The 72,089-nt window shown below is 38.3% G+C and overlaps 5 protein-coding genes across 7 annotated transcripts in view; all 5 read left to right on the top strand.

The window, feature by feature from the left end:
• Nucleotides 1–3,484, top strand: part of LOC306869884 (uncharacterized protein C4orf54-like) — a gene marked incomplete at both ends in the record, with an annotated part of 4,398 nt that extends 914 nt beyond the window's left edge. Inside the window, one exon of the mRNA XM_079416811.1 lies at nucleotides 1–3,484. This exon is cut by the window's left edge and continues 914 nt beyond it. Within this exon, the coding sequence (XP_079272937.1) occupies nucleotides 1–3,484 (3,484 nt within the window).
• Nucleotides 3,485–12,260: 8,776 nt separating this feature from the next.
• LOC306869400 (tRNA methyltransferase 10 homolog A-like) lies at nucleotides 12,261–15,797 on the top strand. Its single transcript, XM_079416166.1, has 8 exons — nucleotides 12,261–12,319; nucleotides 12,881–13,055; nucleotides 13,420–13,582; nucleotides 13,748–13,819; nucleotides 13,917–13,991; nucleotides 14,373–14,522; nucleotides 14,935–15,040; nucleotides 15,148–15,797. The coding sequence occupies exons 2-8, from the start codon at nucleotides 12,889–12,891 to the stop codon at nucleotides 15,414–15,416; spliced, it is 1,002 nt and encodes a 333-aa protein (XP_079272292.1). The 5' UTR covers nucleotides 12,261–12,319; nucleotides 12,881–12,888; the 3' UTR covers nucleotides 15,417–15,797.
• Nucleotides 15,798–17,853: 2,056 nt separating this feature from the next.
• On the top strand, nucleotides 17,854–42,254 carry LOC306883391 (nectin-4-like). Of its 3 annotated transcripts, none has more exons than XM_079438601.1 (11): nucleotides 17,854–18,471; nucleotides 21,870–22,082; nucleotides 22,676–22,843; nucleotides 23,874–24,152; nucleotides 27,551–27,668; nucleotides 37,151–37,302; nucleotides 37,692–37,851; nucleotides 37,964–38,039; nucleotides 38,818–38,874; nucleotides 39,061–39,231; nucleotides 40,452–42,254. In XM_079438601.1, the coding sequence occupies exons 1-11, from the start codon at nucleotides 18,423–18,425 to the stop codon at nucleotides 40,890–40,892; spliced, it is 1,884 nt and encodes a 627-aa protein (XP_079294727.1). In that variant the 5' UTR covers nucleotides 17,854–18,422; the 3' UTR covers nucleotides 40,893–42,254. The 3 variants fall into 3 exon arrangements, with proteins under 3 accessions (XP_079294727.1, XP_079294729.1, XP_079294728.1); XM_079438602.1 differs by having other exon boundaries at nucleotides 17,901–18,471; nucleotides 21,873–22,082; XM_079438603.1 differs by lacking the exon at nucleotides 38,818–38,874 and having other exon boundaries at nucleotides 17,861–18,471.
• A 287-nt stretch (nucleotides 42,255–42,541) lies between these two features.
• Nucleotides 42,542–57,313, top strand: LOC306876436 (coronin-1B-like). The gene is made up of 11 exons (XM_079427599.1): nucleotides 42,542–42,948; nucleotides 44,670–44,875; nucleotides 45,004–45,126; nucleotides 46,565–46,694; nucleotides 47,141–47,322; nucleotides 48,565–48,684; nucleotides 50,170–50,274; nucleotides 51,086–51,231; nucleotides 52,243–52,300; nucleotides 53,453–53,758; nucleotides 55,782–57,313. Exons 2-11 carry the CDS (start codon nucleotides 44,672–44,674, stop codon nucleotides 55,902–55,904), a joined length of 1,497 nt encoding a protein of 498 aa, XP_079283725.1. The 5' UTR covers nucleotides 42,542–42,948; nucleotides 44,670–44,671; the 3' UTR covers nucleotides 55,905–57,313.
• A 1,014-nt stretch (nucleotides 57,314–58,327) lies between these two features.
• Nucleotides 58,328–60,809, top strand: LOC306870602 (uncharacterized protein). Its single transcript, XM_079417972.1, has 2 exons — nucleotides 58,328–58,385; nucleotides 59,908–60,809. Exon 2 carries the CDS (start codon nucleotides 59,910–59,912, stop codon nucleotides 60,483–60,485), a length of 576 nt encoding a protein of 191 aa, XP_079274098.1. The 5' UTR covers nucleotides 58,328–58,385; nucleotides 59,908–59,909; the 3' UTR covers nucleotides 60,486–60,809.
• Nucleotides 60,810–72,089: the final 11,280 nt, after the last annotated feature.

Here is a 72,089-nt window from a genome sequence, read left to right as displayed (position 1 = left end):
AAGCCGCTATGTTTTGAGAGGAGTGGATGCAAGGGGTGACAAAGTGTGTGATAACGCGAAGTGTTTCATTGCTGTGCCGGGGCGCTTGCACATTGGCAGCAAACTGAAAAGCAAAGACGTTAATGAGTATTCCAGTGGTGCGTCCAGCGCGGTGAGCGAGCTGGACGACGCCGATAAGGAAGTGCGCAATCTCACAGCCAGGGCGTTCAAAAGTTTGGCCTATCCATATTTTGATGCCATAAACTTTAGTACTTCTAGTGAGTCTTCTGCTTCAGAGCATGGGCTGGGAATCAACAGGTGGTCGACGTTTGTTGACCTAAAGTATGGCAAGGGGAGAGATCAAAACTTAGTAGCGCATAAAGGCTCCACATCCAATCTCCATTTCGCCAAAAAGAGGGAAGGTAAGGAAATAACAGGCTTGACTTTGACCAGCATGCGAGCGCCCCCCGTTGAGATATTTGCACTGAACGGCAATTTGGTGAGCCGCAAAAACGCATCGTCTACCACAAAAAAGACTGAGCTCATGGGGAAGTTTTCACAGGGGCAAAGTGGCCTCATAAGACTGACCGAAACGCTCGATTTTCAATGCAATGTCAAATCCGGGCAGCCTGTAAACGAAAGCACTGGAGGATCACGTTCTACAGATGAAGTTACAAACACCTTGCCAAGCGCTCAAAGGAGTGAGGCCAGCAAGCGACCCTGCTATGCAGAGGAAACCATGGAAGACACACACAAGAAAGCCATATTCGCATCGAGTCTCCTCAAAAATGTCATTTCTAAGAAAATGCAGTTCGAGCAGGAGCGCAAAATGGAGAGGGGCGAGATATGCGAGGCGCACCACGCGCCCTCTCCATGCTTCGGGACGCACGAAGCGCACAGAGAGAAAGCGGCCAAGAACAATTCCAAAGGGCTGCAAAGGCAAAGCTCGAAATTCTCAGAAGCCGACTCCGACTTCACGATCGTCTGCGTGGACGATCTGGGCGACATAGTAGACGGTAATTCAAGCGATGCCAAAGACGACGGGCGCAAAGAAGAGCCGTTGACGAGTGCATCAGAAACGAATTTAGAGTCGGCGAATGATACTAAAAAAGGAGCATTCGAAGCATCCAAAAGCACGCTGGTTCGTAGCAAAAATAGCGCGTTCAGATCATGGAGGGACGGCGAGACAGAGTTTCAAAAGGAACATAAAAACGATAAAACTCCTGAGGAGAAACCGCTCCGCGAGTGTCCGGGGGAAACAAGCTTCAGCGTCGATTCGGCGAGCGGCAAACACACTAAAATGTCACATTTGTTTGTGCCAAGCATACAGCTTCCGTCCGCGGACTGGGACCTCAGGAAACCACAGCCTAATGTGAATTCCTCCACGCGCGATCAAGCAGAGAGTGGAGCTTTGAAGTGGCGTTCAAACACGCTCTATGTGTCCGACGAGACGCGTAGCGCCGTAACAGCGAAGTCGCCCGAAATCAAAATAAGTTTGCGGAGCGTTCGGGACAACAAAAGCGACCCGTTCAATATCGCGAAGCTACTGACTCCCAATTTGGGCTGCAAGACAGCTGAGGACAACAGGTGCCAAGCGCTCGCCGCGGCTTTCAAGGGTGAGTTGTCTGACAAAGTGCCTCACTTTATAGTCAGAGACATTAGAGATAATAAAGGCAAGCTGCAGACCCCCATTCACCAGGTTAGAGACGTGCGTAAGCTAGTTAAGAGCTCATATCACTTTGTGTCTTTAGATAATAACGACAACAAATCTAGCCACTCGATTTGTGATGGAGAGCACAAAACATTAAAGCAGAGTCCTTATCTGAACTCAGCCTCTCTTTCACCCATAGTGATTAAATGCCAGTCTGTGAATACAAATAGCAATGTGAAGCAATCCGGAAATGTAATAGACCCCCCCAAGAGACGATTTGGAGAGGATATAGTTGAGACAGACAGGTCCTCCCCTCACATTGCTGTAGCTAACAGGCTGCCAAAGCAAGAAGTGCTTGCTGGAGTGAAAATTGAAACAAGCACACGAAAACAAGATAAGTCGAGCGACACAACCGAGAAGAAAAGCGAACCCAAAATGGCCAACCAGGCCGCTTTGGAAAAATTGCAAGCTGCTGTCAAAACGATGGAGCAGCTGTATGTTTTTGACAAGAACGAGTGGAAGAGAAAAACAGAACCACGGCCGATAACAGACAGCCAGGTGCTCTCGCTCATCACCAGAGAGGAACACAGCGTGGAAGACCAGGAAAGCAATTCTAGCTCCACTCCTGCTGATAGATTGCTAAAACGAGATTCAAACTCAAACCTGAACGAGATGCCACCTAAAAAAGATGACAACTCATCAACCACTCTGATTGCCCGGGAAGAGCAAAACGGCCCTAAACCGCTCATGCAGCTCACAGGAACGCTGTGTAAAAACATAAGCCAGAAGCCATTAGCCACAAAAGCACCGCAAACGCACGTTGCATCACCAGCATCTCTGAGCTCCAAGGGCGTTGCAACTAAATCTCAGAAAATACCCGTTTCCCTGAAGATATCTCAGCCGAAACATGTACTAGAAGAGAGGGAGCGGCCGAATGGCAGTGAGACCGAGTATGCCCCGCTGCAGTTCACTTCCAACGCAGATTTGGAGAACTACCTAACCATACCAGTGAAGCCTCAAGCAACGCCCGCCATAAAGCCAACCATGTCTGGATTGGGCAAAACAGCTGTTTATACAATTCCAACTGTAGGAGGTAAAACCCAAACAGCCAGTCCGCCTTCTTACCTGGTTCACAGTGACACCAGAGGCTATCCGTCACCAAAACGTTCATCTTTTGTGATGGAGACACGGTCCCCAGATACTCCTACTGCCACTATTTACCACACACCCCTGCCTGTCCCAATGCAAGCTGCTCAGCCTCAAGTTATTTGCTTTTCCCCTACGGTTCAACCCTCCCCCATCCCTATAGATCACTTCCAGGCAACCCAAAGAAAGATGCTGCTGGATCCCACCACGGGAAACTACTACTTGGTGGACACTCCAGTGCAGCCATCAACCAGGCGTCTATTTGACCCAGAAACCGGGCAGTATGTGGACGTCCCCATGCCGCAGCAGCCTCCCATGACCCCCGTCCCAATACCAATATCCCCTCTCGCTGTCGGCCCGGGAGCTTATGGCCATACTTACATGTTTTACCCGGGATCCATTCCAGCCACCATGATCCCCGCACGCACTATTCAGTCCCAGCTCTCTATGCAGTCAGAAGCAGATGATGGGGATAAATCCCATTCACACATGGGACAGCAGGAGGATGGATCTTACATGGAGAGCCCTTATTATATGCCATCTGGGAAGTCGTTGCAAACTACCTCCGTGGCTCAATATGTTAAAACCAGCAGGCTGGCCAACAGCAAGCAGCCTGTCATCAGCATTACCTCCCAGCAAGGGCCAAGGATCATCGCTCCCCCCTCCTTCGATGGCACCACCATGAGCTTTGTGGTAGAGCATAGGTAAAACCCCACTCACCTACAGCGTAAGTGCAAATTCTTTTTTTTTTCATCATATCTGCATGCACTGAACATTTTTTTCATAATGTTAAGGGCTTTTAAAGAAATCAGTGTAAGCCAAAAAAATTATTCGATACATTTCAAGTGAAAATCCTTTGTATGAAAACGATCATACAAAAATACTAAATGGCAATGGCAATGTCTTACTTCCTAGCTAGACAACATGACTTTCCTAATATCCATAATATCATCTTTAAAATGTGTAAATAAGGAATAAATAAGTTACACTATCTCATACTGAATACACTTTTGTAAGTTAAAATTTAAATATTTTGTATTTACAGTATGTACTTACACTGTATATAATTAATTCAAGCGGACCATAGAAATTATATATCTGAAATGATTATTAAGAACTATTCCAGGTTTGGGAAATGATTTTGCTTTTATTTCATTGTTCCAGTCCAGAAAGTATTTGTATTGTTTAACACAATGCTAGGCTATGGATGTCACGGTGCACACAGCAGGGAGGAACAAGGAACACGCAGACGAGGATGTAACTCAAAATATAGTCTTTACTTTAGACTAAAGACAAGACATGGCAGGTTAAGGCAAGGCTTACGCACAGGAAACACCGGGGGTAACGAGTAGACCAGACGAAATCTAACAGAACAGACAGGACTAATATACATGGGATAATCAGACAAACACGGCTAGACAAGAATTAACTAATGATCACATAGGACGAGGACAGGAAACAAACCAAATATGGACACAAGAGGCAGGAACACGACACACGCGATAGAGGACTGACAATGGATTATATGGGTAAATTATTTACATTTACATTTAGTCATTTAGCAGACACTTTTATCCAAAGCGACTTACAAATGAGGACATTAGAAGCAATCAAAACCAACAAAAGAGCAACAACATGCAAGTGCTATTACAAGTCTTGGTTAGCCTAACGCAGTACACGTAGCAAGGTTGTTGGGTTTTTTTTGTGTTTTTTTAAAGAAAACGAGTAGATAGAATGTAGAAAAAAGAAACCTAGCGTTTTTGTTTTGTTTTGTTTTGTATAAGAAACAAGTAGATAGAATAGAAAAAAGAAAGCTAGTGTTAGTTTTATAAGAAAAGCTAGCAGTTAGAGAATAAATATGCAATTGCTAGAGGGTCAAATGTGTGTGTGTGTGTTTTAAATAAAAAGAAGACAGACAGATAAAATAAAATTAGAATAGAGAGTGTTAGAGTTAGAGGGTCAAATAAAGATGGAAGAGATGTGTTTTTAACTATAGGGATAGTTAACACAAAAATGAAAACTAATTTTCTCATGTAGTTTGAAACTTGTATGAATTTTTTAATTTTTTAAAAGGGATCCTATTATGCTCTTTTACAAAGTCTTGATTTTGTTTTGGGGGTGTACTAGAACATGCCGTCATGCTTGGTGGTTCAAAAATCCCATTATTTTTCACATAATTTACATTATTACAATACCTCTCTCCCCAGCCTGACACAAACGAAAAACTAAATGTGTTGTGATTGGTTAGCTGTCCCAGTGCGTTGTGATTGGCGAACAGCTTAGACGGCGTTTCAGTATTGCCCCGCCCCTTGCCAGAACAGCAAGTTCATCAATATTTCCATATTAATTCAGAGAATATTGAACAAGAGGATCGTGCAGAACCTTTGCACGAACAGATATTGCAAGACATATTAAAGTGGTAATGCTATTGTTGTTGTTTTTTTGTGGCTAAATCCTGTTTTAGATAGGATGTCAACGACAGCTTAAAAATAATTGCATTGACTATGTACAGATAAGTGCAACGGTAATATGTATTATGAAATGAAAATGACATCCAAAATTTTCTGAAAACAGTTGGTTTCCATCAGAAATACAGTGATATAAAAACACCTGCACCGGGTTTTGATTTTGAAACGTGCAGTGCTCAACCAAGCGTTCTCCCCACCCACCAACCATTCAAATTTCTGTAGGCGGGATTTACAATTTGTGATGTCACAAATACAGGAAAACAACTTTGTAGTCCAAATGAGCCGTTCGCTGTAGTTCTTGAAAAGGGTTTTTTAAACGAAATATCTCCCTTTGGAGTGGACTTTGAGATTTGCAACTTTGTAGATCGTTTTATGCCCAAACCTACACTACACACTGACTAAAATTCAAAAAGTGAAAAAGCATAATAGGACCCCTTTAAAAAAAAAATGTTTTCTACAGAAGAAAACAATGTCATACAAGTTTGGAATGACATGATTTTGAGTAAATAATCACAGAATTATAATAAATGGGTTAACTATCCCTCTTAGGTTCTCATAAGCCAAAAAATATATAATTTTCGAATATTTCATCTTAATAAAATAAGACTTAAGACCCGTAGACATAACATTGCCATTTTGCTGTTTAATTTTATATTACCTAACTTCAGCAGTCAAAATTGAGATAATAAGAATTGCCTCCCAGTGACCATCTTAGAAGAAATCAATGCTTCCATTATGAAGAAAATGTATCTGTTTTATGGCCCTGTTTACATTTAGCAACTTCAGATTGAACTAATACTAAACCAGAAGCAATGAAAAAAATAATGGCTCTTGCCTTGTTGGAAGCTAGAAGCCACCTGCTTTTTTAGAGTGTTGGGTTTAAATTTGCATTTATGTCTTTTGCAGATGATTCTGTACAAACTAACTGTGAAAGCTTACAGACTTGCAATGCATTCAAGGTTTACATGGCTTATGAGTTAGACTCGGACACATAACCTTAGTAAGACTGTAGTGTACAGAATTTGGTGGACCCACATTGCCACAGTGTTATTTCTCTATTCGCTCTCAGAAAAAAAGGTACAAAAGTTGTCAATGGGGGTCGCACCTTTTCTAAAGGTACAAATATGTACCATCTAGCTACTAATAAGTACCCTTTAGGGGTAAATAAAGAACAAAGGTGTTCCTTTTGAAAAGGTGCCACAAAGTGACAGCTTCTGTACATTTTTAATCAAGCTTTTGTACCTGTTTTATCAAACTTCTGTTTTTAAATGTAAGATTTGTTCATTTTTTATTCATGAATATTTTGTTTATAAGTTTAATGCTATTTGCTTCTTATAAATAAGTTCAACTAAGGAGTTAAATGCTTTACACTTATACAGTCAGAAAAAAAGGTACAAAACTCACTAGGGCAGTATCCTTTCAAAAGATACTAATATGTACTTTTAAAGTACTAATATGCAAGTTTAAAGTACTAGCCATTTAAGGGTAAATAAGGTACGAAGATGTATTTGTTAGCTTTTTTTTTTTTTTTACCTTACACTAAGAAAAAAGGTACAAAAAAAAATGTCACTAGGGAGGTATCCTATCAAAAGGTACTAAAATGTACTCTTGAGATACTAATATGTACTTTTAAAGTAGGCTACTAATATGTAAGTTTAAAGTACTAGTATGTACTGATTAGGGGTAAATAAGGTACAAAGATGTTCCTTTTAGCTTTTGTATCTCAGGGGACCGCTCCAAGGATAGCTTTGTACCTTTTTTTCTGAGAGTGTACCATGCATATACTATTTTGTTTATATGAGTATAAATAAAAATGATTTTATGTTAATGTCTCCTGCTCCGGTCATAAAATAGTGCCCTCAAAATACATGACTACTGTTCTATTTCCTCAAGAGCTACTGTATGTCTATGGTATGGTGGTGTTAAGATGGGAGGGTGGCATGGCGTCTGCCTGTGCACAAGGGAAGAGGCGTAGCATTGTTGCCATAGCAGTGGGAGGAGAGAAAGGTCAGCCAGTTTGTGGCATGTGTTTGTGCTGATACAGTGTTGTGCCAGCTGCTGCTAGATATCAAGACTCCTCGTCCTGAGATGCTTGGGGCGCGGGCAGGTCACCTTTTTATAGGACAGCCTTATGTTAAAGGGAAAGACCCAGAGGCGGGCCAGAAGCTTTGCCTGAGGGATATTATACAAACAAATCAGCGGGCGTGCGATCGCACGGCGCAGGGGAGTAATATGAGATGCCAGAACTGCAAAATTTTAATGACCTATAATCCAGCTATTAGCGATCGGATGGTTTTAGAGACACTTGAAGATCATGCTTGATTTTGAGTATGGCCTGAATAACTAACCTGTTAACTGATAACTGTGTTCGCATTGCTCACAGAAGAATGCTGGTGCTAAATTTAGTTTTTAATATCATACTTGTTTTGTTTTATACAGGAGCCACATGAAGTCATTTTTTCACTGATTTAATTTTTTTGCTGAACTTATTTACTATATTTTGGAATCTCCTTCATCATCTTCATCAAGAAATCGCACATCCTTCTCCCATTATTATTTGTGGGCCGCTTGTTTCTGCTCATTATCCCACTTTCTTCATTTTGTGTTATTAAACTGTTCTGTCTGCTTCTCAAATCTTTGTGAAAGTGGATGGATTTTTCTTTTTTTTTAATTTATTTTTCAAAGGGTAGTTGAAAGTGCATTTACTGTATGGGTTACTGTAAAAAAAATTAAAATAACGTTAAGCACCTTCAGAATAATGTCAGTAAAATAAGAGTACAACAGCTAGGGGATGCACAAAATTCTCATGATAATTATTTTCATGCCATGGATGTTAAGAATATCCAATATTACAAATGTATTATACTATTTGATCTAAACAAATTTAAAATAAAAGACTAAAAACTAAAATGTATAATTTTAAATGGTTAAGTGCATCACCAATTTAATATACAGTATACATTTATATTAATTTTGAGATTTGCTAAATAAATATTTCATTTAACAGAATTATTCAATTATTTGTGCAAATCTAAATGTAAAATGTTGGCTGATTGAATTGAATTGAAATTTATTTGACAAGTTCATAAACTGTACAAAATACAAGTATCCCATACACTTAAAAAAAACTGTCGAGGATAAAAACACAATAAAGCTATTTGCTTATTTCCATAGCAGCCCTCGATGTTAATATAAAGGGTAAGGCTATGTACAGAAAAGACAAAGCAACAGTATCTCCTAATCAAATACAAATAAAACAATAAAAATAGTAAAGATTATTCACAATTTAAACAAATACAATCACTTTTTACAATAAAAACACCACAAAACAAGCTAACTATCATCACCAAACAGCCATGTTTTTACCAATCTTTTAAAACTCCAAAGATATTTTACTCCTTTTATTGATATGGTCATTTATTCCATGCAAGAGCACCGTATATAAAAACGTATTTTTTCCCACCAAACTTTTAAATTGACATGGACAAATATTAAAATTTCTACCCCTAGTATCATAGGAATGCTGTTGTCTCACCATATAAAAGTAATTTTCTAAATAGCTTGGAACCACATTATTAACTATATATATTAGATCTATATCCAACATAGGAATACATAAATAAAAACTGGCTCCATTATAAATTGACACTTAAATTGATACTGTTGTTAAGGCTATTAACAGGTCTCTACATAAAACACACAAAATTTCTTCTACTATCTGTCATTCCTTGACTGAAGCTCTTCTCCTGACCTTGAATCTCAGCACTCTTCCTTGAGAGGTGTTATGTGAAATAAATGGATTGCAAAATACAATTTTATATTGTATATTTTTTATTATTATTTACTGTTGTTGTTTTTCTGCTGGTATTGAATAAACCACCTCATTAAAACACACAAAAATGTGTGGATAATGTGGTGAATGGGATGTTATAGAGGGACCGTGTTCCTCTATTAGCTCACAGTACCAGTATAGTGTGAGTGTGTGAGAGAATGCGTTTACCATTTCATTTTGATTTGGTATTGCAGTTTCATCCCTTTTGGCTGCAGTGATACAGAATCAAGGTCAGGCAAATTGATTTCAGGTGAAGAAATGACAGATATTAGCAGAAATGTATTGTCTTTTGAATACAGAGACTGTTATACAAAACAGAATGTAGCTTTAGACAACCTGTTTGGTGTCATATCAAATCACCAGGGTATTTTTTTAAGGAAATTTTCAAAAGAGCAATCTTTACATGCTGAAGGGTATTGTAAACTATTTAACCTACTTGTTTATTTTATTTGTATATTTTCAAGGTGTGATTTTTATTTCAGTCAAAGTGCAATCTGAAATCTAATGTCCTTGTGATATCTCTAAGATGTATTCAATTTTCATTAATAGTTCACCCAAAAATTTAAATTTGCTAAAAATGTACTCAGGCCATCTAAGCGTAGATAAGTTTTTTCCTTCATTGGAACAGATTTGGAGAAATTTAGTATTGCAGCATATGCACAACAATAGATCCTCTGTTATGAATGGGTGCCGTCAGAACTTGTGGATTATTGTGAAGTTTTTATGTTTTTTGAACTTTAATTCTGACGGCACCCATTCGCTGGTGAGAAGTGATGTAATGCTAAATTTCTCCAAATCTGTTTTTAAGACAAGCTGACAATTTTTATAATTGACATTATTCTGAACCTTTTAATAACAGAGGCGATACATTTGGATCCTCTGTTTTATCTTTTTTGATGCACATAGCTTGTTTTTAATAACTCATGTTATAGTATACTTGTGAATTAATTCATTCAGCTGTTGGAGCTGCTGGCCAGTCTATTAAGCTGTCATTAAGAAAGTTTGGTGTGGCGTTGTCTTCAGATTAATAAGAGTATCATTCAGCGCATTTAAATTCACTGAAAAGGCTAAGTTTACTCAAAAGGTATTTAAAAAAAAAAAAATCTGTGAAACACAACAGCATAAATATGTGAAGATGTATTTGTTTGGTATGTGCTCTATGTTGGTTTTGTTTGGTCTGTGCCAAAGATGTTAAAAGAGCTCCTAGTGATGTAATCAGGAGTCACCTAATGTCATAAGACAACATTTGAAAGTTGAATGTTCCTGTAATGGCCATTGCTTAATCATAAGCAATCAGTGTTTTAAAAGCTACCCCTGATAAATAGTGTTTAAATGACAAAGTTATGTTACAATGGTTAGAAGTATGTGTGAAGATGGATAGGTGACATATTGGATGAGAATACGCATTACAGCGTTTTAGAAAGAATAAAGACTGAGATGCAAAAAGGGAGAAATGTTATCTGACTTGACATTACAGGAAAAATAAAAAAAAGTTCTTGATATCATGATTTTGTTGTTGTTGTTTCTTCCTTTTATTTTTTAGATTTATGTATATTTTTTATTTTTGAGAATGCTACTTGTCCAATAAGCAATATTGCACCTAATAGACAATTTATAAAATATAATTTGTTAATTTTCCACCGTTTACTAGCCCATATCAGTTGTTGTTACTAAGCACAATGGCATTAAAAGAATTGCTCTGGCAAACCACTCCTAAAACTTTGCCAACACAGTCTATCTGTCAGCTGTACAAAGTATTTTTACCATCCATAGTGGAGCTCAGAAGCATATTAAGAGCTCCATTTAAGCTCCCTGACAGCAATATATTTAAAAGTATATATCAAGTGCCTATTATCAGGAGAATTAATATATGGGAAGCAACAAATCCATATGCTAATATGTGTTGCAAAGTGCTAATGTGAAAGGTGATCGTCTAGTTAAAGGTCTCTCACATGTTCCTAGTGAGCAATGGGAATGTAAACTTAAATATTAGTGGTAACTCTACTCTGGAGACATGTTCTAACAGCTGTGTTCTGATTTTTAATTCACTACATTTTAATATTATTTTCTAATAACGCATTTTTAGATGTTCTCATTACAATTTTCTATGTTTTTCTTGTAGACCACAGCAGTAGGTAGCAGGTAAAACAAACTAAACTAAATAAAGGCAAAGACATGTTATTCTTGTTGACTCCTTATTAAATTAAATAAAATTTGATTTAATAATTACATTTTAAAAATACATTTTAATTTTTAAAAATTAAATAATCATGTTTATTACATTTAAAATAAAATGCTAATTCTGAAGATTTTGAACGACATACTGTATGTGCAGACAAATTGCATGATCATTTTTGTGTCTTTTCTCTGCCATTAAAAGCACTGTTACCATGTGGCAATGTATATGCTGTAAGGATGGCAGAATATTTCAGTTAGGCCACCTGTGCATGAAACATAATCTGGTGTGACATTATATGCTGGGAGGGTATTTTGCAAGCCATGCTGTGAACAGTCACACACATTCCATATCATATTTGCGGCCAGCACTATTGCACATATTGTAGAATTAAAAAACACTATATAACCAAATGTCAAAACATTTACTCGAATCAATGCACGGCACTAATAAAGACACAGATCATTAACTCAAAAAAGCTGCTTTAGGGATTAGTAAAATAATAAGATAATAAACAGCACAGAAAACAATATTTGCATTAGTTAGCATATGCTAACTATTGTTACTTTATGAATTATGGTTAAAATCATTTTATTTAGAATCTTAAAGGGGATATTTATAGCATTATAAAGCATTTCCCTCAGAATATCTGTATTCTGCTTAACTTCATTCAATACTTCTCAGTTAAATATATATTTCATCCTGAATGTTTTACTTCTCTTTGGAATAAAATAAAAATAATCTTGTCTATGTTTCTTGTTAGATAGGCTATTATTTGTTTTTAAACAATAAAATTACTGATCAGTATGAACTTGAAGTGTATAGGTACATAGAATACACGTTGCATGATTATTCACATCATTACGTCAGATTCAATGGCGTTGTTTTACCTTCAGAAAAATGTGAAAATGATTTCTGAGATTTCCAATGCCTAAATGTCCTTACTTGCCCTCACCAACATGGCGAACTGTGGACGTTCCCACGCAGAACCAGTCGCTTCTAAATGACGCAGCAGCATGTGAGGGCACATGAGATGAGAGCAGCACTGCATAGACAGCAGTTTAGAGGTAGTTTACTCTTCATCTTTGTAATTCTGCTATTCACAGTTATATATCAGACATTTTACAACGTATATCTGCATGCTCGTTTAAATGTCCCCTGATGTTTTGCCTTATTTTAATGGACGTACTCTGAAAACAGCTGATGTTTGTCAAGTTATTGATATGTAGCTATGTTTCGTTATCATGGGTTGCATGTTAAGTAATATAGAAGTAGTACCTTGATACAATAAAATGACTCAGTATATTTGTAATTATAGTCACAGTCTCACGAGCTCTTGACAGTCACGAGTTCTTCAGTAACATCTTATTATCCTTTATTGAAATATGCATACCTGCTATTAAAAGGCTCCTGAAAAAGCATCTTCCCCTCAAATGGCAACAACACAAATTTGTAATTTTTCTTTCTATTTATCAACTGTTAAGTACAACTTTTTCAAGCCCAAATACATTATGAATTTCAACAACATTCTTGCCAGTCATTTTAAAGCAATCGTAATAGAGTTATCCAAATATACTGAATTAAAAACAAAAAGCTTCTCAACATTTGTTTCGTTGTTGCTGATCCAGGACACTAAATGGCCACCGATATGACCGATACACCTGCTGTGCAGGAGAGCAGCCATGAATGTGCAAAGGATGAAAATGAGATCAGACAGACTGGAGAAACTGAAACAATGTCTAAAAAACAGAGGAAGAAACTTCTTAAGAGTCAACAATGGGAAGAACAGAGAGAACTTCGCAAGTAAGCTGTGTCATTTTATTATTTATGTAGTATTATATTATTTATTAATGTTTTGATTATTTAGCTTTTGTTTGCATATTTTACGTTTTCATTTCAATTTTAGTTTTGGTTATGTGCTTTTGTCATTTTTGTAATATTTCTATATAGTTTTAATTTCTTTTTAGTTCAGTTTTAGTCATTTTAGTACTTTACCTTTTATGTCAGTTCGTTATCAAGGCAACATTTCTAATGTTCTAAAATAATATTTGTTTTAAAAAAAAATTTGTTACACTGCAAGTAAGCATTTAAAATGATGAAACGCATAGTAAAACTGTGTTATTACATGGCCAAGCAGTTCCTGCTTTTCTCACTTGTTTATGTAAAGACAGAAGCGGAAAGAGAGAAAACAGCAGAGGAAACTGGAGAAACAAGCACAGGCTGAAGATGGAGTGGAGTGGACAGGAAAGAAGCATTTGCGCAGGTCGACAGAGCCCAGCTCTCTCAGACTGGTCATAGACTGCAGCTTTGATAACCTCATGGTGCTCAAGGTAAGATGAAGCCCAGTGCTTTTAATTGCCATTATAATAACATCTACTTCCATTTTCAATTTAATAAATAAATTTGCATGATGCATTGTTAACAGAAACACAAAATTACATCTTTAAAGTTCAGTCACTGAATTTAATTAAGCTTACATTTTTCCTGTTGCCTAGGATGTAAAGAAGCTTCACAAGCAGATTCAGAGGTGCTATGCTGAGAACAGACGCACATTACATCCTGTACAGGCAAGTGTTTCCCTCAAATAGATATTATATAAATGTGATCTTTAAGATCAAACTTAAAGGTCAGCGTTCAGTTAACACCACTGTTTCACATTCTCAGTTTTACCTTACAAGTCATGGCGGTCAGTTAAAGCAAGTCATGGATGAAATTAACAAAGGTTGGGTCAACTGGAAGGTAAGACGTGAAATGACACTACTAATAATGAATATTACAAATATGTATCATTTTGTTCAGATGTTTTTAATGTCATTTCACAAAAATCAGTCTATTATTTTTAAATAATCTAATTATACTGTATATTTTTGGCTTGTGTATACAAAATGCATATATGCAACTGGCATTTTCAAAGATTTACATGGATTTATAATAAATATATAATTCAGTGTTCCTCGTATGCTTTTGTGTTGACATTATTTTACACAAAAAACTCATTACGTCTGCACAAATCATGAATCAAAGTTTGCAGCGCTAGAATGAGTATATTTGAGCTATGAATGTTGGATAATGGAAAGCAATGCCTTTAAAGCATCTCACCTAAATTTCAATTTGGTGTAGGATGTCCATTTCAAACCTGATGCATTTCATGAAATCATGAAGGAGGAGGACCTAGTCTACCTCACCTCTGATTCACCCAATGTGCTACAAGAACTCGATGAGAGCAAAGCCTATGTGATTGGAGGTCTGGTGGACCACAACCACCATAAGGTGAGTGACTTATAAGAACTAAAAGAAGAAACTGACCCTACACCATCACTAAGAAAGATACAAAACTGGCATGGGGGAGAAACCCTTTCAAAATGTATTATGTACTTTTTTTAGGGGTAAATAAGGTTTATGGTACTTTATGGTACTGCCTCCGTGACAGCTTTGTACCTTTTTTTTGTGAAAGTGTAGGTTGGTAAAAAGTCAGCGTAATATTTGCGTTCTAATCATGATGTTGTTGTATCTAACGAAACTACCAAACTTGCATGCCCTGCTTGCAAGGAGCTAAAGATTTTATTTTGAGCTTAATATACAGCGACACTTGTCATAAGTTTTTTTTGTTTTTTTTATGTTGAAGTCATTAAAAGCTTCACCTAAGCTCTTGGTTTTGGGGAATTCAAATGCTTTATTACAGGGAATCACATTTGGTCGAGCCCAAGAGCTTGGCATTGCTCATGCTCAGCTTCCGCTCGGCAGTTTCGTCAAGATGAATAGCCGCAAAGTGCTGGCTGTCAATCACGGTGAGCTTCCCTCTCTCTAGATATCCATTCAAATGGCACTTCCTCTATAATATACTACTTTTAAGTTTCCAGTGGAAATTGACCAATCGTTTCCCCCCTTGCCACAGTTTTTGAAATCATCCTAGCATTCCTGGAGAAACGAGACTGGCAGGAAGCTTTCTTTACCGTTCTGCCGCAGAGGAAGGGAGCTGTGCCGGTGGGCCAGGAGAACAAGCTCGGAGAGGGCAATGATGAGGAGGACTCTGATGAAGACTCGGACACAGAACAGCCAATCTCAGAAAAGAGAACGGACTCAAAGGACCAATCAGAAAGCAAACAGAAAGAAGACAAACCTGTGCTAAACCAGTCAGATTCCAGCGAGCGAAACACAGTTTAGAGATATGTAACATTTTAAGATGTTTAATGTTTTTTGTTTTAATTTAAAAATATCTCAGTTTGAGATTTGAGATGCTTCATGCAAAGGTTTGGACTTGAAGGTGTGTTTGTTGAAACAAATTTCATGACAAAAAAATAATAATAAAAAAAAAAAAGGAGAAATTGCCCCTTTTTTAGCCTTGTCCATTTAAAAATGAACAACAAAATTGACAAAAAATCTATTACAAAATTTCTTATTTTATAACAGTGAGCTTTTTGTTCATTGTAAACGTTTAATATTTGATCTGCTCATTTTTATCCCGTAAATTTATACTGATGACTAAAGTGTATATTTGGTACATTCTTTATTAAATCGCAGTCCTTTACTGAACAACAGTATTTTAAAAAATGTCCAAGTTATGTTTTTCTGTTGACTAACTAAGAAACACTCTGCATATTAGCTGTTTTTGCTGTTCTGCCACAGTGGGATTTGTACTTGTGGGCCAAGAGAACAAGCTTGGACACGGCAAGACTCAGATCTAAGCCATCCAATCTCAGAAAAGAAAAAGATACAAAGGACCAATCAGAGAGCAAACGGGAGGTACATAAAACTCAGATTCCAGTAAGAGGGAAAACAGGCAAATCTTGATTTTAAGTGGCTTTGTAATTTGTTGCTGTCGTATTTTTTTTTTTTTTTTAAATCTTTATTTTCAGGTTAATGAAATACCACTTTTTTTCGTTTTTCACCACTTTTCATTTTTTAAGCAAATTTGATGAGGAACTTTCTTTTTCAGTCTCAGACATTTAGATCTTACTATAGATCTTAGTGCATATATTACTAGTGATGGTCTACATGTTGTATTTTACCTATTGTTAGTAATCTAATAATCTGCATCAAGAAAAAATATTATATCAGCTAATAAACCTAAATGTAGAAGTCATTAACATAGAGTTAAATGTTCAAATACTGATTATTATAAATCAAGCTAGTGCATTAGTGTGTAAACATATTTATGTTTTTGAAGTTTAGCATTGTAATATTAGTTTGATTAAATGAAAAATGTAAAGGTATGATTAGGTTTAATAGAAATGTCTCTTACTATTCTTGATTCAGTTCATTTTTATCTGTAAATATTTTCATAATATATATTGATTCTTTTTTTCAAAGGATTTTTTCTTTCCTTTAAATATTTTAGTTTTTCAAAGTTCTTAATTGGCATGATAGTTTCACGATATTAGCACAGCATCACAGACTGATTTTATTAGTATTTATTTTATTTTTATGAAATAAAATTAAAGACCAAACATTAATAGCATTTGGGGACATTCAAAGCCTCTTATGCGTTTATAAACAGAAATGCTAATCACAGAGAAGCTTTCCTCTTCATGAATATGTCATGATATCTCAAAATGTCTTTTTCAGCTCAAAACCCTTGTTTGGAACACTATTCCGTTGAACTCGGTAAAAGTGCCTGAGGCTTTAACTGTCTTCAGGAGGGAGAACAGGTTTACAGTTCTTGGTGCTCCCTTTCCTTAAGGCCAAGAATGCAACCAGATACAGTACGTCTTGTAGATTCATGTAGCGTTCATACACATGCTAATTATGTCACCACACTTGCAAAAATTAATCAGATACGCTGTTTTGTAGCTATAGATCAGCCATCCTGCAGAGTTTAGCTCTAAAGAGTCTTCAAAATCATTAGAAAATCACAGGTAGGTGAGTTTGATCAGGGTTGGAGCTAAACTCTGCAGCAGATTGGCCCTCCAGGGAACCCTGCTATAGATTATGCAGCAGAATCTTATTGGATATTAGGAAATGTTTAAAGCAGTGGTTCTCAATTCCAGTCCTGTGGGGGCCCCCTGCTCTGCACATTTTGGATGTCTCCATTACTAACACACCTGATTGAGCTGATGATCTCAATCAGGTGTGGTAAGTAAGGGAGACACACAAAATGTGCAGAGCAGGGGGCCCCCATGACTGGAATTGAGAAACATTACTTTAACAGAACACCACTTTTATTGGGGGGTGTCTGGTTACTGGACAGTTTAAGCAAATCACAAAGTTGGCTGTAGGACTTCTTTACGCTACATTTGAAAAGATTTGTAAAATCTTGTCAAGGTTAATCCGAGACAAACGATGAACTATGTTCTGTAAGCTCTCGTATGAACAGTTTTAATTGGTGTAGCTTATTCGTTCTAAATTTGAGAAGAAATTAAAATAAAATTAATTTACAAAATTCTTAGCGTTCAGTGTCTCTTTGACTTTATCCAGAGGTAATGGTGATCACATGTTACCCTAACCCTTGTGTTCTTCACGAAAACATTATGGCAGAAAAAAACTGTTAAAGTGAACTCGACCATTAAAGATTTCAAACGATTAGGCAATTACAGAATAGCCTATTAAACCAGTAGCTAGATTGAATCATCAGATTGGGAAGAAACACCCGGATTAAAAACTGGAAAGTTGAGTTGAGCAGAGCGCGTAACAACATGTGCACGACTGCGCAATGGAGAGCTGTCTTTTCCAACAGGTGTCTGTAAGAAATCTTCTCTCAGAGCATTTTCACGCAATTTCAACCCGAGCGTCGGAAGAATAATGGAAATACTTTTTCCTTTTACGTTTTTCTCAACATGTAGATCTTAAAATAAGACGAAAAAAACAAACTGGAGTAAAAGTTTTGTGCGATCCCGTGAGGATTTACGCATGGAGAAACGTTCACCTTTTTATGGATATAATCAATAAACATTCCATTGCATTTTTTTGTACTTCAAATTAATTAATCGTTATATTGATTCTGAACTCTGAAGAGTGATTTCGTTTTTCTGCGCTGGATCTCCACCTTCTCTTCATATATGGGAGTCTCCTGTTCTCCAACATCTCCACACTGACATCTGTGATCGATTGGATTGATTGGGAACACAACTAGCTCTTGAGATGGACACTGTTTTTGCGTATTAATAATGACCATCGCATTGAGATCGCCAAACTGATAACCTGGGCTCAGCTAAAAGTCTGAACTGGTGGACGATGAAGACAGTTTCATATATTGTTGCTGCGTTGATCATCTGGAGCTCAGGTGAGATTTTAAATAGCCTGCCATAATAAATACACTGCGAGTGCAATTGGAAACATTTTAAAACGTGTTGCAGGATTTGGGGTTAAACGTTTAGGAAAAGGGCTTCACAACACGTTTATGGTTGTCTGATATTACAAGAGGAACTGGTTCTGATGACAAACTGCGAGTGTGATTCAGTGTGACAGACAGGCGCTCCCTGCACACACACTGTCTTATGCGTCTTAAGGAGTGTTTTATGGGTTGATGAAGTTGTGAGAATAAGGGTGTGATGAATTTGAGGGTGTTGTCAACGTTACTTGCATTTTTGAGTTTTTTTGCTGGCATAAGAGCCATTCATAGAGTTGTGTGTTAATGCAGGGTCAGTGGGTCTGAGGACATGATGTAACATTTTGCTGCATCAACATCCTCTGCTGATCCTAGAACATCATTCCTACTCTGATATTAGAGTTTAGGGTCAGGTTTAAGGTTATGGCCTTGAGCAACAATCCAGTCAAGTTATTTTGAGATTTGAGACTGATATTGTTTTTAATGACCATTATTGTAGGTTTTAATCATTGTAAGGTGCTTAAAGTTCAGTTTCTCCAGACAAGCAGATTTATGATAGTTAATAGATTATGACCAATTTCCAACCCTGGATATATATTGAACTGCAAATAACTATGAACAAAATGTATTTCATGTTCATAGAAGAGATTTGAGACTGATATAGATTTTTTATGATCGTTTTGGTTCTTTTCTGGGGGAAATCTGTTTTTAATTGTTTTATTTCTACTTTTTGACACCAGAATGACTCAATTGTCATTATAGCCTACAACAATACAAACAAACTATATTGTTTTTAAGCTGTAAAAAAAATTGTATTACCAGCGAATACTGTTATTGTTTAGAAATCCATCATATGAAAACTAAATAGCATATAAATAAATTATAGTAATTTCTGAGTAAAATGTTTTTCAAAAGTGTATAAAATTACATATTAATTAGAAAAGTGTGAATGTTAGTAAAAATTTTAGTCAAACCAATTAAGTCTTTCTCTGCCATAATTGCCCCCTGATATTAGAGGAAAGGGTTAGGCAACAAATGGCAGTCCTTAAGGATGTTGACTCAGGAACTTGTCACATTGGAATAAATCATGTTGTGTGACACCGTGACAGAGGATCTATGCCAGAAATCTTGTCAACAAGCATATGCCTGAGAGGCTTGTCGTTACGGTTCATTCATGTAAATCTGTAGTCTTTGCAAACTGGACAATTGACTGCTGCAGCCTAATGGTCAAAGATCTGGGTTACTGACATAAAGTTCAAGCTAGAGAAAGAGTGACTCAGAAACTCAAGAAAATTATGGGGATTATAGCCAGAACCCTGTCCTTTACTCTGATCCCAAAGCACGTGAAATGTGCTTAACACTCAGTTTCTCCAGGCAGAGAGTCCCATTAAATGTACAGACTGATTTCTGCAGCTTACTTGTTACTGCAAATAACAATACACATTTCTTATTCATATGTGAACCTTATCAACTAGCAAGTATCAAACCTTATCAAGTATGCCATAGATGTCTGTACTTTTTTGTTTGTATTTTAATATATTGTGCTTGAAATTGCAAATTACATATTGCACCTTATATTTTTATTTTATAATTTTAATAAAATATATATTAAATGTTTCTTTAAATGTAAATGTAATAGTTCAGCTTATATTCACTCAACTTTGCATGCATGCACTTTGTTTGTGAATGCTTGCTTATGCTCATCTGCTTCCCAAAAGTAATTAGCCCTGAGACGCATAACGAGTTGAGCAGCATATCTAACTCTCGTCCACAGACGCTCTTCCAGACACCTTTTTGTGTCTCACTCCTCTTCCTTTCTTTTATTTTGTTATCCATATCTATTCCCATGTCTGCTTTGCTTCTCTGTTCTCTGTGCCAGTTCAATAGAGTGATGAAAAATGAAAGGTTCATGTTACCACCACACTGTAGGTAACAGATGACCTCAGCCAATGTGGTCCAACTTTTCTTTTACTCCTGGTATATTTCATACAGGTATATTTCTCTTAAAGGTGCTATTTCTATTTTTTAAATCACTGCTGAACTGCCTTGACCTGTATGATATTCATGGGATGGCCTAGAATATATATATATTTTTTTTGGTCAGGGCTGGCCCTTTTACTTATGGCCACATCTTGCTATTCAGTTTGTGATGCCTTAGCTATGAGCACTACAAGGAACTAGCTGTGCTGAATTTTTCCCAAAACTAAATGCAAAACAGAGCTATACATTGTAAAAAAAAAATATGCAAAAGCATAACAAATAATTTTACAACTGCACAACTAATTCGGTGATTGTTGTTTTAGATGTTAAAGGTTAAATTTACTGACCCTCAGGCCACCCAAGATGTTGAGTTTGTTTCTTCATGATAACAGAGAAATTAAGCTTTACCTGCTTACCAATGGATCCTCAGCAGTGAATGGGTACCATCAGAATGAGAGCCCAAACAGCTGATGGTAACAAGACTCCAGTCCACGAAATAATGTCTCGTGAAGTAAAAAGCAGCACGTTTCTGAAAAACAAATCCATCATTAAACAGTCACTTCTGGTCAAAATGAAGTCCATAAGATTTCCTCCAGGGAAAATGTCAACCCCCTGTTGTCCTTCCACATCAAAATCCACCAACGTTTTTGTTTTAGAACACCAACATTTGTTTAGAACTGTTTCGGAATCTTTTTGCTTGTAAACAGATCTTGATCTGTGCATATTTCACTCCTGATTCAGATGAGACGATTTCATTGAAGAAAGCAATATTAAGGAAAGAGGAATCATATTTTAGCTGGAAGCAATGGTTTGACGTTCAAACACTGTAATGATGAATTTAGTTAAAACACGTAGCTTTTCACTTCACAAGACATTAACTGATGGACTGAAGTCATGTGTATTACATATCAGCTGCTTGGACTCTCATTCTGATGGCACCCATTCACTGCAGAGGATCCTTTGGTGAACAAGTGATGCTAAATTTCTCCAAATCTGTTCCAATGAATAAACAAACTCATCTACATCTCGTATTGCCCGTGGTTGACTAAACTGTCAGCAAATGTTTATTTTTGGGTGAACTATTCCTCTAATAACACTTAATAAAGGAAACTGAGCTAATACTTCAAAAATAATTACATAATATAAAATGCAAAGTATAACTACTCATTCACCAATCCTTTTAATAGTTTATAGTTGCAATATTAATATTGAATTCAAAAGATGTGATTTCTGATTTTACAAACAACTTCCAACAGAGTTCATCCAATAGAATGTATTTATTTTATATTGCTTTTGCCACCATTTTAAAAAAGCATCTCGTGTGGCTTATTTTATTCTATTAAAATCGTCATCTCTCTCTTTGTGTCTTTCAGCAGCCTGTGTAAGTGGAGAAGAACAGCATTTTCTGGAGCCCTCTGAGTCCCCCTGGGCCCTGCAGTCTTTGGCAGAGGAGGAAATGCGTTTACCCTGTCGATTCAATGTATCGAACAGTGAGATTAAGGTGGTGCAGGTGATGTGGATTCGAGAGAACTCAAATGGAGGTGAAGAACAGATTATCACTGCTCATTTCAGTGAAGGCCAGACAGGTAAAACTAACTTTTTTTTCTTTATCTTTTACTTCAGACATCAAAACTTAAACTGTTTCACATTTTTCAGGATGCAGTTATTATATTCTTATTATACCAAAGAGAATTTTTTTTAACCTCATGGTGTTACTTTCCATTTCTTTGTAATTATTTTGAAGTTTAATCACAATTGCTGTATGAGAATAGTTTCAAACTAAATCCTATACCATTTTGTTCACTCTGGATTTCTGTAGCTAAAACAGTATCCTCTATAGTCATTGAAAAAATGTTATCAGTTCTGCAGGGTTTAATCTGATTATTGGTTGTTCATTGAATCTATTACTGTAACTATACTTGCACTGTACTCGTGCTTTCGGTTCTGTACTCATTTTGCATTCATTTACACCGAATCATTAAGCAGATGGGGTTTTTTTTCAGTTCACTTTTGTAATAAGAACTTTTCATACAGGAGCCATTAGTGCAGAATTTCTTCATTTTTATTTCTTTTGAGATGAGAAGTTTTGTTGTTTGCACCATTCTTTTTTGTATGCTTCTCAAAAATGGTCAGAAACCAAATCTTATGTGTCACATTGCATTCTGTTTCTCTCTCGCAGAAAGCCCTGCATACACAGGGCGTGTTCGATTCGCAACCAGCGACCCAATATTAGACTCTGCTCTGATTCTCATGGGCACACGCTCTGCAGATGAGGGCAAATACATCTGCAAAATTGCCACCTTCCCCGCAGGAAACTTTGAGACAAAGATTTTGGTCACAGTGTGGAGTGAGTACATTAATCATGGTTACATGGGCAAACAGAAGACGGCAAACTTTTATCATACAAAACTCTGTGACTGTTCAAATTTTATATATTAGCACAGTGGAAGATCACCATAAACCACTTTTGATTTTCAGCATACACTCTGATCGAGATTGTATCTGATTTTGGTCAAGAACTGCCAGCTTAAACAGGAAAAGGTTGTCTGACTAAAACCTGCCCACAGACTGCTGTGAAACCATCAGACTCTCAACTCTTGTTCCCACAAGAGACTTTGTATTCGCTCACAAAACGTTTGTCATGGAAATATTATTTCAGTGCTTTTGCAAGCAAAGGTGATGTTTCTTGTGCAAATGCTGCAATGTAAAAAAAGAAAAACATTTATTAAAAACTACTCGCCTTTTTTTGCAAATTTTGTGAGTGAATTAAAAATGCAAAAGAAATGTAATTTTTCCTTCCATATCCTATTTTTTTCCCATCACCATGTCCCCTTAGGGACTTTTGTAGTGATTGTAGTGAGTTTTTTTTATTTTTTATTTTTAATCTTGCATATATGCAGTGACATTGCAGCAGTTCTCAGTGATACAGGACAAGGATAACATAATAATTTTTTTTTTTTTACATTACCATTGTCATTTCATTCAGCGTCCCATTCATGTACAGAGAAAACCCGTTAAACACAAAGCTACCACTGCTATGATATATACAGTTATTGTTCTCAGAATAACATACAAGCATTGTCTGCGTCAATGGGAGTGATGATGGACGTATTTACTTGACAGTGTTAATTATTGCTGCGATTACAATATCATATTATACCTGCTGCTTTCTCCTTCAAAGGTATTGTTTATGGTTGTGTTCAAGCAGACTGTTAGAAACAGGGAAGTCCCACTTTAGAAAATTTCATAAATTAGACACTGGGAAAATATCAGAAATGTTGTTTTAAAATACTGTCAGTACTTAATTGTAAAGTTTAAATCCTATTTATCATGTTTTTATTTGCCATTTATTATGCATCTGTCATTTCATTTCACAGCTAAACCCATTACGTCCCTGCAGCCGTTCACACTGATTGAGGGCCAGTCATTCCGTCCGGCCGCTATATGCCGTTCGGTGGCTAAGCCAATGGCAGCCCTCTCCTGGGACACCGATCTCGCGGGTCAGAGTCAGAACCGTAGCTCAGATGGTGAGGTGGCCTCCATCCAGTTTTCTCTCCACCCTCTCCGCAACATGAACGGGCAGAAGCTGGACTGTCTGGTTTGGCATCCATCTCAAAAAGGCCCAGTGAGGATCTCCAATAATCTTGTAGTACACTGTGAGTCCTGATACTTATACTAATTATATATCAGAACTGTCTGGGTCATAATTTAAGTTTATTCTCTGTTTTCCCCTTGAATTCTTATTACTATAAAGAAAAAATGTAACACTAATAAAAATCATCCTGTTCAAATTAGCATGAACTGAATTAACTCAATACAACGAATGCTTTCATGTATACTTATAAAAGTACTTTAAAAATGCAATTTCTTTTTATGCAAAATCATTTTATTAAAAAATAAATGAAACCTATCCATTATAGTAATCATAGTGTTTTACAATGACCTTTTCACTGCTAAAAACTTGGAAGAGGAGGAATTATATTCGTAATTATGTCCTTAATTGTCATTTATCACTTATTCAAAATATATTTTCTTATTTCATACACTATAAAAACATGCTGGATTTAACAACAACCTTTTCTGAGTTACTTGGCCACCCAAATATTGGACCGAACACATGCTGGGTCATTATATAGGGTTGGGTTAAATGTTTGACCCAAATGCTGGGTTATTTTATTTAACTATTGTTAAAAATTACTGGGTTGGAAATTTATAAATCACACCTAGAATAAATAGAGGCAACAGTAATAATCAAAAGGTTACCATTTATTAATAAGCAAGAACACCCATGGACAAAAATATAAGACAAATTGACAAATGTGCATTTAAAAGTAACCTCGGACCACCGCCTCGCGTTTCACTCGTACCTGAAAGATGTCGTGACTGATTCCATAACCTGCCTATAAACAAACAGTCCTGGGATTGGAGAACATATTTTAACATCAAAATACATTAAATTCAGTATTATAATGAATAAAATAAGTTTGTTATATATCCTCCCTGTATGTTGAATTGCATAAAATATAATCATTTACAGCACAGTAAAAATTTCATAATTAAATAAAACACATACAGACATTTGACTGAAGAAGTGCACCAATTAGGTGGCACTGAGAACTGCTTTTTCCTAAAAATTATGCAAAAAGCGCGTGCGCTGGTTATTTCAACGGAAGGAGGGGGAGGGGTGAATATTTTCAGCTGTCAGTGAGATTGACCCAACCACTAACCAACGTCTGGGTAACACAAAAACTACCCTACACTGGAAAAAAACAACCCAACAGGCTCAACTTTGTGGTTGGGTAGAAGAAATAACCAAGCATGTTTTAGAGTGTAGTGTTACATACATTTCTTAAATTGTTTATCAAATTTTTTGCAAGTTTCCACAAGTACTTTTTATAGGGCAAAGAATCAGTAGTATCTATAATTCATTTTGGCAGTCCTTAAGAATTATTTTGATGTCTCTTGATGTCAAACCACTTGCCAGGTTATAAACACAAGCTGCCAATGTGCTTCCTCTTCAGAAGAATTTTTAATGTTGTCCTTACTGCAGTATGATTGATGTATTATTGCGCAAGTTTTGTTAGAGCCACATTTTATACGTCACTGCCTGGATATGACTCAGAATGACTGAATTTCAAATCTAGAAATCATAAAAACAATTGTGAATTTTATAATGTAAATGTAAAACAACTTTAGTGTTTACTCCGCTTGTGTATGTAACTTCCCTCATGTGTTGTGGACATGTTTTAAGTCTTAATCGATACTATGACTACATTGTTTCTCTCTGATTCATCACTACTGCTGCGGTCATAATAATGTCTTTGGTTGATTGTAGGAAAATTTAAAGCAATAGTTCTCTCAGAATCAAAATTCAGTCATCGTTTAGTCACCTTCATGTGTTTAGAAACCCATTCTACTTCTGTGGAACTCAAATTGAAAAATTCTTGAGAATATCCTTGTTGTTCTTGTTGTTTTCCCCCAATTCAGTTACAGTGAATAAGAACTGGAGCTTTCAAACATCAAACAAGGTGCAAAAAGCACCATAAACCAAATAGTTGAAAGTATGAAACCATATAGTTTTGTGTAAAGAATAGCCTTAAATCTTTCATCTATAATTATGAAACAGTTAACAGTGTTTTCAATGAATCCATTCATTTGCTTCACAGAATTAATTTGAATGATTCATTCACAAATCAGACAGATCTGGTTCTGTTTGCTACTCACTGGTTCAATGATCTAGTGCAACAGTTAACATCTTACTAGAATGGAAGATTATCAGTTAAATTTATACCTGCACCATTTTATGATATTTGGTGCTTTTACATCATTTTTAAAGCTTGAATGCCCCAGTCCTCATTCTATATGACTGCATTGAGAGTGTGCTGAGCAGCTGCATCACTGTCTGGTACGGGAACTGCAGTGCTGCTGACCGCAAGACCCTCCAGCGGACAGTGAACACAGCTGCAAAGATCATCGGTGCCCCTCTCCCCTCCATCCTGGATATTTTCCTTACACGATGCTCCAGCAAAACCAACAGCATCGTGAAGGACTCCACCCATCCCTCCCACAGTCTCTTCCAGCTCCTACCATCAGGAAGACGGTACCGGAGCATCAGAGCCCGCTCCGCCAGACTGCTCAACAGCTTTTTCCCCCAGGCTGTGAGAGCCCTGAACTCAAACCACCCCGCCCCCCTCTGAAACCCCATGCAAACCCCTACCTCCTGAAACATGGACCACCCCCCACCCAAAACCTTACCACACCAAAGAAAAAACTGTATGGAACTTTTTTAGTGCAATTCGAAGTGTGCTACACACAGGTGAGTGGGCCTGTATAAACCACCTGTAGTAACACACTCTCCTCTATGTGCACTAGACACTTTACACACACTGCTGCGTGTACACAATCCCACAAAAGACTCAGCAATATATATATGTATGTTTACATGCTCATGCACTACAAATCATCCTGCACTGTTCCCCAACCAGCTGCTTGACTCAAAATGTTTCTCTTTGCACATGTACAGTATTTATGTGAAGCATTCGTATAGTTTGTATTTTTTATCTTCTATTTTTTAGTTTTTATAGGGTAAATACTCATATATACTTATAGTTAAATCTGTCAGTAGGTTAGTTGTGTATAGGTTTATAGTGTTTTTTTACTTCATTGTTGTATGTCTGTATTTATGTAGCACCGTGGTCCTGCGAGGCACGACATTTCGTTCCACTGTATGTCCCCACATGTAGCAGAATGACAATAAAGCTCAACTTGACTTGGCTTGGCATTGAAAAAACAACCAGTACATTTCAACGCATCTCATTTTTGTCTTCCACAGTGGAAAGTCATATGGGTTTAATTTAATTGCACCAAATTTTAATAATTCAAACATATGCATGTCTCATAATCCCAATATTAGAGTTTAGACTGTCAACAAAAGGATCAGGTGAACTTATTGGTCAAACGCAAAGTTCATCAAGTTCAAACAAGAAGCTGAAAAGTGAATTAGACGCGCCTAATTGTAAAATATTTTCATGTGTGTGTTCTTGTGTACGTACAGACCCTCCGAATGCCTTGATATCTGGCTATGAGGACAACTGGTATGCTGAAATGCAAGGAGCCGCGCTGCAGTGCAGTGGTCATGGAAATCCAGAACCTCAGAGATTCGACTGGACGAGGTAAAACTGTCCGTCTACCTGAATCTGTCATTCTGTTTTTGTTCATCTTCGGTCCGTGTACGTTTTGATCATTTCACTTTTTATTTGGAACGAAAAACAGAAATGAGAAGACGGCTCATTTGTTCGTATTTTTGTTTAATTGAACAAACCGAAAACTAAATTTTGGCTTGATTTCTCATGTTTCGTTCGCGCTTCACAAATCGGTTTCTAGCTTCGATATTTCATTTGCACACGTGGGCGGTGCTGAAACGCCCCTTTCATCTGATTGGCCAAATTGCTCCGCCTTCAGTACCGGTTTAAATTCTGTCAGGCAGAATAAAAATCCGTATGAATGAGGCGCAGAATATCGCACTTTAATAACAAATTGTCTGAAACCACCACTCACTGTTACCTACGCATAACATTTGAAGCAGAAATATAATAATGTGAGCTAGCCTATATATGCTATAGTATGCTAATACATTATTTCTTGGTTCTATAGGGTTGTATAATAATTGCATGTCCCATTGATAAATTATGTGCAAAAAGCTCTGTTCATTTGGATAAGAGTGAAGTTCAAATAAAAATCAATATTGGGCTGAATAGTATAATAATTTGTCTGTGACATTTCCCACTCTTGTCCTTTATTTATATTAAAAGGCATTAGGTGTGTGTATAAGTAATTGGAGGAGCATGGGCCCACCGCCCACAAATTGGGATATTTTGCACACTGATTACAGTCATCGAAGTTTCTCCAGCACAGAACTGCAGTACACTTTTAATTTTCCAGCTGTTCCAAGCCACAAGTATTTACTAATATAGTAATATTCACAAATTATTTAATGCTGGGACAAAATTTCAGACAGGCCAAGAGTCTCACAGTCATCCAGGTTACTCCAAAAACCTACAGCTGTTGCAAAAATAATTTACATTACTTTTAAAAATAATGACAATTTACTTGGGAAAGCCAACATACATTTAAACATTATTATTAACCAGTGGCGTAAGTTGGTTATGACGGGCCCCAGTGCAGGCTATAAGGACGGGCTGCTGAGCTGCACGGTTATGCAGCACATACAAACACAACGCTCGTGTCTGGAAGAGCAGGGGCCCCTGCAAGAGGCGGAGGCGTGGGCGGGGCGAGGCGAGGCGGGGGGATGTCACACCATTTAAACTCAACAAAATGGTACAGTTTATAGCCTACTGCTATTTCAGCTATTAAAATAGTTCTGTTTTGCATGTAATGGAAAAGTTATTCATTATTATTATTATTATTTAGCCTATTATATTTTGTTTCGTTTTTTTATAAAGTTAATTTAGAAAATCGTTTGGAGCATTTTTTGTTCGTTAAATGTAGGCCTAATTTTTTTTTTTTTTTTTTAGTAACGACCAAGGGGCCAGTTGATCACAGCCTACGTTTGATCAATTTAGCCTTCTCAAATCAACACGACTTACATAAAATAAAATCTGTAGATATAAAACAGTTCAAGCATATCACAAGGTTAGTTTAAATGTTTAACCCATATCCGTGCGCTGTTAGACAGTTAGACAGAGAAGACCAGCACACTCACTTGCATTTCTTTCTTACAGTAGAAACAACTTAAAATACGCCTTCATTTTTGCTTATAAAGGTAAGGAGTAATATATAATTCTGAGCTGTAAGGTCTACCTTTATATGTTAAATATGCTTACATTCACAATATCAACAAAATTGTGCTTTTATAAAATTAATAGGAAAACAGAGTAGGCCCAGGCCTATGCGCTTTCTGCCTTCAACAAGAGCGCTTCACAATTATGAACGAATTGACTCACAGATATGATAAATATATATACAGAAAGCTTTAAATTACTATTTTAAAACGAAATCATTCAAATCGAAAACAAAAACTCTTTCATGCATGTCTCTCTAATTGAAGGCACGTCCAATGAGGAGATGGCGAGTAATTTTTTTCATCACCGTCTAAAATAGGCTATAAAAATAAGGAAAAGCCTAAAACAGGCCCGATTATAATTTACGTTTTATTTTATAATTGTATATAAAATAAAACACAAATTATAATGGTAGGATATGTAAAACTTTGTCCAATAATTATATAGCCGCTTTTTTCTGGTTTCATGTTGCTCTGTTCTCAATACCTTAAAATCAATTTGCTGCAATGCAGTTTTCTCTGATGTGTGAATCAGGCTATTTATTGGCCTATTTCTTATTCCATGCAGCAAATGATTTAAATACCGCTTTAATTTATTGCGTTCCAGATACTTTTAAATAACTTTTCACTATACATTTTACGGGTAGCTTGAATGTAAAACATTGTCATGAATTCGCTGTATTACCATGTGTAAAATAGGCTACAAATTAATTGTTGTAGTCTATAACCCGATCTCATGAAAGTGTGTGTATATAGCACGGTTTTTGTTTTTCTATTTGCAGTAATATTTATACACCGTAATTGAATTTGCTATGCAAAAGACTGAATAATTAATGGAAGGAAGACAGGACATCACAAGCCTATAATTCACTGCTGAAATGTTTACGGGGCAAATCTCAGGTCAACCCGAGTGCTCATGGTATGCACAGTGCGTACAGCCGTAGGCTACACCGCAGGCGCCACTGAAGCATCTGTTAGTTTAATTGTTTAACTTACTGTATATAAATGTGCGCTGTTAGACGCATATCTAGTCGTTTGAGAGAGGAAGCTTAACGCGCGCTCTGCAGAAGGCGCCAGCACCATCACATGCATTTTTTTCTAGACATGATAAAAATATATCAATAGAAAGCTTTAAATTACTACTTTAAAATGAAATAATTAAACAATTATTCGAAAATATAAACTCTTTCATTAAGCTATGTAATCCGTAAATATGCATTTTTCTCTAAAAGCACATCTAATGAGATGTCTAAAATATAATAAGGAAAAGCCTAAAATAGGCCCGTTTATAATTTAAATCCATCCATCCATCCATCTTCTTCCGCTTATCCGGGCCGGGTCACGGGGGCAGCAGTCTAAGCAGAGATGCCCAGACTTCCCTCTCCCTAGACACTTCATCCAGCTCTTCCGGGGGGACACCGAGGCGTTCCCAGGCCAGCCGGGAGACATAGTCTCTCCAGCGTGTCCTAGGTCTTCCCCGGGGTCTCCTCCCAGTGGGACGCGCCCGGAACACCTTCCCGGGAAGGCGTCCAGGAGGCATCCGGAACAGATGCCCAAGCCACCTCAGCTGACCCCTCTCAATGTGAAGGAGCAGCGGCTCTACTCTGAGCTCCTCCCGAGTGACCGAGCTTCTCACCCTATCTCTAAGGGATCGCCCAGCCACCCTGTGGAGAAAGCTCATTTCAGCCGCCTGTATCCGGGATCTTGTCCTTTCGGTCATGACCCAAAGCTCATGACCATAGGTGAGAGTAGGAACGTAGATTGACCGGTAAATCGAGAGCTTCGCCTTGCGGCTCAGCTCTTTCTTCACCACGACAGACCGGTACATCGACCGCATTACTGCAGAAGATGCACCGATCCGTCTGTCAATCTCCCGTTCCATCCTTCCCTCACTCGTGAACAAAACCCCAAGATACTTAAACTCCTCCACTTGAGGCAGGAACTCTCCACCAACCTGAAGTGGGCAAACCACCCTTTTCCGACTGAGGACCATGGCCTCGGATTTGGAGGTGCTGATTCTCATCCCAGCCGCTTCACACTCGGCTGCAAACTGTCCCAGTGCCTGCTGAAGGTCCTGGCTTGATGAAGCCAACACGACAACGTCATCTGCAAAAAGCAGAGACGAAATCGTGTGGTCACCAAACCTGACACCCTCCGGCCCCTGGCTGCGCCTAGAAATTCTGTCCATAAAACTTATGAACAGAACCGGCGACAAAGGGCAGCCCTGACGGAGTCCAACATGCACCGGGAACAAGTCTGACTTACTGCCGGCAATGCGAACCAAGCTCCTGCTTCGGTCATACAGGGACTGGACAGCCCTTAGTAAAGGACCCCGGACCCCATACTCCTGGAGCACCCTCCACAGGCCGCCGCGAGGGACACAGTCGAATGCCTTCTCCAAATCCACAAAACACGTGGACTGGTTGGGCAAACTCCCATGAACCCTCCAGCACCCTGTAGAGGGTATAGAGCTGGTCCAGTGTTCCACGGCCCGGACGAAAACCACACTGTTCCTCCTGAATCCGAGGTTCTACTATCGGCCGTATTCTCCTCTCCAGTACCCTGGCATAGACTTTCCCAGGGAGGCTGAGAAGTGTGATCCCCCTGTAGTTGGAACACACCCTCCGGTCCCCCTTCTTAAAAAGAGGGACCACCACCCCGGTCTGCCACCCCAGAGGCACTGTCCCCGACCGCCACGCGATGCTGCAGAGGCGTGTCAGCCAAGACAGCCCCACAACATCCAGAGACTTGAGGTACTCAGGGCGGATCTCATCCACCCCCGGTGCCCTGCCACCGAGGAGTTTCTTGACTACCTCGGTGACTTCAGCCCGGGTGATGGACGAGTCCACCTCTGAGCCCTCAGCCTCTGCTTCCTCAATGGAAGACGTGACGGCGGGATTGAGGAGATCCTCAAAGTATTCCTTCCACCGTCCAACGATATCCCCAGTCGAGGTCAGCAGCTCCCCACTTCTACTGTAAACAGCGTTGGTAGGGCACTGCTTCCCTCTCCTGAGGCGCCGGACGGTTTGCCAGAATCTCTTCGAGGCCAACCGATAGTCCTTCTCCATGGCCTCACCGAACTCCTCCCAGGCCCGAGTTTTTGCCTCCACAACCACCCGGGCTGCAGTTCGCTTGGCCTGTCGGTACCCGTCAGCTGCCTCAGGAGTCCCACAAGCCAGCCAGGCCCGATAGGACTCCTTCTTCAGCTTGACGGCATCCCTTACTTCCGGTGTCCACCACCTGGTTCGGGGATTGCCGCCTCGACAGGCACCGGAGACCTTACGGCCACAGCTCCGAGCGGCCGCTTCGACAATGGAGGTGGAGAACATGGTCCACTCGGACTCAATATCTCCAGCCTCCCTCGGGATCTGGTCGAAGCTCCGCCGGAGGTGGGAGTTGAAGATCTCTCTGACAGGAGACTCGGCCAAACGTTCCCAGCAGACCCTCACAGTACGCTTGGGTCTGCCGAGTCTGTCCAGCTTCCTCCCCCGCCATCGGATCCAACTCACCACCAGGTGGTGATCAGTTGAAAGCTCCGCCCCTCTCTTTACCCGAGTGTCCAAGACATACGGCCGCAGGTCGGATGAAACGACCACAAAGTCGATCATCGACCTACGGCCTAGGGTGTCCTGGTGCCACGTGCACTGATGGACACCCTTATGCTTGAACATGGTGTTTGTTATGGACAAACTGTAACTAGCACAGAAGTCCAATAACTGAACACCACTCAGGTTCAGATCAGGGGGGCCGTTCCTCCCAATCACGCCCCTCCAGGTATCACTGTCGCTACCCACGTGGGCATTGAAGTCCCCCAGTAGAACGATGGAGTCCCTGGTTGGAGCACTTTCCAGTACCCCTCCCAGAGACCCCAAGAAGGCCGGGTACTCTGCACTGCCGTTCGGCCCGTAGACACACACGACAGTGAGAGACCTATCCCCTACCCGTAGGCGCAGGGAAACGACCCTCTCGTTCACCGGGGTGAACTCCAACACATGGCGGCTGAGCTAAAAATTATATATTTTTATAATTTAAATTTTATTTTATAATTCTATGCATTTAAAAAATAAAACAAATTCAAATTCTAAAATCAGTATCTTATCTGTTTCTCAACTACTTTCTCAATTTCAAACTAAATTGAACAGTTCTCTGCATGCGTCTCTCTCAACACACACACAGGAATTGGCAACCGCATCCCTCTCCGAAAGACACGAGAGCACGACCATCTCGTGGCACGCATGGTTGGATGTACCTAAAAGAAAGAAACATCTCCATTCGATAAGAAATTTGGTATATGTTATATAACAGCCTGTTAAATAACAACCATGCGTTATTAACAGGCGGTCTACCGTCTATCACTGTTATGGCGAGCGCTCGTTGCCGCTGTTAGTTCACTCTTGGCGCTCGTGCACAATGCGCATCTTCACACAGACGATCGAGCGCTTTGTTCTGATAAAAGCACAAAACAAAATGCACACAAAGGTGTCCTTGCTCTTGCGATTATTATACAATGCTATATGTGACTGTGTGTGTTTGTGTGGATGGAATCACACTGAGAGCAGGTGGATGGTTACTCAAGATCTCTTTACTGAGCCTGAAAGAGACAGACTGGGACAAAAAGGACCAAAAGCTGGTTAAAAGGACAGTACATCAATGCATCAATGTTGCTCAAAGATCAGCAGCGAGAGATGTGAAACTCTGCTGAATATACATTTTTACAAAGTGATCGTATAGTGGAATTAAACTCAAGATAGAACATACATTAAAGAAATAAAGTACAAATCACTGTCTCTGTTCTCATAAATTCACAAATACAGAGAAACTAGATTTAAGCAACCATCATTTTTGTATGAAATGGAATACAGAAAGAAAAGAACGGCCACCTAAATGGCGCAGTTACATAGTTCAGCACGTGCGAGCACATAGCACGTGTGATAATGCTAACACTCAGTTCGACTAATATATTCTTACACAGCACATGACAAATCCGAATATAAAAACATACCTGGGACAAAAAGGACCAAAAGCTGGTTAAAAGGACAGTACATCAACGCATCAATGTTGCTCAAAGATCTTAAATGAAATAAACAGAGATACTGAGTTCACGAGCAGGTTACACACACTTCATTTTATCATCGCAAATATCACATGACTCGACTGACAGAACTAGGAACTGTCAGACAAATGAAGTAAATTTGTGAGTAGTATAAAAGTCCAACCTTACACTTGAAAACAGTCTAAACTCAGTTTTTATGACGCAGCGCTTATTGATGCGACTTACCAGCATCGAGAGATGTGAAACTCTGCTGGCGATGACGTAGCTCCGCCCTTAATGTCACGCGCATAATTGCGAGTGATGCAACAGCCAATGGCGAGTTTGCCCATTTAAAGCATGAATTTAACAACATTATTTAAACTCCGTTACATATATAACCAATAAATAATATATTAGCATACTATAGCATATATAGGCTAGCTCACATTATTATATTTCTGCTTCAAATGTTATGCGTAGGTAACAGTGAGTGGTGGTTTCAGACAATTTGTTATTAAAGTGCTATATTCTGCGCCGCATTCATACGGACTTTTATTCTGCCTGACAGAATTTAAACCGGTACTGAAGGCGGAGCAATTTGGCCAATCAGATGAAAGGGGCGTTTCAGCGCCGCCCACATGTGCGAATGAAATATCGAAGCTAGAAACCGATTTGTGAAGCGCGAACGAAACGTGAGAAATCAAGCCAAAATTTAGTTTTCGGTTTGTTCAATTAAACAAAAATACGAACAAATGAGCTGTCTTCTCATTTCTGTTTTTCCGTTCCAAATAAAAAATGAAATGATCAAAACGTACACGGACCATCTTCCTGTCTTGTCAGTTTAATTCTGTTTCGGTTGGCTTCTCTATCAGCATGCCAGAGTAATCTCTAGGTGTGGATGTGCATTTTTAATCTACTCTTATCAGATAGATAGAATCTTAAGAAGTAATACTGACACTGAGAGGTCATTGAAATACACGACAGTTGTTTTTGCATTCGTGAACAATAATTAGTCACACCTATTTTTCGGCATTTTTCAGTACGAGTGACTAAGGGGGTGTAGACATGGACATTTAGATGATCTCGCAATTCCTGAGACAAACATTCTCTGGTTTTCTCTTCCTCTCTGCCTCGAGTGGGGAAACCTGTTCTCTGGCTGCTCGGTGTGAATGCAAAGTAAATGAAGTAATTGTGGCCTGGTGTCGTGTTGCAACTTGCGCAGCAAACAGACAGAGTGCATTTTCACACGGAGGGAGGGGGGGGGGGGGGATGAGAAATGGCTGGTGAGGGGGAGATGAGTAGGTTTATGACGATGGATTCAGGAGAATTTGTCTGCGTGCTTGTGTTTGTCATGGGATGAGTCTTACCACTGTCCACATGCAAATTGCGCCATGCTGTATGAAAAATATGGAACTTTTAGTTCCTGGTATAAGATGTGGACAAAGTTCTTATTGTCTACAGAAACACTGAGTGGGCCTGTTATTGGTTTTAGCTAAATAAATAGGTTTAACAGTTTTTAAAATAGGCCAGAAATGCACTAAAAACTAAAAATCTAGCAGGTGCCAACATAGAGAGTTTGCTTGACAGCAATAATTCTTAAGCACTATGCAAGATAAACAAAACAAAACACTTACCTAGACTACATTAAATTCTGAGTTTTGGAATTTGTCGTGCTGTCACTTGATGTTAAAAAGCTGGATCTTGATGCAAAACCAATTGAGAATGATTTCTTTAAAGCACTGTACGAAATTAGTTTTTAGTTTTTAATTAAAACCAATACTACTCTGACTGTATTATGGACAAAAAATGTTTTGTGATAAAATCACTGATGAACTGAAAGTGGCACAGACCAGTGATATTTTAAGTTGGTATTCATGAAATAATCATATTTTTATGTACAGAATCCTTCAGTAAAGATTCAGTTGTTTTCAAAGTTCAGTTTGGGGTCAGTAACACTTGAAAAAGTAATATTTTTATACAGTAAGGACACATTTTATGGATCAAAAGTGTCGGTAAAGAAATTTATAATGTTACAAAATATTTCTGTTTTGAATAAATGCTGTTCATTTGAAATTTCTATTCATCAAAGTACTCTGAAAAAAAATGCATAATGATTTCCACAAAAATATTAAGCAGCACAACTGTTTTCAACATTGATAATAAGAAATGTTTTTTGAGCAGCAAACCAGTATATTGGAATGATCGAAAGATCATATGTGGACCACAAAACCAGTCATAAGGGCCAATATTTGAAATTGTTTATACATTTTTATACATTATAGATTTATACATCATAGCTGAATAAATAAGCGTTCTGTTGATGTATGGGTTGTTATGATAGGACAATATTTGGTCAAGATACAACTATTTGAAAATCTGGAATCTGAGGATACAAAAATAATCAAAATATTGAGAAAATCGCCTTAAGTCGTCCAAATTAAGTCCTTAACAATGCATATTACTAATCAAAAATTAAGTTTTGATATATTTACGGTAGGAAATTTACAATATCTTAATGTATCATGATCTTTACTTAATATCCTAATGAAAATATATATATATTTTCGATAATTTTGACCCATACAATGTATTTTTGGCTATTGCTACAAATATGCCCGTGCGACTTATGACTGGTTTTGTGGTCCAGGGTCACATATTAGAATGATTTCTGAAGCATCATGTTCTGGTATTAAGGACATGTCAATATTCTGTAAATAATTAAGCATAAATCATTTATGTGAAGAGTCCTAGACTATAGATTCTGTTGTTTACAATGTCTGTTTTTGATTGAGGGGTTAAATGATATTTCGTTGTTCACACAGGAAAGATGAAGCTCTACCAGAGGGTGTGTCTGTGGAAGGAAGCACGCTGCACTTTTCCAGGCCCCTGAGCTTGACAGATCAAGGAGTTTATGTCTGCACCACCAACAATGAGGTGGGATCTGGAAAAGCTGAGATTCTAATAAATATATCAGGTATGTATCCCAATGGAAACCCTTCACCCAGGTTAAAGTGCAATGCACAGTGCTGTCATCTAGTGAAAAATAATATGCAACTGCATATCTCGTAATCTATCAAATTGAAAGAATATTTCATCCAAAAATAATGATTCTGACTGTCACCATTTACATACCCTCTTGTCATTCCAAACCTGTATGATATTTTTTGTTCTATCTGTAAAAGGAGATGTTAGGCAGAATGTACAAGCTGTTATTTTCCATAAAGTCATTGTCTAAAAGAACAAAAACACGAAAGCACCATAAAGAAGTCTGACTCATTTGCACAAATGATGACAGTTGTAATTGAATATAATTGTAATTGAATGTACAAGAAGTTCATAAGTTTTGTTGCACGTTTCTTTCAGAGTTGCCTCAGACTAACGCACCAGTGAACTACTTGATTATGATTATTATTGCTGGTGTGGCTGCAGCGATTGTTCTCACTCTTGTCATAGTGATCATTTCAGTAAACCGCTACTATAAGGGCAAAAATCAACAACTGGCTACAGAGCTGGTTGCAAAAAAGTAAGAAGATTTGTTTTTCTTTCTGAATATAGAATTATTTATATGACTGGTCTGATTATGAGAATTCCTGCAAACCTGTATTTAAGTCTGTCTGTCTCGCGCTCTTTGTAAGGGAGGAAATCAGCACTCTGTCAAGACAAGCCTCATTTAGGAGAGTCAACTCAGGAAGCACAGACAACAGATACTTGGTAAAAATGCATATGTGTACACAGAAAAATATTTATCGATAATGCAAGGTTTGGGGTCAGTAGGATTTTTAAAATTTGTTTTAAATACATCTCGTATACTCACCAAGACTGTATTTATTTGATCAAAAATGCAGTAAAAACAGTAATATTTTGGAAGGGTTTTTTTTGTTTTTATTTTTTATCTTAATATGTTTTAAAATGGTGCTCAAGAAATATCTCATTATCAATGTTGAAAATAGATTTGCTGCTTAATATTTTTGTGGAAACTGATGCTTTTTTCAGGATTCTTTGAATATAAAATTCAAAAGAACAATTTATTTTGATATAGAATTTTCTTGTTACATTATAAATGTTTTTACGGTCGCATTTGATCAGTTTAATGCATCCTTGCTGAATAAAACATTACTTAAAAAAAAAAAAGAAAGAAATCTTACTGACCCCAAATGGTATGGCAGGGAATATGTATATGTATATACCGAATATATTCTGTTTTATCTATTCAAACTTTGGTCTTCTATTTATGAAATGTTTTATTAGACAATTTTAGTGTTTTATTTGTTTACTGCTTGTACTATTTTGATAGTTGACATGATCAAATATAATAACATTCACACTTTTTATATATATACTGTATATATATATTTTTTTACATATGGCTTAAGTATCTAGTTTCCTTTTCGAGCAACAGCATACATGTACACCATTACTGTATGTCTATTGTAGTATATTATATCTCCCTCCCTCTCATTTCACTGTCTCTGTCTTTTTCTTTTAAAAGGACAACAATAATCCTTTAAGAGTTGAAGGGACAATACGCACAAGTCTCTCTTCACTGGTTTGTCACTCTTTTCTTGCATAATTTCAAAAAACACTATATATACCAGTCACATTCTGCAATTGTTCGATATGATATATATATATATATATATATATAAATAAATGTTTAGGCAGAACATATGACAATTGAAGTTTGTTTTCCTCTCTGCACACACATAAAAACCCAAAACGTTTACTTTTGCAGGATCGTCCTCGCTCCAGGGATAGTCGGTCCACGCTGGGAGCGGTGGACTCACTTGGTCGCCCTGCAATTTATAACACGTCCAGAAGAGGTCGAGACAAACTGATGGACAGAACTGAAAAAGAAGTTCGGTTGATGATGGAGTCTTATGAGATGGACAGTAACATGTCACAGGTATGAAATAAGTTTCATAAGTCTGCTTGTGCGTTTGATCTATATTGCCACTTTCATAAATAGACCTTAAATTTGTTGAAAAAGAACAACAAATTAGTTTTCTGTTCGGTTTTCAACAAATGGTCAGTGAATGAAGGCATGTACCTTCCTAAAGAAAATGGTGTTCATTCAGATCACAAGAAATCATCTGAAATCAAATGATCACATTTATTTTGTCTTCGTTTTATATAAGGTTTGCATTTTTGTAGCCATGTTACTTGCTAAATAATGGTATTTAATAATTATGTGCTAGCTAGTTTGAGACTAAATGTTGGTTTGTAGTTGTTGGGAAATTTGTATGTCCCATACACTACTGTTCAAACGCTTGAGATTAGTATTTTTTTTAAAGAAATTAATACTTGTATTCAGCAAGGATACACTTTTGTCATTTCTACTTATTAAAGAAGTGTCATGGTTTTCACAAAAATATTAAGCAGTGCAACTGTTACAACATTAATAATAATGAGAAATGTTTGAGCAGCAAATCAGCATATTAGAAAAAAGCGTCATGTGACACTGAAAAATAATGTCTGCTGAAATTTCAGCTTTGCCATCACATGAATAAATTATTTATATATAAAAAAGTTAATTGTAATAGTTATTTTTAATTGTAACATTGTAATAATATTTCGCAGTATTACTATTTTTGTTTTTTTTTAGCATATATGTGCAGCCTTGGTGAGAATTTGCTATTTCTTTCAACCCCAAAGCCTTTTTGAATGGTTGCGTAGATTAACTTTTTATTTATTTACAATAACTTTGGTACCAATGTTGAATTTTTGAGTTTGGCAAAAAATATTCAAGGCAATAGTGGGGAAAAAAATGAAATGACAAAATGACAATAATTGTAAAACTGTAGTAATATCCACCCACCATTTATTATTAAAAACTTATGTTTAAAATTTGCTGCTTTTCAGGATTTTTTTTTTTTTTTTTATTTATTTCATCTACGGTTTTACCCTAAATTCCTTAAATTATTTAATAAAGGTGTGCCTTATTCTACTGTTTTACCCCAAATACTTTGCAAAAACATTTTTTGTTTATGATCAGATTCTTAAAGCTAGTACTTAAAGCTTTAGTAACTCTCAATGGTTAGTGATGCTAACACAGTTAACATATGCTGTATGAAATAATGATGCATGAAAAATGCTCATAACCGCGTTTACACTTATGCTATACAGGAAACCCAACTTCTCCCTCCTCTCCACCCCTGTTCTTATTCAATGGAGCAGGCTGTTGAAATTGTGCAGTCTCGGAACGGCAGCGCCATTCTCCCAGCAGAGGGGAGGCCGCAGTCAGGAGGAAGTAACCGAGGGGGCAGCAGAGGGCATAATTCGCCCTTAGTACCCATGTACCCGACTCTTACAGATGAAGAAGAGGAAGATTCTGTTAGCCCTGCAGATTCAGGAGTTCACAGAGGTTTAATGGAGCCTGATGGTTTTGAGAACGGCAGCAGCGAGACTGCCAGTTCTCAGATATCTGAGGCACTATCCAGTCATTTCGAGCGCACTAATGGGATGCTACGGCCAAAGTCAAAACCCAATAACATCCTGCTCCCGGCCAACACAACACTTTTCCTCACGCCGCATAGCCCAACTATCCACAAAGCTCAGATTGTTTAGAATGTGTATGGAATCGTCCATATAAACACAGCCGCTATTACAACAGAAGGATGTGTTCCTCTGTAATTTCACTCGACAAAAGGCTGTGTCTGGACAACTAACCCTAAAATGGATCTTTTGTATGAATTTTTATATGACTACATTCTCAAGGTAGCAAAAACATGGACCGAATGGCTATTAGGCCATCATCTAGCTCAAACCTGAAAAACAATACCAGCATTATTCAAACAGTCCCTCAAATAATTGTGTAATCCACTGTGTAATCTGGAAATGGAACGTTTGAGTATTTTGAGTCACAACGTGTTTCAGGTGCAGATTAACTGGAATCCACCAGAGTTCAGATCCTCTGTGTAACCAGGAATGGAATTAAGATCTTTATTATTATTATTATTATTATTGCAACCTAATGCTTCACTTGAATTGCTGTTGAGGGAGAAAATAATACATGAACTGTTTTCTGGTCAGTTAATCCTTCACTGTGACTCTTTGACCTTGATGTCTGTATTCCAGAGATGTACAAATGGTGTTCTGACTTTTTTTTTTTTATGTATATATGTGTATTATATATATTTGACTGGAAACTGCCCATTGCATGAATAGTATTATGAAGTATTGCATATCTTGTTTTGGTGGCTCCTGCGTGTTCACAGAATGTCATTGTAGGAGTGACACTGTCGTTGTTTACAACATTTATACTTCATTATATGCTAGTGCTTTAAATGTATTTAGCTTTAATAAGCGGGCAGTGTTACCGCAAGCTCCTGAGACACTCTTGTGACCTTTCTATCTAACAAAATATAAAGCCATGGGTCCTGATGGTAAATACACATGTATTGGTGTATTCAATTCACTGCAGTGTATGGGGTTTATTAAATCAACCCTAATTATACTACATGTATCTATGTTAGATGAATTTCATAAAACACTATTGAATCAGGACATTATTGTTTGGCGCTTTTCAGACTAACTTTAAACAGCACAATCTGAGGTGCGATAAGAAAAAATGTACCACATCAGCCATAATTAACACCAAAATGTTACAGTAAAAAATGTGGATACTGTGGTATTAGCCACCACTGGCAAAGAAAAATGAGAATGAGTGAATAGAACATTTTAATAGGCTAATGTATGATGTTTCACAATATTAACAATAGGTTCAATAACAACTGTATTAACTATGGTACATTTTTATAAACTGTCCCCCACCGTGCTTGGCTGCGGGTGCAGGAAACGCATGAATAATTTTAGGAACGTTTGGTGTGACTTTTATTTTGAATTTCAACCTGCCTTTAAGTCACAGGATATTAACATTCTATTTACACCGATTCTGCATAGAACTGCATTGCAATTAAAGTACTCAATTTTACTAAAATTGCCTCTAAATTTGGAAGATGATGAAAGTAATATTTGATACCTTGGACATCATTTTGTATTCAAATACTTTTTTTTTTTTGAAAACATTAAAACAAAATATTAAATATCTTTTTAAATAGTGTTTTAAATTACTATCTTTTGCAAATGGAGAACACGCAGTAGACATACGCTTTGATTAATAATAAAATTTTAAACAGTCACAAAGCGCTCAGAACGGGACTTTTATCTCGTCAACAAGGCGTATCGTTGTGATGCCTGCTGACCATGGCAAGCTTCACACGTCGCTGTTTTTAATTCTAGGCACATTCGCGGAGGAATTTACCATCCATCATCTTTTCTCCTTCAGCGGTGTCGACGCTCTTCCTGATTTATTTTAACTTCCTTAACTGTGCCATTTTGTTCAAAAGCTTCGTATGTCTTTTGAAACTATACAATTGTGCATTTGTTTTCCCTGATGATATGGATTAATTTGTCGATGCCTGCAGAAATTGCCTGGGCATAATTGTTCCACCTGACCATGCAGAAAACCCGGGGATAACAACACACTGCAAGGATTAGTGGAGTTTATATAGATCACTGCATTTTTATATATATCTCATATGTTTATACCGGAATCGCTGTAGTAATTTGGTCAGATTTTTCTAAGAAAAGGAACAGGGAAGAAGGAAACGCTCAAGCAGAGGTACAGTGGACTGAATGAATGTAACCTGCTCATGTGTCATTCATGCTATCAGCGCATTTTTGCGTTACATTGAATGTGTTTCCGCATTACTGCGCTGACGGCCCTTGATTTAACTTTACCTTCATTTTATTTAATTTTATTAACTGTTTAACAACGCACTGTATTATATTATATAGCGTTGTTAAATAATTGTACACAATTGTATAAATGTAAATTTTTTTATAAATTTTACCTGAATTTTATTTTATTTTATTGTTTAACAACGCTATATTTTATTATTTTATATTATATAGCGTTGTTAAATAATTGTACAAAATTGTATAAATGTTTAATGTTTTATAAATTTTACCTTTATTTTATTTTATAGTTTAACAACGCTATATTATATTATTTTATATTATATAGCGTTGTTAAATAATTGTACAAAATTGGGAAAACTTTAAAAACTTTTTTTAATTTTAATCGTGTGTGTGTGTATATATATATATATATATATATATATATATATATATATATATATATATATTAAAGTCAGTGAATGTAAATAACTATTGTATGAACCTTGTAAGGTTCATACAATAGTTATTTACATTCACTGACTTTAATGAAAGTGTGACCACTTTGAAATCAAAGTGGATTTCTGCAAATTGATTACCACACAGCCCCCCCCCCCAAATAATAATAAATATATTTTAAAACAATTGCTTATTTATTTGAACAAAAGAGACTTCAATGAGACTAATACTTTTCTTTTTTTATAAATTACACCATGAAGATTTTATTCAGAAATTAAAATCATCATAGAAATGTGTTTTCATTCTAGTATGAATAGCCTTTCATGGTTTATTTTTGAATAATGTATAACTCACTGACCTATCTAACAGACACAATAAAGAAAATAGCAGAATTTGCAGTTGATGGAAAGATCCCATGAACGCTCGCTCCTGGAAAGCACCTTTAGACCACAGTTCACATGTCACAGGTTTAGGATTAATGAAGTTGTAAGCTATTTATAGTGGGATGTTTACGGTTTGTTTTACTGTTTTGGCATGGCTTTATTGATTCGGTCACATTAAAAACAAAAGGTTTTTAAGGAGGGTTGATTTGTCCAACTATAGTCTCATTAGAATGTAAATGTGTAACGGAAGGGAACTGAACATCAGACCTTAAATGTTGATGGTTTGTGGTTTCTGACTTGAGCTGGGTCATGTTCATCTCTGCGCAGTCACAGACACAGAGGACAAGAGGGGCTCTCACTTTTACCTCAATACTTAAGCCTATCTGACCTAATAGCCCAGTGGTCAATAGAACCAAAAATGAGATAAAATCACATTTTGTATGATAGACCATATTATTATATTATTTATAGATATATTTATTAATTACTTTTTCTATACAGTATCTTTTGCATTTTTTGCTGTTACTAATATTTTACTATTTAAATCTTGTTAAAAAGCCAATAATAGCCTTTAAAGCTTGTGTGCTTTAAAACATGCCCCATTGCTGGGTCACAACATAATACAGTGAACTGCATCTTTTTTTGTTGGACAATAATTATGGTATTTTTGCAATTGGGTTTTTGTATAAATAATGATGTCAATCAAGTCTGTGTTATTTTATGATCTCTTGACGATTTATTTGCTTTATATTATACTCATGTAATAATATGCCATGATTGATTGATTGAATAATAACGGTATATGCCACTATTCTTCCCACAGTCATGTCCTTCAGGAGGGGTGTTGTCAGGCAGAGTAAGTTCAGGCATGTGTTTGCTCAGGCTTGGAAGGCTGAGCATTGCCTTGATGATGTTAGAGTATCGCGCGTGACATGGGACGGTCCGCTGTGTGCTGCCAATCCCAAGTTCATTGCTGTTGTCATCGAGGCCGGAGGAGGCGGAGCCTTTCTTGTGTTACCGCTCGCCAAGGTTGGCATGTGTTCTCTCGCAATAAAAATGCTTTAAATATGCCCTGAGGATTTACAGTTGGTATTTTACATTAGTTTGCATAATCAAATTGATTCTGCTCACATAGTTTCTGTGTCATTTACCACTAGAGCGGTCGAGTGGACCAGAACACCCCAACCGTGTGCGGTCACGCTGCTCCGGTGCTGGATGTGCAGTGGTGCCCACATGATGACAATGTTATTGCCAGTGCCTCAGAGGACTGCACTGTCAAGGTTTGCTTCTTTCCCTTAAACGAAACCTACACGTCAATTACTGTCTTATGAATATTCATTGGGTGAATATAGCATCTTTGGGGATTCACATGGTACATATATTGTTAGTTTTGTTGACTTTGAGAGTTTTAGCAGTTGGCTAAATATTGCAATAATTATCTAAATATTTTCAACCTTTTATATCCACCTTTTTCTTCAATATGGAAGTAAGCCAATGGGTGAGACTTCCGGTTCATTAGCCATTATAGATAAATAACGAGAAGAATAACAACCTGCAGTAAACGGTAAATCTGCACTACAAACCAGTGTTCATAATTAAGACAATACATTAAAAATAATATCATAAGACACAAATTTTCAGTATCAAGCAGCAAAACGGAGAGATTCTGGATGAAGGAATGGTCTCTGATCTCTTGTCAGGTGTTCTCTAACCTCATCAGGCATTATAGGAGAACATTTAGAGCTGTTAAACTGGCAAATGGAGGTTTCAAAAAGTATTGAATAAAAGGGTGTCGTTACAAAAACAATCATTTCATAATAAGATTTCCCCCCATTTTAAATTCTTATCCAATGAAAGGTTAGATTTTTTAAATAAAAGATCAAAAGGATTAACAATGCAGAGTAATTTTCACAGCCTTCTTTGATCATATTTACCAAGGGTGCAGGTATTTTTGGCCATGACTGTATATATAAACTACTGCTCAAAAGTCTAGAATAATTGTGTTTTGCAATGTTTTTGAAAGACTCTTATTCTCACCAAGGCTGAATTTATTTGATAAACAAAATACAGTGAAAACAGTATTATTATTAAATATTTTTACAGTCTAAAATAACTGTGTTCGGTTTTAATATATTTTAAATAATTATTATAGTTGTAAATTGCAATTAATTTCTGTGATTTCAGCAGCCATCGCTCTCATGCTCTTCATGTGTCAAAAGATCCTTCAGAAATCATCCTAATATGCTGATTTGGTGCTCAGTTCTTATCAATTATTATTTGTGCTCAAATATTACTAGTGGTTATTATAATCAATGTTGGAAACAGTTTTTCTGCTAATATAAACTGAGATACATTTTTTCAGGGTTGTTTAATTAATAAAAAGTTCAAAAGAACAGCATTTACTTAAAATAGAAACCTTTTTTTAACTAACTTTTCTGTCACTTTTGATCAATTTAATGCATCCTTGGTGAATAAAATTAATTTATTTTCTTTCCTTTTTTTTAATTTTACCCAAAAAATGTTAAATGGTAGTGTATCTCAATTTCCACACAAATATTAAGCAGTCCAACTGTTTTCAACATTGATAATAATAAGACATAATAATAATAGCATTGATAATAATAAGACCTAATCAGCATACTAGAATGATTTCTGAAGGATCCTGTGACACTAAAGATTAAGTTGTGTATCTAAAAATACTGTATTTTTGCATAACAGATTTGGCAGATTCCTGACGGAGGTCTGACTTCTCCCATGTCTGAAGCTGTTGTGATTCTCGAGGGCCACAGTAAAAGAGTGGGCATCCTGGCCTGGCACCCTTCTGCTCTGAATATCCTGTTGACTGCAGGTAATCTCTTCCTTTGTGTATATATATATATATATATATATATATATATATATACACTTTGCCGGCTCACGGTGCATGGATTAAGTCTGTTCTGGCACACCCTATTTTTGTCGTGTGCTCTAATTCTGGTGTTTTAAATCATTTATCAAGCCCTAATTTTCAATATTAGACTTGTTTGATGGTTTTGTGCACCTTCAAAGTAATGAAAAGTCAATAGAGCGGCCAATAACATGTAAAGAAGTAAAATAAATAAATCTCTGATCTAAAACTGGGAAGCTTGATGCACAGATTGATTTAAAGGTTTGTGCACGACCAGCCAAAGAAAGGTGGCTTTGATTTCCATTGGCATGTAAATAAAAGAGATGCAAATCTTATTTCTTAAACTGGTCAGATGTTTTTCTTGCTGAACTTTTGGCCAGCTTTGATCTTGTTTGCCCATGTCCTAGGATGTGATAATGTCCTGTGTGTGTGGGATGTGGGCACCGGAGAGCTGGTGTACCAGCTGAGTGACGCCCATCCAGACCTGATATACAGCGTGAGCTGGAACCGCGAGGGCAGCATCCTGTGCACCACCTGCAAAGACAAAGCCTTACGAGTCATTGATCCCAGGCGCGGAACAGTCCTTAAGGTCAGCCTGTTTATCTCTGTATCCTAAAGTTTCTTCATCCAACCAGGGGTTTGAGAAGAAATGCACAGACAGATACAGTACCATTCACAAGTTTGAGGCCAGACTTTAAAAATAAAGAGGCCTCTCATGCTCACTAAGACTGTGTTTATTTGATCTATTTAAAAAATGCAATAAAAGCTGTAATATTATGAAAAATGATTTCTATATAAAAGCACCATTTTCTATTTTAACATATTTTAATATGTAATTTATTCCTGTGATGCAAAGCTGCATTTTCAGCATCATTACTCTAGTCTGCATTGTCATATGATCCTTCAGAAATCATTTCGATATTTGCATATTATGTTTACAATATGAACATATTTTTATTATTTCCCATTTTGAAAACAGTTGTGCTAATTAATATATTTGTAGAAACCATGATTCTTTTTTTTTTTATTCTTTCAATAGAAAGATCAAAATAACAGCATTTGTTTAAAATAGATATCTTTTGTAGCATTTGTCTTTACTGTCACTTAAATCAATTTAATGCATCATTGCTTAATAAACAGATTCATTTCAAAAGAGAAATCTTACTAACCCTAAACTATTGAAAAGTGGTGTAGGAACAGCAGATTTTAGTATGGTAGTTTGAATATTCCTAGTAGGCCAAGGTGATACAGGTGTACAATGTAAACAAACATGAACATTAAGTGCACCTGAGGACTAATAGGATTATTCTAAGAATGTTTATCGAGTGACCTGACAGCTGCTGGAAAGAAGCTGCTCTTTAATCTGGATGTTTCTGCTGTTCTACACGAGGCCAGCAGCTGTTTTGTCCTGGGTGGGAGGATGTTTTGTCCACGATGAGCTTTTTGCATGTGTGATGGTCCAGTGGATTTCCAGGAATTAAACTGAGGGGAAATCTATCAAAATAGAACATGATCTTAATAATTAATTGTTTTAGTTATTTGAAAGCATTCATAAGCATTGGAAGATTAGTATTACATAACCACTGGCCTGCCACCTCACTGCAGTTCTCTTTAAGATATGACAGACTTGTTGAATAGAATATTAGTGAATTAATGCTTTAAATCAATAAAAAATACATTTTGTGGTTGCTTCTAAACATAAAAAGTTTCCAGTTAGTTAAGACCTTGCGCTGTCCTTGTCTTCTGCATCAGATCACTTTGGAATCTTTAAATGGTCTTCAGATCAGTGTTTTTCACACATATGTGATTTTTGTTTGAAAATGTCACACAGGTGCGGGAGAAGGCTCATGAGGGCGCCAGGCCAATGAGGGCCATGTTTCTGGCTGATGGGAAAATCCTGACAACTGGCTTCAGTCGCATGAGCGAGAGACAGCTCGCCCTCTGGGACATGGTAAGAGCGTCTTGTAGAGGAGAATCAATGGTCCTCTTTTGTTTTGTCAGCAAGAATGATTCTTTAGAGCCTGAGGTGAAGCATTAATCTGTGTATGCTTTATGGGTCATTCCTACTAAAAATAACACCCTACTATTCAAGAGTTTGTGATCGGTAAGACTTTCTTTAAAATAAACTTATTCAGCAAGGACCAAGTAAATTGATCAAAAGTAACTGTAAAGGTATTTTTTTAATGTTACATATGCTGTATTTTTGCACTTTATATTCATCAACGAATCCTGAAAAAAAAGTATCACAGTTTCCAACAGCACCAATGCTTGCAGCATTGATAATAATAAGAAACATTTCTTGAGCAGCAAATCAACATATTAGAATGATTTCTGAAGGATCATGTGACACTGAAGACTGAAGAAAATTACAGGAATAAATTACATTTTAAAATATATTAAAATATTTTAAATGATAATAACAGTTCACAATACTACTATTTATAAAATATTTTCTATCAAATAAATGCAGCCTTGGTGAGCATAATAGATTTCTTTAAAACACATTAAAAAATCTTACCAACCTCAACCTTTTGAACCGTAGTATATTTTATAAAAAATACCATTAATATTTATTTAGATTTTTTTTCTATTTTAATAGTCTTCCTTCAGTTAAAGAGGAATTTGAACTCTGGTTTTCTACCGATATTCAATTTAAATTCCACTTAGCAACCTTATAGAACACTCTAGAAACCATCTGAGCAATCATGCCCTAGCGTCCACTGTCAGAACCACCCAGAATGCCTTAGCAACAGCTAATATTATAGGAATGCCCAAGCTCATTCAGAACACCCGAGCAACAACCTTAGCAATCACTTGCAATACCCTAACTACTACCACTTAGCAATTGCCAGCCACTCATAAAACTTTAGCAATGGCTTAGTAATGCAAGTGCAAGGCACATGTAACCTTCAGACTTCAAATTACTATTCAAATTGCTTTAACTTCAGAAGTCCCAAGTGACCTTAAAATGTCAAGACTTTTTCAACTTTCAGGCAAAGTTCTGTCAAGTCAACATTCAGTGTCTTGACAAGCTTGCATTTTGTGGAAGAGCAAACATTTGCTCAAACTCCCTCAGTTCAGTAGCTTCAGGACACATGAATAATCAGATGCTCGTAACTTAAAAACATCTACAGTGAAAAATGGGTGGGTTCTAACAAAAGGTGCTATCTTCTAAGTTGTGTATCAGATCCAGATGAATCTCATATCATCTTATATTCATCTTTTGATGTCAAACCCAAATGTTTACAGTCTACAGGAACTGGCCGTACTGTTCCAATACTTTTGGTGGGCACTGTATATATAGAGAGAATCAGCCAATCAATCAGATGAGCTTTCTGAAATATTAGTTGTTGCCTGTCTGGTTCAGTTATTGAGCATGAAATAGTACTGTATGTTTTGATAACCTAGTGTATATATGACTGTCTTTGTATTTCAGAAGGATCTTTCTGAACCAATGGTTACTCAGGAAATGGACTCCAGTAACGGAGTTCTGCTTCCATTCTATGACCCAGACACCAACATGGTTTACTTGTGCGGCAAGGTAGGATTACCCAGCTTTACCCGATCACCTTTAACTTCTGCACAACAGGTGTCTCCAGCAGCTCTAACAGAGATATAAGCTTACACCAAAACATGCTGTTTACAGAATACACGTTTGGCACAATCACTGCCTGCGGTAGTTTTCCTTATTTACATACAGCAAACATAAACACACTACCATTCAAAAGTTTGGAGTTAGTAAGATTTTTGTTAAAAATCTTCAAAAAAAAAGTCTTGTGTTCAGAGACTGCATGTATTTGATAAAAATACAGTAATACACTATATTATTTTATAATATAATATATTTGTAAATGTAATTTATTCCTGTGATGCTGAAGCTGAATTTTTAGCAACCATTATTCCAGTCTTCAGTATCGCACGATCCTTCAGAAATCATTCAGGATCCTGCTGCATAATATTTGTGTGGAAACTGTGTGATATTTTTCCAGGATTCTTTGATTAATAACAAAAGAACAGCATTTATTTGAAATTGACATTTTTTGTAACAATGCAAATGTTTTTACTGTCGCTTTTGAACAATTTAATGAATCCTTAATACATAAAATTATGAATTTCTTTCAAAAAACAAGTCTTACTGGCCCAGTTTTGTAAGAGATGTTGAATATGTAAGAATGAAGTGGTGGTAAATGGCTCCGTGATTTGATATTCAGTATACCACGGTACTTGTTTCTCATAGGCATGTGTAACAAAAGTACAACTGGTAACTGATTAAATCCAGTGTTGAACTGTCAATCCAGTCAATGAACTGTAACACAGCTGTCTATCACACTCTCTCTCTCTCTCTCTTACAGGGGGATTGTACTATTCGTTACTTTGAGGTAACCGATGAGTCACCGTATGTTCATTTCCTGAGTCTGTACAGCAGTAAGGAGCCGCAGAGAGGTGCTGGTTTCCTAAGCAAACGAGGAGTAGATGTCAACAAGTGTGAAATAGCAAGGTGTGAACTGAACTACTGTGGTACTTTAAGATGTAATCGTATTTGTCATTGTTTGATTTTGATGCTTTCCATTTAATCCCATTTGGGTGTGAATTTGATTGCATTTCATTTGCCTTAATGAATGCCCTGAAAACATGTGAGTGGCAACTCCATCTCCAGTCTTTAGCTTAGTGCAAAAGTTGTTTGTTCTGTTTGGCAGGTTATTTGGCTGGAATTTTTGATTAAGAAATATAAAACTGAGCAAATGGGAAGATAAAGAATAGTTCACAAAAAAAAATCACCCACATTTGATTCCATTCTTTCTTCCACGGAACACACCAAAAAAAGGAAGAATCATATGCAACATACATACAGTTTTTTAATATGATTTTTTGTGTGTTTGAAAAAGGCTCATACTGCAAAGCATTAATTCTCTGGCATATTACAGTCTTTAGTGTCACATGATCCCTCAAAAATCATTCCAATATCTGTTGATCTGGTGCTCAATAATAATTTATTATTCATAATATAATATATTATTATTATTAATGTTAAGTTCTAAAGAACAGCATCTATTTTAAATACAAATAGAAATGACATTTTAAATGTCTTTTACTGTTACTTTTTGATCAAATTAATGCATGATTGCTGAATAAAAATATAAATTTCTTTCAAAAGAAAAAAGAAAAATCTTAAAGAACCCACGCTTGTGAATATTAGTGAATACTTCATACAAACATTATCTTCCATAAAACATAGGCATATATTGACAAGATGCATTCGAGCTTCAGAAATGAACCATAAAAGTAGTTTATTCCACTCATGCAACATAATTCCAGATGTTTTGAAGCCATACACTACAGTAGTTTTATGTGTGTAACACTGAAATAAGCGTTATTCGCTAAAAATCTTTCTCTTTCATTTTGATTGTTGAGCAAGAGGTCCTCATTAGTTCACAAGTGCACTGATTCTTAAATGGCATCTCTCAAGTGCTTGCATTTATCTCCATTATTCTTCATTTTATTCCTTCAGGTTCTACAAACTTCATGAGAGGAAGGTTGAGCCCATATCTATGACTGTGCCGCGGAAGGTAAGTTCAGTCTGCATGTCAGAGCGACCACTCGTTCAGTTCTGAATTTTGTGTGTTAAGCGAGTCAGAAAGGAAAGTTACTAAGTAACATCTGATTACTAATTGTTCCGTCATTCCATTTCGGTATCTACAAGACCTTTGGTTCTGATAGAACAGTTGAATTTCTGTTTGTTCACTGAAAATTACCATACTCTAAATACTCTCATACTTGGGTTTCCCCATGTTGTAAGGCAGCTATCGGCCATATTGACTCCAATTCGTTCCAAAAAATATGTTCCAATGGTGAGGATATGCTCATGTTGACTCAAGTTGACATATTGAGGAATGACATCATCTGTTTTAAAACAAAACAATGAATGGACAGATCCAAATATGCTGGCTGCTATTTGAGAATAGCATTTTTAAGTGTAAAAAATGTGTAATGTTTATATATGTCACTCATCATGGAAATTTACAGATGCTGTCACATATTCATTCCCACAGAAAATGAATTTGCTCAGTTTGCAAAAATAAACAAAAGTCATACTTCCCACGCTTCAATTCACTCAAAAAATAAAATTCTGTCATCATTTACTCGTAAGAGAAAAAGTCATACGGCTTTGGAAGTGACAAGAGGATGAGAAAATGATGACAGAATTTCCATTTTTGGGTGATCTGAAAGACAAAACAGACAAACTTACATGAATTTACTATAATTAGCATATTGCAGGTATGTTTTGTATTCTGGGTAATGCCGCATTGCTGTATTTTTGGAGTCTTTGTGAAAGAGGAAGTAAGAAAATGTTTTCAGCTGCCCCTTCGCAAACTACTCATTGGCATATAGACTTCAGTCAGGGCAGCACCAAATTTAAGTTTTGACAGGAATGACATTGAGACTGTGAGGGACAGAAGAACAGTGCATTGTAGTGTTGTTTAATAACATAGCAATTGTTCAGCTGACGAAACGTCTTTTGGAAAAAAAAGTACACAAAAACTCTGTAAAACAGTTTTGAAAGGTTTTAGTTTTATACAGTGCGTGCCACTGCAAGTCTGTCCCTCACAGCCTTGTTTTCATCCGTGTTAAATTCAATATGCCATCTAACCTGATTAAGGTCTATTTATCAAACTGCATCCTCTGTCTAAATGAGTATTTGTTTCTCCACCCACAATCAGTCCGACCTGTTCCAAGGGGATCTGTACCCGGATACGGCAGGATTAGAACCCGCTCTACTGGCAGAAGATTGGATAGCAGGACAGGAAGCTCCTCCAATCCTTGTTTCCCTGAGCGGAGGCTACACGGCCCCTCCATCCAAATGTGGCACGCTCCGGGGTCGACCCAAACTGCTCTCTCAGGCCAACACTAGTGTTGGCACCACTGCGCCAGCAAACCCTATGGCGGTTGAGATGGAGAGCGAGGGTTTGGACCACGGTCAAGGAAGAAGGGATGTAGATGGAGGGATAGAGAGAGTAAAGAAAGAGGTGAATGACAAGTTTAGACATATTTTATAACACATATAGATATATCGATGTAGATTATAGATATACATTTTAAATTATATCATGTTTTCATGGTTGTGTGTATGTTATGTATGTAAATGTACACACTACCATGAAAACAACCATTTTAATAGTTTTAATATATTTTAAAATGTAACTCATTTCTGTGATGGCAAAGCTGTCTTTACTGTCACTGTTTACTGATGTATAGAAGGCCATTTCTGCCATGAAAAAAAAAAAGGTAACTGTGACCTATCTCACAGTTCTGAGAAAAAAGTCAATCGTGAGATATAAAAACAGTATTGCGAGATATAAACTCAGAATTCTCACAATTATTTGAACCATATTATTTGGTATTTGTTTTGTTTCCGCAACAGAATGTAAAATAAAAAGGGTAATTGCGACTTTTTATCTCACAGTTCTGACTTTGCTTTTCAAAATTGAAAGTTTATATTCCCAATTTCAAGTTAGAATTGAGAATTACAGGTTTATATTCCCAATTTCAAGTTATAAACATGCAATTGCGAGTTAACATCTCTTTTTTTCAGAATTGTGGGTTTGTATCTTTTAATTCTGAGTTCATGTCTCATAGTTCTAAAAAAAAGTAAGAAATGTAAGAAAAAAGCTATAATTGTGAGGTAAAAGGTTGAAAATACTTATTACTTATTAATAAGTTATTACTTATTAATAATACTTATTTTGTGGTAGAAACGGGCTTTCATACTTAGTCAAAGGTTTACATACACCTTGCAGAATCTGCAAAATGCTCATTATTTTACCAAAATAAGAGGGATCATACAAAATGCATGTTATTTTTTATTTAGTACTGACCTGAATAATATATTTCACATAAAAGATGTTTAACAATGACTGTATGGCTTTTCTTTCTGGAGCATCAGTGAGCGTTTGAACCTTCTGAAATAGTTGCATATGAGTCCTTCAGTTGTCCTCCGTGTGAAAAGATGGATCTCAAAATCATACAGTCATTGCTGGAAAGGGTTCAAATACAAAAATGCTGGAAAACCAAAGAATTTGTGGGACCTGAAGGATTTTTCTGAAGAACAGCAGGCAGTTAAACTGTTCAGGACAAACATGGACAACTATCACTAAACAAAATATCACAGTATTAAGAATCAAGTGTATGTAAACTTTTGAACTTTTATTTTTATAAATTCAACTATTATTTTCTCTTGCGAACTATATGTAAAAACTTTTTTTTTGGTGAAATATCTTATTCAGGTCAGTACTAAATAAACATTAACATGCATTTTGCATGATCCCTCTTATTTTGGTAAAATAATTAACATTTAGCAGATTCTGCAAGGTGTATGTAAACTTTTGACTACAACTTTATATGTAGGCTGCATCCGAAAACTGAAAAATGCTGCCTTCAGAGGACACGTTCCAAGGGGAAGCCATCAAGGCACGTCCGAATCTAAAGTTAGCTTCACTTCCTGTCTCATGAGATGCATTCATCTGATCGATTTTCGAAGGCAGCATAGATGTATCCTTCGCTGCCTTTGATATCCCACAATCCTGTGCGTTCCATTCCGTGTCGGTTGAGCTAAAAAATAAAGATGGCGTCTGAAAGTTGCATTTTTGTGGTTAGTTTGTGTGTAAATGTATATTTCTGATTAACTTTTTGCACTTTTGGTGTTATTTCTAGCGAGAAATTAGTATTACAATAATTAATTATACGTTTAGTTATCACCAAATCTCTTTCTATTTTGTTGTAGATCATTAAACCGTTACACTGCCTCAGAAAGCTGTCCGAAATCAGTTTCGTGAGGTGCCTTTGTGCAAAAACGCTGACTGCAAAGTCATTGCCTCATAAGGCAGCGAGGCAGCAAGTTAGCTGTCTAAGTTTTCGGATGCAGCCATATATATATATATATATATATTAGATTCTAATTTTAATATTAAATGATGCCTGTTTATGGTAAAGCCTTAATGTTAATATTTATGCCTAAATGTTAAAGCCCAAATGTCTTTCTTTCTTGCACAGGAGGACCAACTTTCTGATATCCTGACAGAGATTCGGGCATTGCGTGCTCTGGTTTTGGCTCAGGGTCACAGGATCGACGTCCTGGAAAGGCAGCTCGCCCGTATTGAGGATGGAGAAGTGTGAAGGAACTACAAACATATCACAACACATAGCCTTACCCAGATTCAGAAAGCTTCACTGAAGGGTTATGGGAAATGTAGTTCCATTACTGTTGCGCAGAGATACAAAAAGACATAATTGAGCTTTGAGCTTTATCGGTACACTTTGGGTTTAAATGCACTGATATTAATATCCTAAATGCTGCTCATTTTGTGCTTTTAATAGGGCTGTTACATCAGGTACTTACTACTGCTAACTACAGACTTTGAAGTCTGAATTTGGTTGGGTCAATATTTGCATAAACATGCAAGCTTTAAATGAAAAGCAGATTTGATGATCTCTTGTAGCCTCAGCATTTATAAATGCTTCTGCTTAATGAAAGTAGTTTGAATCTCGAAGCCTTCAGGAAATGTAATAATCCAGCATGCTGAATTGATTGCTTTCTTTCACTAAAGTTCGATGGTGCTTATCAACATACATACTTTGACCAGCGCTGTTCTTGGGTTTAGCTGCCCTCTCTTCTATTTGTATGTCTTAACACACGTAGCATTGATTTTGGATGTTGTTAGAGTTTAATATGTGGATATGTGAGTAGCATGTGATAGAAACTGTACTTGGAGTTGAAGGAATTTGTGAGCTTTCAATATATAATGAAGAAACTTTAGTTTCCGAAATGAAATGCAGGTCTTATAGGAAGAAAACTGTCCAGGTCACATTTCACCCCAAAAGCAAAAGTAAAATAAGTTTTTAAGAATAAGAATTTTATTTGACATTTTCACCTTTGATTTAAGTATATTCTAGATATTGTAATTATAATTTTAATTCATGTTTTTCAGAATTAATCGATTTTTGTTATATTCCTTATAATTTTTTACCATATGCAGTAAAAAAGTTTTTTATTTTATTTTATGTTATTTTTTACAATTAAACCAGAGTAAATTTAAGGCAGTACAACAAATACTACTATGATACATTAATGAGTTTACAATATGGTAATCCAAAATATGCCTTATTGTCATGAAAATGCAAAAATCAAGACCATAATTATCATTATATATCATTCCTTTGATTTGGGGTGACCTGGACATGTTCTTGGCAGGTGTGTTGAGATTCATTCTGTTCCTCTCGAAGAATAATCGATCTTCATTCCTGTTTGATTGAATCTGAAAAATAATAGTAGAATGATGTGATATTGTTAGGTTTAGATGGTGTTGTTTTTGTATTTGTTTTATTTTGTGATCTTTAATCATGGGCACTACAATCAGGGATGACTCAATCCGAGGGTCGACTCATCCTCCTCTGTGAATGATTTTGTTTAAGTCTAGCTTTATCAGCTGTATATGTTGTAAATGATCTAAGTATCCATTTACTTCAAACTTAAGTGCTAACTGAATCTGTTCTTTTTAATAAACGGCATTCACACATTTTTATTGTATATAAGTTGGTTTTATTATTCAATGCATTAACAAGCACTTACAAATTTTACCATCAGGCCTGTGGTTGAGGTCAAAACAAAATTTTTAGTGCTAACCTTAGTGCTAGACAGCGATTTCTACTGTAAGTGCACATTTTCTGGCTAATTTGGAAACTAAGTAGTAGTTAAGGTTAACTAAGGCTGATCTAAATTCTAAAACTAAAATGGCATGTGCAGTGAAACTGATTTGAGGAATACTTGGCCAGCTATGATTGAGAAAAATATTTTTTCTCGAACCAAATTTTACCTTCATCCCTTCTCACATATAATTGTAACTTGAGGTGAGAGCATGCCCAAATGGTATTTTAATATTATACGAAGGGTTAATATCAAAGATTATATCACGATATGATTGCAGCTTTGGTGGTCTTGTGTAACAAACACAGGCATCGCCTGCATCAAGGCTTTTGTTACATTGCACATTGCTTCTCTGCACTGCACAAGCAGCGAGGTATTCTTGTTTTCATGGTTCATAGCATCTTTAAACTCGACATTTACAGGATGTGGTCTGAGAGAGACTTGTGCTTCATCGCTCAATCTCTAGGTAAAGAAACTATGTTCCACTCAACTCTTCCTGTGTGGACTCCATGCACCAGATATTTTTGCACATGCCTTCGTTTGAAATATTTGTGTTTAATAATAAACTGCAATCACAAGTTTCTAGATAAAATTATCATTCTGAAATTCAAGCCAAATTTTTATTAATATTTCATTTACCTTAACATTACCCACTAAACTGCTTTAAATTTTAGTAACCATTAAATAAATCAATTAAACAATAATGAAACAAAACAATAAATAAATATTGAAAAAAAGGTTTAAAATGTATATTTTACATTAAAATCAAAGTTGTCATCACAGTCTGACAATATAAACACCACCCACACCCTTGTAATCGCATATGACCTCTCTCTCTCTCTCTCTCTCTCTCTCTCTTCCCGCCCCTCTTTCCTGCATATATGATCATGATAGATTTGAAATTTCTATTTTATACTCTCGTGGGCTATGGGTGTAAGGGCAGTTGATTAAAGGTGAGTTATTGTTACTCGATTTTTAATGTGTTTTGCATTTATGATATTTATTGGCATGTGGTGCGTATGATTTTATTGACATTATTTATGAGCAGCACTCCATAAAATGTATTTTTAAAGTTTATATACAGACATGCTTATAAATGACAATCATATAGAATCTGTTTTTTAATATTAATGTTCTATATTCACTCGTGACCTCTATTGTGAGCAGTATTTTAGAATGAGCAGTATTTTAGAAGCATATTATGTGTGGGTTTTAGAAAACGTGTAATGCAAGTTGTTTCAAACACAACAGTTGATTAGTTTTTTCCCTTCTGATCCAATTTGGCACACGACTTTGGCAGTAAGACACATTTGCCTGTGCATGAATATTGCTGTGATCCATTGGGGCCGTATTTGAGCAAATGCTCAGCTGCATTAGCAAAACTTGTGAATAGGTTAAGTGGTGTAAAGCTCTTTTTTAGACATTAATAGGCAGTGTTAGGGTGTATAAAGGTCTCACAGAGAAGTGCATTAAGATTTTCTTTTGGACTGCAATAACGATATGAAAAGGTGATTTCCTGCCAATTTTTCAAAAGTAATGCACGTGTGCTTACTTCCGTGCTACTGCACTTCTGAGGCATATACATATAAGTACTTTAAAGATACATATAAGTACTTTAAAAGTGCATAGTAGTACTTTAAAAGCATGTATTAGTACCTAAAGTATACATATTAGTACCTTTTAAATGGGTGCAGCCTTAGTGACAATTTTGTACCAGCTAAAGCTCGAACACTAGGATTATTATACAGTGTAAAACTAAAAACATTAAAAAAATAAAAATTAAATGTTACTTGAAATAAAATAAATGTTAATCTAAATTAATTATATAAAATAAATAAAAATATATTATTTTAACTAGTTGCCAGAGCAACATTTCTCATTTTCATTTTCATTTCATTTTCAGATTAACAATGTACTAAAATAATTAAAACTAAAACTGAAACAAAAATTTATAAAAATTATATAGACATTTTTTATAGGGGGGGGTCGGTAACTAAATAAAATTATGAAAACACGCAACAAATTTCCTAAAACTTAATAAATGAAAATGGAAAATCCAAAAATAAAAACTTATTTAAAATATTAATAAATATAATAGTATATCGATACTAAAATAACACTGATGAAGACACTGTGCATTGCTATGTATTCTTGTACACTGCAAAAATTGGTGTAAAAACAATTTTCACTCAGAAATGCAAGTAATGCATTAAATGTGAAAAATCGAAGTGGAAAGAATTAAATAGTATTTTCTTGTAAAACTTATTCCAATTATCTTTATTTTCAACTTTATAAAAGCATTTTTACAGTGAACTGAGTCCAGAAATGTGCTTTTTTACTTGTATATTGTATTTAAACTCAAGTATAAGTTGAATAAATGTATTTCATATTCATATTTAATTAAATGTATCATTTGTAATTTTATAAATGTGTCATTTGATTCAATTATTGCATTAATTGTCCCTGTCTCTTTAGTCATGATGTCAAGTAATAGTGCAGACAGCACCCCAATTATCATCGCCCTCCTCTTCATATGGGTCGTACTTGCTCTGGCTCTTTTTTACTATTATAAAAAACTTAATGCAGACACAAATGGACAGTACACCATCCAGCGCATACTCTTCGCCCCTGGCGGCCTACGGGATCGTTTGAGACAAGGAGTCAGGGTTGTGGGAAACAGACTCGGTGTCCGCATTTGGCCTCAACAGCGTGATGACAAGGAGAACATAGGAGGTCATGACGAAGAGGATGAGCAGGGTAAAGGTCAGGACAAACAGAATGACAGTTACACAGAGGAGGGAGAGCAACAGGAACATGATGATGATTCTTCAGATGACTATTCCAGCGTCGACCTGAGGGAGAGGGCAAAGATTCAGATGGAAAAGAAAGAAGAGAAGGATAAAGCTGAAGAAGACAAGGAGAAATGGAAGGAGGAGGAAGCAGCAGCAGCGGGAGAGAAGGATAACAGGATATTTGTAGATCTGACTCCATTTACCAGTAGTGCAAATTCGTCTGAGGAGAGCATCGATAGAAATGACTTGACTGCTTTGTGAAAAGCACAAAGACATTGCTTTTGAATTTAATAGGCGGGAAATAAGGTGGTTTGACCCAGTGGGCAGCACAAAACAATTTTTATGACTATGAGTCAACCCTGTAAAAGCCTGGCATGGGATTTTTTTTAATGTGAAAGTTTTTTGGACCTTTAGCTATTTGAAACAATTTTTTTTAAATGTTTTCATGTGTGTTTTTCATATTTGATACATCAAACTTTTATGGCTGATCAGTTTGGAAAAAGTATAGCGTGTAATGTAAATCAATGAGATGTTTATAATAGTATATAAGACTACTTACATAAAATGCATATTCATGTCAGTTGTCACACATAGTAAGATGTTACTACTTAGTTTTATGATCCAACCTCTGTAGTTTTGTATTTTGGGGGGCAAACCATATAATGTAATACAATATAATGATGATTGCGACAAAAGACTGGTGTATTATTTTAGATATTCACATTTTAACATGATGTTTCTAAAAAATCAAGTAAACTTAAGTTGATTTAGTCCAGTAAGTGTTCATCTTGAAAAAAATGAACAGTAAAAAGACACATGTATCAACCTGACCAGGGGTGTTTTTACAATAAAGGACTTTTATTTGCTAAATAAACTAGTAGATTGTGTGCGACAGGTTCTTAAATTTAATTTTGATCATGTTGATAATTTAGAGGAAATCTGAATATTAAATATGAAACAGCAGGCTTTACATGGTTAACTTTAAAAGCCAGTAAAACACATTTTCTGTTAGTTGTTAGATTATCCACTTCCTGTTGTTTTTTTGTTTTTCCTGCATATGCTGACTGTGTGAAAATACATTGTGAAACTGGTTAGCATTTAATATTTTCCATTAAAAAATATTTTCATGTCAAGACAGTGATTGTCAAAATTGTTTGTTTTAATATGACCACCCTGTAACCACTGATGTGTGAATCTCACAAAACCCATCAAGAAACACGTGTAGAGCATATCAAATCATGAGAAATAATGCATCAAGAAAATTAATCCATTAAAATATCCATTGTAATGAATGTGACTTGCCCTGAAATAGCATTAGGGCATCCAACCACATCTCTTATAGTTGTTGATCATTTTAAACAGGGGTTTATATCAAGATTTCGATGATAATAAAGAATGCACATTTGTTAACTGTGTAAAATAAGACAATGTCGGGTTTTTCCATTTAAGTTAGCTTATAAAGTATAATCATACTCCTGGGAATATTCCTTTAGTAATTAAATAATAAATAAATGAAAATAATGAATTAAATTGCCCATATGCTACATAAGAGGAGCTCGAGCTATACAACATTTTATAGCTATAGACAGGATTTTAGTATGGCTAGTACCGAGGGGATGTAGCTCAGTGGTAGAGCGCATGCTTCGCATGTATGAGGTCCCGGGTTCAATCCCCGGCATCTCCACTTACGTTTTCTGTATAGAAGACAATAGTGGACTCCTATAAACACTAACACAAAAATCACTTTAATCTTATTTTATGCGATGACAATCGCTAGATTTACAGATTTTATATCTACAGAAAACGACTGCACGTACGTTTGTGAAGATTTGGGGAGGAGACACTTGAGTCGGAAGTTGCACTCCTGCGCTGACCATTGGTCAGTTCAGCCCCAGTGGGCGTGGCCACAGGCAGACACACGCAAACAATCGAAACATTCCTTACTGGAATAAGAATAAGATTTAAATGTCTGTATATGATGGGAGCAGGTAAAACGAGTCGTGTCGTTTAGGAGATCTATAACTGCACTTTTCGTTTTAAAGCAAAATAATGCAATAATTCGATTAGCATTTTCCTCTGAGAAAAAATCTGGGATCATTGTTATATCGCACGGATACTTTTTTCTCAAGTTAAGATGGATTCGCCCAAGAAATTACCTCCTTCAACGATCTGAATGCAAACGAGTAAACACGAAGATCTCTTATTGGTGAGTGCTTGCATGTCTTAATCTCTCGCATTTGGGAGAAAACGGGCCTTTTGCCTTGCACTGTGCTTGCATCGTGCACCTTCTGTTAGAAACGTGAGCATGTTATAATTGACAGATAAAACAAGTAACTGAGCCACCATCACAAAATGAAAGGATACCATTTTATATATTTTAAGAGTGGGAATAGTAATGATGGCGAACAGATTTAAAGATCTTCCTTGCCGATTCCTGTATCGAAGTATGGTCATTTTAAGGATGCAATGGAAGAAAATGCCTTACTATAATGTCTTGCATGTAACAACATTCTGTGGCAAGCTGTGTTAACATTTAACGTCTCTATCTGTTTTATATTACTAAAACTTAATTTTATCATTAGTAAGTAGCTGTTTCTTTTTCAGTATTACTAGTACTTCATTTATTATTGGTCAATATCCTAAAAGTGAACAGTAAGGTCTACTCGTAACACATTGTATATTTTTGCTATTGAATTGTATAGGTATCTGCGGATCAGATATTGATGGTTTACTATTGACTCATTGGTTCTTATTCCAGCTGTTGCTAGGACCTGTTACAGGTGGGGTTTTTTGGCAGCTAAATAGATATGAACACCTGCTTATTACACACCAAACTAGAGTGTATTCCACTGGTTACTTGTGATATTTTAAACTTACTATTAAAGTCAATACATATGACCAGTAAAAAGCAAAACAGTGACTAGTAAGGTGGAAATATATTTATATTATCAACTGAAATAGATACTAGGTACAAGTGTCTTAATAATTGCATACTAGTAAAGCTGCAATAGCCAATGATACTAGTACTAGGTAGTAATGATAGCAACAAGAAGGAAAGAAATACGTAATATGCATGTTATTAGTGAAAATGACAGTCATCTTTTGTTTACTGATTGAAAAACATGCACCAGAAACAGAGAATATATAGTAGTTAGTTTAGAGGCATAAATGTTAAAAGGGCTTGCCACAGCGTGCTGCATAACATTCCCTTTGTGGTCAAATGCATCGCTTGCTTATAAACGCACCTGTGCTGTACTCGCTGCAAAATAATGCACTGGATCAAGACGCTGTCAGATGTCATTATTGTGGACGTGATTTAATTTTTCTTCGCGTAGGTATGAGATGTTGTTAGCCTCGGCCGTGGTCGTCTGGGAATGGCTGAACGAGCACGGGCGCTGGCGACCCTACAGCCCGGCGGTGTCCCATCACATCGAGGCGGTGATCCGCAGCGACCCTCGCGGCGCCGGGAGCGTGGTGCTGGGACAGGTCGACTCCCGTCTATCGCCGTACATCATTGACCTGCAGTCTATGCACCAGTTTCGGCAAGATACCGGTGAGAGGGAACGATAATACCTACCTGATTTTATCATGCATCTTCTAGCACATCCATTGTATTTTATTAATATGGTTCATTTACTCTGAGATCAATCAAATGTGCTAATAATCTAAGCTCTGTATTGTGATGGCTTGAAGGCAAACGTCTGCAGATGTTTTGGAAGCTCAGTGTGATATGAAAATGGTTGGGTTGGGCCTCAAAACCTTCATTTCAGCAACAGCCTCTTCAATTTTCTCAAGTCAGATACCAATTTTCAGCTTCACGTATAGCTTCATGTGTTCTAGTGTAGCATTCAACTGGCTCTGCCATGAACTCTTAATGATTTTTGTCAATGCACATGTAACAGACGTAGGCAAGTAAGTGCTGGTGCGTGCAAACCTCACTCCCCTGATCTCAAAAAGAGGCGCTCTGGCGACTGACGCTAGGCCTTTAGCCTCCTCGTTAGAGCGCCTGCCTCCTACACCGGAGACAGCGGTTCGAATCCCGCTCCGAGCGGGTGGTATGGAAAGCCAAAGTGCTCATAAACGCCTGCTCGGGCGTCTGATTGCACACTGACATGTCAAAAGCGTGCGACTTGACAGCAAACCGCGCGTACTGGACGCGCGTTTGCCATGAAAACGGGCGTTCTTAGCGCGCATGCTTTGGGATTATGGAGAACGCGTTCTGAACGTGTAAACCAAACAGGCAGAGCAAACGTCTTTTGAAGTATCCACACAGGCGAAAACAACTGTAGTGTTCTCAAAATGGCACGTCAAAAGCGTGTGCTGACTTCATTGCCCAATTCTGTCATGTGTCCGCTATATCCTCCTGAGACCCCCCAGAAAAGCTTTGTGAATTTAGTATTTTTTCATGTCATTACATTGTTTAGAGCATTAGAAAAAATGGAAAATTAAATTTTTTAAAAATATATATTTTATTCATAGAAAAAAATATGTCCTCTGTAGAGGACACTAGAACTAAGTTTTCCTAAAAATAAAATGCCATGAATAGACATCAAAAAGGCAAAAACAATGGGATTTATTTATTTATTTTTAATCACCAATACATTTTTAGGATTCAGGATTTTTTTCTTCTAAACTTTGTTTAAGGATGATTCTCAACTATGTTATAAAATATATAACAAAATGATTTGATATACCATTTTGTTTTATGCAATATGTCTGTACAAATTTCCATAAACTGGTTTTCCCATTAAACACAGTGTATGTATACTGTATCTAATTTGCATATTAATGTGTTGCTGTTGGGACAGCATGTTGAAAAAATAATTGTCATAATGGGAGTAATAATTGGCCAGATGTTCATAACAATATATAATATTTCATAAGAAAATTGATATATATAATTTATTTTCCTATTCAATTGTAATGTCTCCCAAAATGCACAATAAACATGCTTTTAGTCCTGGTGTCCTCTACAGTAGACATGTATGAAATTATGTCCTGTTTCTTAACAGGAAATCATATTTGAATTTGAAAACCCATAACATTTTCCTGAGATGTTGCTTTATGACAAACAATTAGAAAATGATTCAGATTTAAATGACAATTACAAAATATAATCATATTTCCATAAGGATGTAAAATGTTTCACTAAATTAAATGTAGCCATCTTTAAAGACCTAGGAGAGGGTGTGGTCATGGTCATACGTCCAATCATTTAGTATCTCTATAAAGCCCTGAATGTGCTCTGTACAGGACATCCAGACTTACAACTGTGACGTGAGGTCTCAGAGAAATTCACTGAAATAGAATGTCCACTACAGAGGCAACAACTCCAGAGCTGGGTCTCAGGAGGATATTGTGTATATATTATATATTGTTATGAACATATGGCCAATTATTACTCCCATTATGACAATTCTTTTTTCAACATGCTGTCCCAACAGCAACACATTAATATGCAAATTAGATACAGTAAAGATACAGTTTAATGGGAAAACCAGTTTATGGAAATTTGTACAGACATATTGCATAAAACAAAATGGTATATCAAATCATTTTGTTATATATTTTATAACATAGTTGAGAATCATCCTTAAACAAAGTTTAGAAGAAAAAAGTCCTGAAACCTAAAAATGTATTGGTGATAAAAAAAAAAAAAAATCCCATTGTTTTTGCCTTTTTGAGTCTATTCATTCTATTTTATTTTTAGGAAAACTTAGTCCTAGTGTCCTCTACAGAGGACATAGAAAAAAATATGAATAAAATATAATTTTTAAAAAATGTTAATTTTCCATTGTTTTCTAATGCTCTAAACAATGTAATGACATGAAAAAATACTAAATTCACAAAGCTTTTTTGGGGGGGTCTCAGGAGGATATAGCGGACACATGACAGAATCGGGCAATGAAGTCAGCACACGCTTTTGACGCGCCATTTTGAGAACACTACAGAAAGAGCACGTTGTTTTCGCCTGTGTGGATACTTCAAAAGACGTTTGCTCTGCCTGTTTGGTTTACCTGTTGTGGCAGGGTGGAAGAAACACGCAACAAGGGTGGCTCAAAATAAATACCCCGGAGGGTGGATTTATTAGCACAGAGGGGTGTCGGGTGCAAAAAGGTGGCTGAGGTGCTGTGGTGCTCTTCTTGGTGCGCTTTCTTCCCAGGGTGGTGCAGCTGTGCGGTGCTTGTGGCAGGGCAGGATCGCTCACTCGCTGGGATCTGCAAAATTAGAAGAGGACGGCACATTAGTTCTCAGCTTGTAGGGAGATGTCTCTCCACCAGACTCCTAGCCACGCACGGCTTATCTGGCCGCGGGCTGACGAGCTTCAGGTGTGAGCGATCCAGCCGTGATGAGCAGGAGCAGGTGTTTCTCCTTTGTCTCCAGGGCAACGCTGATGAGTAATCGGGACGCTCGTCACACTCCCCCCCCCTAAGCGTTGTCCTGGTCCTGGTGGAAACATATGGAGCAAACAAGGGGGAAATAGGGGATGGGTGGGGAGTGACCCCCGACAGACCTGCGTAGGCTGACCAGAACCGAGAGAGCCCATCGGCGTTGGCATTGGAGGTTCCGGCTCGGTGACGGACGTCGAAGCAGAAGTCCTGGAGCGCGAGGAACCACCGAGTCACCCTGGCGTTGGTGTCTTTAGCCCTGGCCATCCACTGGAGGGGCGCGTGGTCTGTGAACAGGGTGAACTTACGGCCCAGCAGGTAGTAGCGCAGCTCCAGGACTGCCCATTTTATCGCCAGAGCCTCCTTCTCGACGGTGGCGTAGTTCCTCTCGGCCTTGGTCAGCTTCCTGCTGATAAACAAGACAGGGTGTTCCTCACCTTCCTGCACTTGGGACAGGACGGCTCCCAACCCTGTCTCAGAGGCATCCGTCTGCAACAGGAAAGGGCAGCCGAAGTCTGGGGCCCGCAAGACCGGCTCCGCCGTTAGGGCATGCTTGATCCTCTGGAACGCCTCCTCCGCCTCTGGACTCCAGGTGATGCGTTCGGGCTGCCCCTTCCTGGTAAGGTCTGTCAGAGGGGCGGCTAAGGAGGAAAAGTCAGGGATGAAGCAGCGATAGTAACCCGCCAACCCTAGGAATGCTCGTACCTGAGACTTCGAGGACGGCGTCGGGGCAGCGCGGACAGCCTCCACTTTCGTTTCCTGCGGCTTGATGAGGCCCCGTCCGACTCGGAAGCCCAGGTACTTGGCCTCAAAGAGCGCTAGATGACACTTGCGAGGGTTGGCGGTGAGTCCAGCCCGTCGGAGCTCCACAAGCACCCTCCGCAGACGGTCTAGGTGGTCCTCCCAACGCTCCGAGTGAACGACGATATCGTCCAGGTACGCGGCCGCGTATTGTTGGTGGGGGCGGAGTATAACATCCATCAGGCGTTGGAACGTGGCCGGTGCCCCGTGAAGGCCAAAAGGAAGGGTCCGGTATTGCCAGTGTCCGCTGGGTGTGGAGAAAGCTGTCTTGGGTTTTGCATTGTCCGATAGAGGTACCTGCCAGTATCCTTTCGTGAGGTCGAGCGTGGAGATGAACCGGGCCCTTCCCAATCGCTCCAGGAGTTCGTCCACTCGGGGCATTGGGTAGCCGTCAAAATCTGAAACTTCGTTGAGGCGTCGAAAGTCATTGCAGAAGCGGAGGGTGCCATCCGGTTTCGGGACCAGGACGATGGGGCTGGACCATGGGCTACAGGATGGTTCAATCACCCCTAACTTCAGCATCTGCTGAATTTCCTCCTCTACAGCCTGCCGACGAGCCTCAGGGATACGGTAGGGCCGTTGCTTTATAACGACCCCTGGCGGCGTTTTGATGTCATGTTGAACAATTTGGGTCTTCCCGGGGACAGGCGAGAACACATCTGAGAACTGACCGATCAGGTGCTGCAGCTCAGCCTTCTGCGCCGCCGACAGTTCAGGATTGATGTCCACCAAGACGGGCTCCGTGGTAGCGAAAGCCGCGGTTTGTTCTCTGGTCCCCACCCACTTCTTCAACAAGTTGACATGATAGAGCTGTTGGGGCCTCCGTCTCCCAGGCTGGCGCACACGGTAAGTAATCGGTCCTACCTTCTCTACCACCGTGTACGGCCCCTGCCACGTGGCCAGGAATTTGCAGGCAGAGGTGGGGACCAAAACCATGACTTGGTCGCCCGTCTGGAACTCCCGAGGCTGAGCTGCGCGATCGTAGTGACGTTGTTGGGCTTGCTGGGCTTTGGCCAGGTGTTCCCGGACTAACGGCATGACTCGATCGATCCGCTGCCTCATTTCGGTGACATGCTCGACGAGGGACCGGTGTGGGGTGGGTTGTTGGTGTTCCCAAGCCTCCTTTGCAACGTCGAGTAGCCCCCGAGGCTGTCTTCCGAAAAGGAGCTCAAACGGAGTAAAGCCCGTTGATGCCTGCGGAACCTCCCGTATACCAAAAAGGACATAGGGCAACATTAGGTCCCAATCTCGTCGGTCTTCGGCTGCCACCCTCCGCAGCATCTGCTTGAGAGTTTGATTGAATCTCTCGACGAGTCCGTCGGTCTGGGGATGGTATACGGTGGTCCGCAGGTGCTTTACCCGGAGCAGCCGGCAGAGGTCAGCCATTAGCCGGGACATGAACGGTGTTCCCTGATCGGTCAGGACCTCCGTCGGGATGCCGACCCGGCTAAACAGAAGGAACAGCTCGTGGGCGATGTTTTTGGCTGTGGCTTTCCGGAGGGGTATGGCTTCGGGATACCGGGTGGCATAATCAACGACGACTAAGATGTGTTCATGCCCCCGGGCTGATTTTGGCAACGGCCCCACTAGATCCATCCCGATACGCTCGAAGGGCACCTCTATGATGGGTAGCGGGATGAGCGGCGAGGGGGGAGGTGGCCTGGGCGATGTCTTCTGGCACGTTGGGCAGGCCTGACAGAAGCGTTTCACATCGGCCTCCAGGCCAGGCCAGTGGAACCGGTCACGGATGCGCTGAATAGTATTGGCCGCGCCGAGGTGTCCTGCCAGCGGATGGGCGTGTGCCAAGTGTAGGACTGTCTCCGCCTTCGGTCTTGGAACCACCAGTAGTTTTTTTTCCTCCCCCCTCCGCTGGGCGACACAGTAGAGCAGGCCGTTCTCCACGACAAAGTGGGGCAGAGGATGGGGCTTTGGCCGGACGTCCTTCCCCTCTAAGACGCACACCTGTCTCCAACAATGTTTTAGCCTGTCGTCCTCTCGCTGGGCTCGGCCAAATGAGCCCCCTCCCACAACCTGTTGGTAGACATCATAGAAAAGGTTAGGATTTTGGGAAAGGGACTCACCATCTCTCCCACTGTCGGAGGCTAGGAGAACGGGACGGCGGCTGGGCCTCTTCGTCGGCTGCCGTCCAGGGCGGCCCCCGCTTGGGTTGGCAGGCTGTGTGGCGGCGCTCAAGAGGGCATCCAGTCCCGGCCAGTCTCGTCCCAGCAGTACCGGTACGGGTAAATCCTTGACGAGGCCCACCTCTAGGGGCCAGGAGCCAACGGACGTGGCGACAGATACCCATCGTACTGGGACTTCCCGGGTATCCCCATGAACACAGGTAATAGGAAGTCTTCTTTTTATCTCGTAGCGGGGAGGGAGGACCCCTGCCTTGACGAGACTGATGGCGCTGCCCGTATCGAGCACCGCTGTGAAGATCCGCCCATTAATTTTTACCTCGGCCGTCGGGGCTCCTTTGGGCGGAGCCTGATGAAGGACACAGCCTGCCATCCAAGTCCGAGTCTTGGGCGAAGGAGGCGCTGATGGCATGGATACATCCTGGGGCTCGGGGACCGCCTTCCTGTCCACGTGTCGCGAGGTGCCCTCCAGCGCGCGTTGCTCCGGAGCCACCCTCCGGGGAAAAGGCGGCACTCGCTCCCCAGCTTCACGCCGTTGGGCCGCCTCAGCCAGCTCGATCGCCTCAACTACCTCGAGGACGGTTGTGGGATCCCTCATGCCAACAGCTTGTCGATACATGCGCGGTAGGGCACGGAGGAGGCGATCGACGATGATGCGTTCCGTTACTTGGGCTGCCGTGGGAGAACCAACCATCAGCCAGTGCTGTGCGAGCCTGGTGAGCTCTGCCGCCTGGACACGCGCCGGTCGCTGGGGTTGGTATACCCAGTCGTTGAACTGCTGGGCCGCGCAGATGGGTGACAGCCCCACTCGGGCCAGGATTTCCCTCTTGACATCCTCGTATTTCTCCGCGGTAGATGTTGGTAGACTAAAGAAAACTCGCTGGGGCTCGCCGGTGAGGAGTGGGGCTAACGCGCGAGTCCAGTCATCCGGAGACCAACCCTCAGCGGTGGCAGTGTTCTCGAACATCTGCAAGTAGGCTTCAACGTCATCGTGCGCGGTCATTTTCGGCAGCAGCTGCGCGGCCTGTATCCGCGGATCTGGTAACGGAACGCGCTGGCGGGCGGCCGTGCGAAGGGCAGCGATGTTCTCGTCAACCTGGCTCTGGCGGGCAGCAAGATGTTCCACGATTTGCTGCTGGCGCAGGCTAACCTCTGTAAGCTGGCGGAGCAGTTCTTCCATCCTTGGGGAGGAGTGCCGCTCTTTCTGAAAGTACAAACAGAGAGGGAGGGGGGAAAAAAAAAAAAAGAATCGTGAGACAACCGGTTAGGATCACTTGTTGGTGTACTTCCTTAATCTGCCCGCATTCTCCACCACTGTGGCAGGGTGGAAGAAACACGCAACAAGGGTGGCTCAAAATAAATACCCCGGAGGGTGGATTTATTAGCACAGAGGGGTGTCGGGTGCAAAAAGGTGGCTGAGGTGCTGTGGTGCTCTTCTTGGTGCGCTTTCTTCCCAGGGTGGTGCAGCTGTGCGGTGCTTGTGGCAGGGCAGGATCGCTCACTCGCTGGGATCTGCAAAATTAGAAGAGGACGGCACATTAGTTCTCAGCTTGTAGGGAGATGTCTCTCCACCAGACTCCTAGCCACGCACGGCTTATCTGGCCGCGGGCTGACGAGCTTCAGGTGTGAGCGATCCAGCCGTGATGAGCAGGAGCAGGTGTTTCTCCTTTGTCTCCAGGGCAACGCTGATGAGTAATCGGGACGCTCGTCACACTGTTTACACGTTCAGAACGTGTGTTTTGTCCGACTCCAAATGCACGTATTCGACGTCCATTTCCTGTTATGATAAACGCACGTCAAAAACATGCATTTTTGGTGACTGCAAAGCGCGTCAAGAACGCGCGTTTTATAGGAAATCACACGTCGAGGACACGCGGTTTGCTGTCAAGTCACACGCTTTTGACGTGTCAGTGTGCAATCAGACGCCCGAGCAGGCGTTTATGAGCATTTTGGCTTTCCATATTTAGCCTCCTCGTTAGAGCACCTGCCTCCAGCGCCAGAGACTGCGGTTCGAATCCCGCTCGGAGCGGGTGGAGTAGAACCGGTTACACACACGAGTGCTTTGCTGGCGAGAAGGAAGGAATGATTTAAACCTATAAAAAGGGGCAAAATGAAGCCGAAACAAAGGGGTGGATTGTTGGCTGTCAGAATTTTGGGAGTCTCCATCACCCATGCTGACAAAGGCCATTGTGCAGGACTGACTAGACTTCATGGGAAGATGGAGGAATGGAGAGAATAGGGTCGGTGAAGGGTAACGGCCCATCGCTCCAAAAACACGAGGGAGGAGGAGATGGAAAAATGAATGGTAGTAGAGCGAGGTCATGAAGGGGGGGGGGGGGGGGTCGGATGGATAACCTTTGTGTTGTTGGACTGTCAAATTTTGAGACTAATTATACTGTAGCACAGTTCTCTTGTACTTTGGAATCTGGAACAGACATATCAAGGCTTTATTTGTTTTTATTATGTCTGAAATATATTCTTGAGGTTTGCTTTGGAAAGACATAACAAGTTATCTTGTGCTGTTGGTGCAGTGTCAC

Source organism: Barbus barbus, assembly GCF_936440315.1.
Source record: "Barbus barbus genome assembly, chromosome: 1".
Lineage (NCBI taxonomy): Eukaryota > Metazoa > Chordata > Actinopteri > Cypriniformes > Cyprinidae > Barbus > Barbus barbus.
The sequence above is the reverse complement of the archived record's forward strand: the minus strand, read 5'-3'. Positions and strand labels throughout refer to the sequence as shown.

Bases quoted from the DNA above. Each gene is read 5' to 3' on its own strand.
- LOC306870602 (XM_079417972.1), top strand. From the start codon at position 59,910: ATGATGTCAAGTAATAGTGCAGACAGCACCCCAATTATCATCGCCCTC.
- LOC306883391 (XM_079438601.1), top strand. From the start codon at position 18,423: ATGAAGACAGTTTCATATATTGTTGCTGCGTTGATCATCTGGAGCTCA. The intron at 27,669-37,150 runs GTAAAACTGTCC...TTGTTCACACAG, and splicing joins CAGAGATTCGACTGGACGAG to GAAAGATGAAGCTCTACCAG. The intron at 37,303-37,691 runs GTATGTATCCCA...CGTTTCTTTCAG, and splicing joins GATTCTAATAAATATATCAG to AGTTGCCTCAGACTAACGCA.
- LOC306869400 (XM_079416166.1), top strand. From the start codon at position 12,889: ATGGCCACCGATATGACCGATACACCTGCTGTGCAGGAGAGCAGCCAT. The intron at 13,992-14,372 runs GTAAGACGTGAA...AATTTGGTGTAG, and splicing joins AAGGTTGGGTCAACTGGAAG to GATGTCCATTTCAAACCTGA. The intron at 15,041-15,147 runs GTGAGCTTCCCT...CCCTTGCCACAG, and splicing joins AGTGCTGGCTGTCAATCACG to TTTTTGAAATCATCCTAGCA.
- LOC306876436 (XM_079427599.1), top strand. From the start codon at position 44,672: ATGTCCTTCAGGAGGGGTGTTGTCAGGCAGAGTAAGTTCAGGCATGTG. The intron at 50,275-51,085 runs GTAGGATTACCC...TCTCTCTTACAG, and splicing joins TGGTTTACTTGTGCGGCAAG to GGGGATTGTACTATTCGTTA. The intron at 52,301-53,452 runs GTAAGTTCAGTC...ACCCACAATCAG, and splicing joins CTATGACTGTGCCGCGGAAG to TCCGACCTGTTCCAAGGGGA.